The 71,632-nt window shown below is 37.0% G+C and overlaps 4 protein-coding genes, 1 long non-coding RNA gene, 2 other non-coding genes and 3 pseudogenes across 9 annotated transcripts in view; 5 read left to right on the forward strand and 5 right to left on the reverse strand.

The window, feature by feature from the left end:
* Positions 1 to 18,472: 18,472 nt before the first annotated feature.
* LOC136219358 (F-box/kelch-repeat protein At3g23880-like) lies at positions 18,473 to 20,533 on the forward strand. The gene has a single exon (XM_066006741.1). It carries the CDS (start codon positions 18,583 to 18,585, stop codon positions 19,729 to 19,731), a length of 1,149 nt encoding a protein of 382 aa, XP_065862813.1. The 5' UTR covers positions 18,473 to 18,582; the 3' UTR covers positions 19,732 to 20,533.
* Positions 20,534 to 23,491: 2,958 nt separating this feature from the next.
* On the reverse strand, positions 23,492 to 28,748 carry LOC136219359 (uncharacterized). Of its 3 annotated transcripts, XM_066006743.1 has the most exons (8): positions 28,262 to 28,747; positions 27,872 to 27,939; positions 27,672 to 27,722; positions 27,542 to 27,599; positions 25,916 to 26,013; positions 25,175 to 25,245; positions 24,011 to 24,152; positions 23,492 to 23,938 (listed from the first exon to the last, which is right to left on the reverse strand). In XM_066006743.1, exons 4-8 carry the CDS (start codon positions 27,545 to 27,547, stop codon positions 23,899 to 23,901), a joined length of 357 nt encoding a protein of 118 aa, XP_065862815.1. In that variant the 5' UTR covers positions 27,548 to 27,599; positions 27,672 to 27,722; positions 27,872 to 27,939; positions 28,262 to 28,747; the 3' UTR covers positions 23,492 to 23,898. The 3 variants fall into 3 exon arrangements, with proteins under 3 accessions (XP_065862815.1, XP_065862816.1, XP_065862814.1); XM_066006744.1 differs by lacking the exon at positions 27,672 to 27,722 and having other exon boundaries at positions 23,492 to 23,929; positions 28,262 to 28,748; XM_066006742.1 differs by lacking the exon at positions 27,672 to 27,722 and having other exon boundaries at positions 28,262 to 28,721.
* Positions 28,749 to 30,574: 1,826 nt separating this feature from the next.
* LOC136220923 (uncharacterized) lies at positions 30,575 to 33,352 on the forward strand. Its single transcript, XM_066008765.1, has 7 exons — positions 30,575 to 31,048; positions 31,128 to 31,277; positions 31,370 to 31,519; positions 31,620 to 31,700; positions 31,815 to 31,922; positions 32,005 to 32,235; positions 32,317 to 33,352. Exons 1-7 carry the CDS (start codon positions 30,604 to 30,606, stop codon positions 33,288 to 33,290), a joined length of 2,139 nt encoding a protein of 712 aa, XP_065864837.1. The 5' UTR covers positions 30,575 to 30,603; the 3' UTR covers positions 33,291 to 33,352.
* Positions 33,353 to 34,401: 1,049 nt separating this feature from the next.
* LOC136219360 (uncharacterized) lies at positions 34,402 to 37,426 on the forward strand (annotated as a pseudogene).
* Positions 37,427 to 37,431: 5 nt separating this feature from the next.
* On the reverse strand, positions 37,432 to 40,113 carry LOC136217354 (sucrose synthase 7-like; annotated as a pseudogene).
* Positions 40,114 to 41,537: 1,424 nt separating this feature from the next.
* On the reverse strand, positions 41,538 to 42,148 carry LOC136219361 (uncharacterized). Its single transcript, XR_010684134.1, has 2 exons — positions 41,897 to 42,148; positions 41,538 to 41,819 (listed from the first exon to the last, which is right to left on the reverse strand). It is a non-coding gene; the product is annotated as an uncharacterized lncRNA (long non-coding RNA).
* Positions 42,149 to 49,576: 7,428 nt separating this feature from the next.
* On the forward strand, positions 49,577 to 49,668 carry LOC136221360 (small nucleolar RNA Z103). The gene has a single exon (XR_010685128.1). It is a non-coding gene; the product is annotated as a small nucleolar RNA Z103 (small nucleolar RNA).
* An 82-nt stretch (positions 49,669 to 49,750) lies between these two features.
* On the forward strand, positions 49,751 to 49,848 carry LOC136221361 (small nucleolar RNA Z103; annotated as a pseudogene).
* Positions 49,849 to 52,772: 2,924 nt separating this feature from the next.
* LOC136221331 (small nucleolar RNA R71) lies at positions 52,773 to 52,879 on the reverse strand. The gene has a single exon (XR_010685103.1). It is a non-coding gene; the product is annotated as a small nucleolar RNA R71 (small nucleolar RNA).
* Positions 52,880 to 68,014: 15,135 nt separating this feature from the next.
* The window catches only part of LOC136220924 (protein SET DOMAIN GROUP 40-like), a 4,818-nt gene continuing 1,200 nt past the window's right edge, over positions 68,015 to 71,632 (reverse strand). The window contains exons 5-6 of the mRNA XM_066008766.1: positions 71,069 to 71,365; positions 68,015 to 68,793 (exon numbers count right to left, since the gene is read on the reverse strand). Coding sequence (XP_065864838.1) covers positions 68,164 to 68,793; positions 71,069 to 71,365 — 927 coding nt within the window. The 3' untranslated portion in view covers positions 68,015 to 68,163. The remainder of the gene's footprint in view (positions 68,794 to 71,068; positions 71,366 to 71,632) is intronic.

Here is a 71,632-nt window from a genome sequence, read left to right on the forward strand (position 1 = left end):
CCCTAAAAGATAGGGATAAAATGTCTCTATCAAGGTCATTTATGTGTTGTTTTGAAGGAGAGAGAAAGTTAATGTTTAGAGAGAGAAAAATCCAAAAAAAATAATGATTTTAAAAAATAAAAATTATGGTTAGTAAATATGATACTAAACAATTTTAATTCTTGAAAATTTTCATTTTGAAGTCGTTATCGGCCGATGCTAACCACATGGTTTGTTTTATAACAAAAAAACTCATAGGTACCGATTTGCAAAAATATAAAACCACGGGGTTATAATTGAAATTAACCTAAAATTGTATTACAAATGTGCAACATTAGGTAAGTTTCGGCACATTTAATTATGGAAGTAATGTTATTCGAGAATTAGTTTATTCTGGTGTGTAGAATGCACCGGTACTATCTTGACGAGGCGAGCGGAATCGCGGAGCTAGAAGGAGAATGAACATGACGATAATTGGAAAGAAAACGACTAGGACGATGTGTCTCTCATATCGGAGCCGGGAAACAAAAAATTGAAATTACATTATTGACCTTATACAATGTGACATCGTTTTGTTGAGAGTAGTCTATCGTTTGTTAGATGTGAGAGTATAAAACGGAATGATGAAAAAAGGTAAAAGAAAAACAGAAAACGTATTGGAGTGCTTTCTCATTTATATGTGGGTCAAAGTGGGTGCCGGTGTTCAATGGTCAGTTAGATCTAAAAACCGAACCGAGTCAAAATAACCGAATACCGAATAGCGCTTAAAATAAAAATAAAAATAGAATCTAATCGAATAATATTAACAAATCCAACCAAACCGAATATTTCAGTTCGATTCAGTTCCATTTTCGGTTTCATCGTTTATTAAATAAATTATTTATTATTTATTATATTATATTATATTATTATTGATTATAGTATGAGAACGTTCATATTAAAAAAATCATCAAATATTATTATTATTATTATTATTATTATTATTATTCTCCTTCTTTCTCTCTCGTACGCTGCGATTTGTGTATTTCCGGTGGGATGAAGGAACGGGATCGTGACAGATCTCGGCTTGGAGGTGAACCGACGCTGTCGTCGGTGGCGCGACTGGATCGGGCGTGCGGCGCTAGGGAGGCTGAGGACGAGACTAGAGTCGTTGATGGGAGGTTTGGGGAGATCGGGATCCGCCGATCTATTTCTCCACGGGCGGCTGGCGGTCCGTTTTGGCAGGGTTGTGAGGGGCGGGTGTTAGGGGTGGAGGCTAATGGAAGAGGGGAGAGTCTGGTAGATCCGGATCTGAGGGGCGCGGATGGCGATATGTTAAGGAATGGGGAGGCAGGCGGCAGGTCGGCGTTGCCCGCGGTTCTGGTTTTACTGGGAGCGGTGGGGGCTGTGACGCAAAAGGTGGAGCCTGCGGGTGATGCCCAGGCAGTGTCTGTGGGTGCTGCCCAGGCGGGGGGCGGGGTTCCTGCGGGCACTTGCCTGAACCTGGCGGGCAGTGGCCTACTTCTTGAGGGCGCGACTGCCTCCGTTTTCTCGACCGGTGCTAAGGTGTCTCCTAGGGCTTTAGGAGATATGTCAAATAAAAATAAATTGGACCTTGGAATGGGGAGAGTTTCGTGGAAGGACACAGTCATGGGTGTGGTCGAGGAACCTTGTGAAAATGAAGTAATTATGGAGGGAGACTCGGAAGAAGTTTTTTCTGATTCTGACGAAGAGGATGGGGATCAAGATGATCCTTTGTGTCCGGTGATCCGGCTCTCCTCTACCGATAAGCGTGCTCTTAGGGATAAGTGGAGGATCTCTTTAATAGTAACAGTTCTCGGGAAAAGAATTAGTTTTAACTATTTCGCCCAGAGGATCCAGGCTCAGTGGGCAAAAAAAGGGAAAGTCAGCATTACTGACTTAAAGAATGACTACTATGTTATTAAATTTACTCGGGTTGAGGATTATAATGCTGTGATTAATGGGGGGCCGTACATTATCTCTAATCATGTTCTGGCCTTAAGTCCATGGGTCCCCAACTTTAATCCTCATGATTGCTCGGTAAACAGAATCTTAACGTGAGGTAATAAACCTTTCTTTATAACCTTTGTTTATGCTGATCCTGTCCTGGCTAATCGTAAACGGCTTTGGGAGGTTCTTTATTCTATGAGTGTTAGTATGTCTGAGTCTTGGTTTGTGGCGGGAGACTTTAATGATATTTCCCTTATGAGTGATCAAAGAGGGGGTGCGAATCACTATGTTAATCGTTGCCTTAACCATAAGCAGAGTATGGATTTGTGTGGGCTTTTTGATCTGGGTGCTGCTGGTCATAAGTTTACTTGGAAGTGTAATAGTACTTTTGTTCGTCTGGACAAAGTTTATGCCAATATTCCTGCTCAAACTAGTTTTCCTGAAGTATCTGTGTTAAATCTTCCCTTCCGGCACTCTGATCACTGTCCTATCTTATTCAGGCTGGTGAGAGGCCTTCGGCCTAGAGGGGATAGACCGTTTAGGTATCAGGTGGCTTGGGAAGCTCATCTTGAGTTTAAAAACTTTGTTCATGAGAATTGGAAGCCTCATTCTAATGTCTTACTTGCTACTGAGGGTTTTAGGAAGAATGTTCTGGGTTGGAATAAAAACGTCTTTGGCCATATTATTAGGAGGAAAAACAAGCTTTTGAGGAGAATTGAGGGCATTCAGCGTATTTTGGAGGCTAGATTTGATCATAGTCTGGATGGGCTGCTTAGAACTCTTCAGAAGGAGTTGGAAGCTGTTCTTAGACAGGAAGAGTTACTTTGGTTTCAAAAATCTAGGAAAGCCTGGATTAAGGATGGAGATCGGAACGCTAGGTATTTTCATCTCTCTATGGTTATTAGAAGACAAAATAATAGGATTGATGTTATTAAAGACTCAAATGGGGGGTGGGTTTATGAGGATGAGGATATCCGTCATTTGGCCCTTAATTTCTATAAAGAGTTATTTAAAGAGGAACCTATTGATTTGGATAAAGCTCAGTCGGTTTCTACTTTTCCTATCTTGGGTGAGGATAAGTTTCTGGAAGCTTTCCAGCCTACTACCCAGAAAGAGATTGATCAAGCTATTTTTAGCATTAGGGCTACTAAAGCTCTTGGAGTTGATGGTCTACCAGCTAGTTTTTATCATAAGCACTGGGAGGTTGTTAAGGATGGCATTTATAGTTTTATTAAAGAAGTTTTTAATGGCTCCAAAGATATTAGTCTGGTAAACAGAACTCTTCTGGTGCTGATTCCTAAAGTTGAGAAGCCGTCTTCCTTCTTACAAATGAGGCCTATTAGTCTTTATAATGTTCTTTACAAAACGATTACTAAAATTGTGGCCAATAGACTCTGTTGTATTCTTCCTGATATCATCAGCCAAAATCAAGGTAGTTTTGTACCCGGTAGACAAATGATGGATAATGTGGTCATAGCCCAGGAGATGGTTCATTCTATGAAAATTAAGAAGGGTGAGAGGGGTATTGTGGCTCTGAAGTTAGATCTGGAAAAAGCTTATGATCGAATAAACTGGAGCTTCCTGCTTGATAGTCTGAAGAGAGTGGGGATTCCTGAAAACTGGAGGAGTCTAATTGAGGGCTGCATCTCTTCTCCTGTTTTTCAAGTTTTAATCAATGGGGATATGTCGGAGGATTTTTCTCCTTCCCGAGGTATCCGTCAAGGAGACCCGATGAGTCCTTTCCTTTTTGTTATTGCGATGGAAAGATTGACCCATCTTATCCAAGATGTTGTTGGTACTGGAAAGTTTCATCCTGTGGCCATCAATAAATTATGTCCCCAGGTTACTCATTTGTTCTTTGCAGATGATGTTTTGATCTTTGTGGAAGGAAATGAGGAGTAGATTAGTGTGATTATGGATATCCTTAATTGTTTATGTTCTGCCTCTGGTTAGAAGCTTAATATCCATAAGTCCAGAGTGTTGTGTTCTAAGAATATGAATCAGAGAGTCTGCAAAAGGTTGAGTGATCTATCTGGTATTCCTCTGACTGTTTCTCTGGGTAAGTACCTGGGCATTCCCCTCCATAGTGATAGAGTTTCTAAAGCTTCCTTTAAGGATACTTTGGATAAAACCAATAAGAAGTGTGCCATTTGGAAAGCTAAGACTCTCTCTCTTGCGGGCTGCCTTACTTTAATTCAGTCTGTCAATTGTGCGGTTCCTAATCATATAATGCAGGCTTGTCATCTGCCTGAGCCGATTCTCAAAGATCTGGATAAAATCAATCGCCGGTTCCTGTGGGGGGGAACTAAGGAGGGGAGAAAGATTCACCTTGTTCCTTGGGACGAGGTTTGTCAACCTAAAAACAAGGGAGGTCTGGGATTAGGAAAGCAAGAGATAATAACAAAGTTCTTTTAATGAAACTTCTTTGGAGAATGTGGCAACTTCCATCAGCTCTTTGGGTGCGGTTGGTATGTGGTAAATATAGGAAGGATAAGGTTTTTGGGGGTCCTAAGGAGAGAGTGGTTAATTGTTCCTTTCTTTGGAAAGGTCTTAATGCTGTTTTCTCAGAGTTTTGTACTGGGATTGGGTGGAATATGGGCAATGGTAATTCTGTTAGTTTCTGGAATGATACTTGGATTGGTAAAAAACCTTTATTAGAGGTTTGTGTATCTCCACTGCCTATAGAGATTCGGAACTGGAGGATTGCAGATGTGGTCGATTCTGAGGGTGATTGGATTTGGTCAAAGTTTGTTTCTTACCTCAGTCTCGATTCCCTCCTGAGAATTAGAGGAGTGAAGATTAGTAGCAAGGAGGAAGATAAGGATAGTTACTGTTGGTCTTTGACAAACAACGGGGCTTTTTCTTGCAAATCTGCTTTTGAGGCTTTCAATCAAAGTGTGGCTTGTTCTGATCCTGGGTTGTGGAAGACGATATGGGCCTTAGATGTGCCTTACCGTATTAGGAGTTTCCTGTGGCTAGGTGCTAAAAATAGATTTCTTACAAATTTTGATAGAAAAAGAAGACATTTGGTGGAGTCTGGAGCGTGCAGTAGATGCAGAGGGAATGAAGAGACCTTGTGCCATGCTCTCAGAGACTGTGAGAGGAGTAAAGAGGTGTGGAAAAAATTCCTCCCTATTAAGGTACTTTTTCTTTTCCCATTCTGACCTTGACTGGTTTGTGGATGGTGTTAGTGGGAAGCTATTGGCTGATCTAAAACATGGTGTTCTCTTATTTGTGGTTGTCTGTCATCAAATTTGGAAATGGAGAAATGAGGAGATTTTTGGAGGAGATACGGTCATTATTCCTAATGTTCTTGACTTCTTCTAAAAAAATTTGCTCTTTTGTGGAAAGCTTCAAAGAGGATTCCTTAGCGAGGCCTATTCAGAGGAAAGAGGTCCATCTTTTAGGCTAGTGTAGGCCTAGTGAAGGCGTGATTAAATTAAACATTGATGGCTCTTGCCTGAAGGACAGGAGAATTTCTGCTGGAGGGGTCCTAAGAGATAATGGGGGAGGTTGGGTTTCTGGTTTCTCTCAGAATTTGGGCATGGGCTCTGGCTACTCTGCAGAACTTTGGGGGATTTGGTCTGGCCTTAGGCTAGCTAAAAATATAGGGGTGAAGAATCTTCTTGTTGAGTCTGACAACCTTGAAGCTGTCAGAATGATCTCAGACAATAACGTTATCTGCTTAAATAGCCAAAATCTAATCAAAGGGATTAAAAGGTTATGTTCTTCATTTGATTCTTTTAGCTTCAGCCATATTTATAGGGAGCAAATTTGGGTGGCGGACCGCCTCGCAGGTGAAGGTCATGTCAGGATGTTGGGGCTCTCTACTTTTTCTTCTCCTCTGGAGTTCATTTCGTCTCTTATCTTGGATGACATGGTGAGAGTCAGCTTTGCCAGGCTGATCCCGGGTTAGGCGGTTTTTTTGTGTTTGTTTTTCTTTTTTCCCTTTCTTACCCCAAAAAAAATCATCAATTCATTATATAGGTCTTGTTTGGCAATTAGCGGTTAACCGATAGCTGATAGCTGATTACCTTTTTTGTTAGCTGATATAACTAGCGGATTGTGTGAACTTGTTTGGTAAAAGTTAGTTGATTGCTTTTTTTTTGAAGTAAAAGTTAGTTGATTGCTAATAGCTGTTTATCTAAAATGACAAATAAGAACATGGTACAACATTTATTTGGAATTAAAGAGTATTAATTAGGATAAAAATATCCATAAAAAAGAGATGGAGCAATAAGCTAATTGAAAAATCTCCTAAAATGAGTTTTTTCAAAATTAGCTTTTTGAACCTAATAAGTTCTTTCAAACCTCTCTTACCAAACACCACTATTAGAAGTTTGACTAGTCAAAACCTCTAAAGTGTTTTAAACCTCTAATTTTACTCCAAAAAACTCTTTAGCAAACAGACTATCAATATTTAATTTTTGTAATGTTGAATTTTCATTATGTTTTGTCTAATATTTAAACCTATAATCAAATATTCTTATAACTTTTTTATTAGAATATTTAATCAAATGGTTTTATATTTAATTACTAATTCAAAAATTCAATTTTTTTAAACCTAATCATTAGATAATTAATAGATAACTAATAAATAATAAATTTAATTAATTTATATTTCGATCGGCTAATTTGATTATTTTATCATAAAACCCAAATTATCAATATATTTCAAAATTTAAAACTGAAACCAAACTTAATAAATCAAAAAATCAAAATTTATCGATTTGATCGGTTGTTTCGATCCAATTTGATTTTTAAACACCTCTAAAAGTGGGCTACAGCGAGAATAAAATTAATAAATATTAATTAGCAGATGACAAAAAAAAATCTAGACTCAAGGTTAAAAACATTGAATGATGTTATTGTGAAAAAAACCTTAATTTAAGAAAAAAAACATTGCTCCACTTTGTGTCTGAATTTGACAGATTTACTGCAGAGCGTGATCGGCCGCCTCCCGAGCCGGATTATTTAATCGTGAGATGGGTGGCGCCCCCGAGCGGATGGATCAAAGTGAACACCGACGGGGCAGCGGACAGCTCTAGCAGCGCTGGGGCGGGAGGAGTCTTTCGGAATTACAGAGGCTTTACCGTGGGAAGTTTCACTTTTCCCATTCATGACTCACAGGCACATGTGGCTGAGATGAAGGCTATTATTCATGCAGTGCAGATGGCGTGGGAAAGAGACTGGAGAAGCCTTTGGATTGAGTCAGATTCTAGCTATGCTGTGCAACTCCTAAAAAATAGAGTGAAAGCGGTTCCTTGGAAAATAAAAAAAGAGTGGTTGGACTGCCTCGACAAGCTCAACGGTATGACCTAGACAGCCACTCATATTTTTCGTGAGGGTAATCAGGTAGCTGATCGGCTAGCTAGCTATGGGCAAGCAGCAACCGATATCTGTTGGTGGAACTCTGCCCCGCACTTCTGTCAGGCATTCTTGTTTGAAGATCTTTACAACGTTGCTCATGTTCGTTATTTGTAATTCTTTGTTTCTTTTCTTTTTTCCTTCTGTTTCCTCGTGTACTCTCTATTCTTTTTATTTTATTTAATAATATTTGAGTTGTCGGTTAAGCCGGGGGTGCCAACCTAGTTGGGATGCCCGGACCGCCTTCGCGTCCCAAAGTTCATTCAAAAAGAAAAAAAAAAATAGAACTAAACTTAAGTTGTATTTTAGGGGTTTTTTTATCTTCCTTTTCTACTTTATTTAAAGTTTTTTATTCTTTCTCGTATTTCTTTTTATATGGGTGATTGTGGACTGTCTTTTATTATAGGTAAATGTGGTTTGCCTTTGTACTATCGCATAGATCTGACTCATTAAAAGATCATGAAGTTATTTCTGAAGAAAAAAACATTCTGAAATTGATTCTGGGTGAAGTACGGTTTCGGTTGTTGTGTAAAAATAGTTTCAAGGACTGTTCAATATTATTCTATCAATATTTATAGTATTAAGGGTAAATAATTTATTGGTCCCCAACTTTTTACACAACACACTGTTTAGTCCCCCTATTTTAAAAACACATTATGAAGTCCCCAACCTTTCTCACCGTTAACGCTTTAGTCCCTTTGTCTATTATAAGATTTCTAACCGTTAAAAGCTTGGAAAATGATTAAAGTATCCCTAATTTATTAAGACAGACTAAACAAGTCCCAACCTTACATCTCCCACAAGTTTACCAGCCCTGAAAACCTAAAACCCCTCTTTCTCTCATGAAAGCCTAAGAACCCAAATCATGCGATGCTGAAATCGTTCAAGGAAGTCTCTCGTTCTGACCTTCTCATATTCAACTGTAAGATTCTTTCTTAATCTTTGGGTTATATCATCTCTCATTCTGTCACTGTTCTTGAAGCTATGAGTTGTTTCTCATCTCTCATTGTGACACTCTCTTCTGAAATATTTTTTTTAAATCGCAAAATGCTTTTGTTTGTGTATGATATACTTTTGCTTTGAAATATGAGAGTATTGTACATGAAGATGTGTAGCTTGATTTTTGATATGAGAGTACTGTACAGAGCAACCTATGTTTGATTGCAATTGAGAAAAAAAAACTTGATTTTCTGATAAAAATAACAGTAAAGTCTTACAATTTCATTGTTTTAATCTTGGTTAAGATAACTTCTAATTTTGTTGTTTCTTAATTCAATACAGATGGAAAGAGAAACTTATGAAGTTGTGATCCAACCTGTAAGCACACCACAAGTCAATCTGGTTGCAAATAGCAACAATGAAATCAGAGGTAGCGATATATATCCGTTAGATTTGTTTGAAAAAAATGTATATAATAGAAGGGGTAGACCTGCTACAAGTAGAGGAAAATGGGTTGGAAGAGGATTAGGATCCAATAAAAATGTTGATGTTGAAGAACATAAAACAGAACACATTGATGCCGATAATGATGCATTCTTAGATAGTGACGATGAGGATTATAATGTGGATTTAGAGAATGTTTCAGCAAATGATGATGATGAAGCATATGATTATCCCAACAATGATGAAATTAATGAAGACCATAATGATTATGTCGAAAGTGATGATTCAGACTTTTGTTTTAGAGAAATAAATGAAGAAGATGACATTTACTCTTCAAATGAAGATAATGAAGATCATGAAGCCCATAAAAGGAGGAGGAAGAGATTAGATCTGTTTAAGGGTATGTACGATAAGTTGTTTATCAATCCTGGAGATGGAAACATCAAATTTGAAGTTGGTCAAGTATTTGATGATGTTCAATCATTTAGGGAAGCATTACGTGACTATGTTGTCCATGGTGGGTATCTATTGACAAGGAAGAAAAATGATAAGAAAAGAGTGGTTGCTAAGTGTAGTGTAAAGGATTGCCAATGGAGAATTCATACTGCAAGATTACAAGATGGTATTGCATTTATGGTGAAGGTTTTATACGATGATCATAATTGTGTGCTACCGGCAGGTAATGAAAATCCCAATGCACAAAAAATGAAAGTTTTACTAGGGAATGATCCTAATTGCACATATGAGTCAATGGAAGGTACATTAAGAGAAGTTTGGGGTCTTAAACCTCCAAGGTGGAAGTTATATCATGCAAGAAATATGGCTAGAGAGGGTGATGATGGGATACATGCTGAATCCTACAAGCAACTGAACAAATGGGTGTAGGTACAAATATCGAATCCCGGTACATGTATTAAAATAGAGTATCAACGAAGGCACAACTGTTATCTTGCATTTTCATATAGTTTTTAATATATTTTAATTATAGTAATCATACATTTTAAGATAGTTTTTAATATTTTATAATTGTTTTATGTTTAGTTTTGTGTTTTAAGAAATAATGCTTGTTCCATATGTTTTTAGGTATTATTTGAGGCAAAAAGGTAATTATTGAATCATTATTGAAGTAAATAAAGTTTCCCGGTCATAATTTCTTCTAGTTGGTGAATTTGTAGCAGTTCAAGAATGAAGAAACCATGATTCTTTAAACAAGTCTTCATTGTCATAAATTCATCAATAACCATCCAAGGAATGTTATGACTATTTGAAGAGTCTTTTGAATGCTCAAGAAGGAGTTACACTACTTAATGCTCTCTTTAATTCTATTAAAGTTAAAAAGTTGCAAAGAAGAATTCAACTCTCCATTAATCTTCTTTTTAATTACATTAAAGTTAAGAAGTTGCAAAGAACAAAGAATTCAATCCTCCATTAATCTTCTCTTTAATGGCATTAAAGTTGGAAGTTTCAAGGAATGCATGAAGGCATGTGCAACTATAAATACCTACATTTGGAAGCATGAAAGCAGACCTGGAACAAACGTGGAGCAGGCCTCACCACACTCTTTTTATCTCTCTCTTTTAGACTTTTTGTAGTTTTCTTTTTGTTCATTTCCTTTCTATCTTTGTAACCGATTCTAGTTTTATTTCAAAGTTTATTCTCTGTTCATCTTTTCTTCTCTTTATTTTAATTATGTTTTCTAGTTTGTTTTCTATTAAATTTCTTATTTTCTTTCCATCTGCCCTGAACTAACTCCTCCATAGCTAGAGCTATGGCGAATCCTAATCGAAGTATATGATTTACTTGCAATCTAATTTCAAGTTCATAATTTATTAATTAGAGAATTAAACTATGGAGCTTAATTTCCTAGTTAAATATTTGGCCAATATTTAGCTAAATTACAATTAATGATTTTGGTTGACCGACACTAAAATAATTAATGGAACTACATAGTTTAGACCTGTGTCTATGCGGTGCGGTTTTCAGGGTTTAGTTTCACGACATAACTTTGAGGTTATTTCAAAGAACTTAATGCTTCCATTATACTTTTATTCTTGACTGAACCAAAGCTAGGGTAATTGTATGTGAAATATGATTAATCTTGACTGGACCAAAGCTAGGTTAATTATTTTAGGAAATAATCACCGTCTCTAGATTAAAACTTAAGAACTTGGATAGGATTGTTGTGTGGATTATATACATTAGGTTAGGTGAAGCCTTGCTCTAGCACATTTATCATAAGAGTTATAAATATTGTTTTTATTTTCTTTAATTTATTGAGTGCAGTTATTTTTGTTTTTAGTTTAGTAATCATCAAATCCAAAATTTATTGCTTAGATAATAGAAATTCATAAAAATCAATAGCTATAAACACAATCCTCGTGGGAACGATACTCTACTTACTATTTATTACTTGATAACGATAGGGTGCACTTGCCCTTAGTTTTGCACGATACACATTTCGTCCATCAACCTAGATGAACCACCTCAATCAAGCGTATATTTGTATGTTTCGAGGGAATGAAAATAGGATTTCCAGCATGTTGTAGGCCATTTATCGGATTGGATGGCTGCCACTTGAAAGGTCCATTTGGTGGTGTCTTATTGGCAGCTATTTCTATGGATAGGGATAAAGGGATTTTTCCCTTGGCAATTTCAATAGTTGAAGCTGAAAACAATGATAGCTGAGGGTTTTTTTATTGTAGAGCCTCAAGTCGTGCATAGATGGAGGGAGCGAAGATACACTGTATACCTTTATGTCCGATCGACAAAAGGTGGGTCACTATGCATCTGAATACTTTTATGTTGATTTTTCTAAGGCTATTTATGAATGAATTAGTATATGGATAAATTGCAAACTGCTATGAAAAATAAAATTAGTATACAGATTTTCTTATTTTGCTTGATCAACTTTGTTCAAGATTATGAACTAATAATTTTTGTTTGATAATAGGGAATCATTGAAGCTGTGAAATCAATATTCCCATTGACAACTCATAAATAATGTGCTTAACATTTATGGATGAATTTTAAAGCAAAGTTTCCAGGGTCTAGGTTAAGGAAAGCATTTTGGAAAGCTGTGAAGGCAACTAGTGGATTTGAGTTTTGGGTTGTAATGAGATCTATGAAAGACAAACTTGAAGAACATCCATACAATTGGTTAATGGTGTTGCCTCTGTCGCAGTGGGCTAGACATCAATATTGGCCAGAAGCAAAGTCAGAGCATTCGACTAATAATATGACAGAAACATTCAACTCTTGTATTCTAAAGATAAGAGGCTTTCCAATTGTCCCATTACTTGAAGCTTATCGGAAAATATGTATGGTAAGGTTACAGAAGAGACATGGTCTAGGACGTGCAATGAAGGGGAAATTAGTACCTAATGCAAAGGAAACAATTAATAAAGTGATACAAGCTCCAGTTCCTCTAATGTTCCTTTATTTCCACCATTTCTAATGTGCTTCTAGTTCCAGTTCCTTTGTGCCTTGACTCCAACATGATCTGACCTCCAGTTTCACTTGTGGCACTCAAACTTCGAGTAACACACAATCCCAAAAAACTCCCACACTTATTGTCCCTGCAACAATATTATAACCTATTTGGGTTCTTTGCACTCTCAAATATCTTAACTTCACAATGTTTCCCACATGAGCAATTCATATTATAACCATACTGACATTTTGATTTTCAATCTTCAAGCCTCAATCAAATCAATCTCACAGAAACCCTTATTTGACCAATTCCTAAATTTGAAGCTGAAGCAAGATGAATAGTTAAATAAAAATTTAGAGGAATAAGAAGAAGATTATAAATACAAAATAGACATTCAGAATTTACCTTTAATTTCAGAATAAGACGTCTAATGTAGAAGACGAGGGAGGAGAAGCCATTGATTTCAACTCTTCCACTTGAAGCACCACACAAGAAGAAGAAAACGAAGAAAAGTTGCAGCACAACACACAAGAGGAAAAATAAGAAGAGCAGACGCGAGGAAGAAGAAGAACATAAACGTGAAAATGAGGAGGAAGGCTAAAAACGTGAAGAGGGAAATGTTTTGTGAAAGAATTGTGTTTGAGTCTGATATATTAGAAGAGAGTGTAAATTTGGTATTACAATTGTTTTCAGTGTATTAACTAAAAATTTGTTTGACTAACAGATATCTAACGTGGGAGACTAAATCGTTAATGGTGAGAAAGGTTATGGACTTCATAATGTGTTTTTTAAAATAGAGGGATTAAATAGTGCGTTGTGTAAAAAGTTGGGGACCAATAAATTATTTACCCTAATATTAAAGAAGGCTTGATACATCATTTATCATGTGAACTTGTCCAAAAAGGTTGATTGGCTCCCTGAACTTTCAAAGTATCCTGATAGCCCCCTCAACTTGCATAAAAAGTTCAATTAGCCCCCTAAACTTACGTAAAATATAATCAATTGATCATTCGGTTGCAAAAAAAGTAAGTTAAACGTGGAAGATGTATTCCACGCATCTTAAAATGTTATTACATAATTCAAAAATAGATTAAAAAGGAAGTTATTACTTGCTCAACTATACAACTTGTTTTCTCTAATATTAGAATCGCATACACCGATCTTGGTCGTTTTACTTTTTTAAGATGCGTGCAATATATCTTCCGCATTTAACTTACTTTTTTTGCAACTGAGTGATCAATTGATTATATTTTCTGCAAGTTCATGGAGCTAATTAAATATTTTATACAAGTGGAGAAGGCTATCAAGACATTTTGAAAGTTTAGAGAACCAATCAAGTTTTTTGGACAAGTTCAGGATGCAAATGAAGTATTAGCCATTTTGGATTCTAATTTTTTAAACTATTTATATATTTTTTTTGGTAGGCAAAAGAAAGAAAAAAACAAAAAAAGAAAAAAAACTTTAACCCGGGATTAGCCTGGGAAAGCTAACCCCAACTTGATCAGCAGAAAGTAACAAATAGAGGAAGTCCGGAGGGGACGAGAAGCTAGAGACACCAAGCATCCTCTCCTGGCTCTCAGCCGCAAGGCGGTCAGCAACCATGTTTTGCTCTCTGAAGACATGCCCAAAACTGATGGAGTCGAAGGAGGAACATAACCTTTTGATCCCTTTTAGCAAATTTTGGTTACCTAAACAAATGGTCTTATTTTCAGAAATAGATCTAACTGCCTCAAGGTTGTCCGATTCCACAAGCAACTTTTTTAGACCCAGGTTCTTAGCGAGCCTAAGCCCAGAGAATATTCCCCAAAGCTCAGCAGCGAAGGAAGAGCCAACTCCTAGGTTCCGAGCGAAGCAAGACACCCAAGCACCTCCAACGTCTCTCAAGACTCCACCATCCGCGATCCTACCGTCCGCAAGACAGGAACCATCCGTATTTAAATTCATAGTCCCTTCCCCAGGTTTGCTCCAACCCAAAAGCTGAACCACCTTCCTCTGGCAAGAAAAAGGTAAACCCTCCTCTTTAAAGCTTTCAATAATGGAGTTAATTTTTTTAGAAAAATAGGCCCGTAAATTAGGAAAGGAAACTGCTCCCTCTCCAAAAATATCCGCATTCTTCCACTTCCACAGCTGGTGACAAACAACAGCGAAGAGAATAGCACCATGCTCAAGCTCATGTAATAACAAACCTTTAACACCATCAGTGAACCAATCCTGACCAGGATAGGCTAAGAATTTAGGCAGCAGAAAGCTCGGAAGAACTTCCCTCCATACCTTATTGATCTTCTTACAGTCTCTAAGAGTATGGCAGATAGTTTCAGCCTGACCTTTGCATCTACTACAAGTATCAGCCTCCACTAAATGTCGTCTTTTCCTTTCCACGTTTGAGAGCAACCTGTCTTTAGCCCAAAGCCACATGAAACTCCTAATGCGATAGGGAACCTTCAAGGCCCAAATGCTCTTCCAAGCAGCTGAATGAGGATAGTCAGAGTTAATATAGAAAGCCTCAAAAGCAGATTTACAAGAAAAGGCCCTGTTATTTGTAAGGGACCAACAATAACTATCCCTATCATCCTCCTCACTACTCACCTTAACTCCCCTGATCTTCAGGAGCGACTCCAGATTAAGGTAAGCCTCAAAATTTGACTAAATCCACTCTCCCTCTGAGTCCACCACATCAGCAATACTCTAGTGACGGATCTCCATCGGCGGAGGAGAAATACACTCCTCTAATAAAGACTTTCCCCCCAGCCAGGTGTTGTTCCAAAAGCTAATAGATCTGCCATTACCCACTGACCAACCAATCCCAGAGCAGAACTCAGAAAAAACTTCATTAACCCCTTTCCATAGGAAGGAACAATAAGGAACTCTATCTTTCGGCCCCCCAAAGACCTTATCTTTTCTGTACTTACCACATAACAATCGAACCCAAAGAGCCGATGGGGACTGCCACATTCTCCACAGAAGCTTCATCAACAGAACTTTGTTATTATGTCTGGCTTGTCTAATTCCTAAACCTCCCCTATCTTTAGGTTGGCAGACATCCTTCCAAGGAACCAGATGAATTTTATTTCCTTCTTCCGAGTTCCCCCATAGGAAACGGCGATTGATTTTATCAAGGCCATTAAGAGCAGGTTCTGGCAGCTTATAGGCTTGTATTAAATGATTTGGAGCTGCACAGTTCACTGATTGGATTAAAGAGAGCCGGCCTGCCAGAGAAAGGGAGTTAGCTTTCAAATTTGCACACTTCTTATTAGTTTTATCAAAGATCTCTTTAAAAGAAGCCTTTGAAACCCTATCACTATGGAGAGGAACTCCAAGGTAGTTACCAAAAGCCTTGGTAAGAGGGATTCCAGAAATCTCACTCAAATTCTTACAGACCCTTAGATCCATGTTTTTAGAGCACAACATCCTAGACTTCTGAATGTTAAGTTTTTTACCAGAAGTAGCACAAAAGTTAGTAAGGATATCCATTATCAAACCAATTTGCTCCTCACTTCCATCCACAAAGATCATCACATCATCAGCAAAGAACAAATGAGTGATCGAAGGGCAGAATTTATTAATAGAAACCGGGTGAAGCCTCCCAAAGCTGACATCATCTTGGATAAGATGAGTAAGTCTCTCCATGGCAATGACAAATAAGAACAGGCTCATAGGATCCCCTTGACGGATGCCCCTGGAAGGAGAAAACTCCTCAGACATATCCCCATTAATCAAAACTTGAAAGACAGGAGAAGAAATGTAAGCCTCAATTAACTTCCTCCACCTATCCGGAATCCCAGCTTTCTCCAAGCTATCCAGAAGAAAACCCCAGTTAATCCGATCATAAGCTTTTTCCAAATCCAACTTAAGAGCCACAATACCTCGCTTCCCCTTCTTGACCTTCATTGAATGAACCATCTCCTATGCGACAACAATATTGTCCATCATCTGTCTCCCTGGGACAAAGCTTCCTTGATTCTGACTGATAATCTCAGGGAGAATACACCGAAGTCTATTAGCCACGATTTTGGTGACCACTTTATAAATCACATTACAAAGACTAATAGGTCTCATCTGTAAGAAAGAGGATGGCTTCTCCACTTTGGGGATCAAGACCAGAAGAGTTTTATTCACCTGCCTAATATCCTCAGAGCCTTCAAAAACCCCTTTAATAAAATTGTAAACCCCCTCCTTAACAGTCTCCCAGTGCTTATGATAAAAGCCGGCCGGAAGCCCATCAACCCTAGGAGTTTTAGAGGCACCAATGCTAAACACTGCCTAGCCAATCTCTTTCAGATCAATAGGGTGAAAGGCTTCAATAACCTTATCCTCACCAAGCGTTGGAAACGAAGAAACAGTTAGAGCACAAGCTAAGTCCACCGGGTCGTCTTTGAATAACTCTTTATAGAAATTGAGGGCTAAAAGACGGATCTCCTCATCCTCATAAACCCAGTTACCATTCGGATCCTTAATAGCATCAATCTGATTCTTCTGCCTTCTTATAACCGTAGAAAGATGGAAGTACCTTGTATTACGATCTCCTTCCTTAATCCAGGTTTTCCTCGATTTCTGAAACCAAAGTAACTCCTCTTGCTTTAGGACCGCTTCCAACTCATTCTGGAGGGATCTCAGGAGACAACTTAGACTATGATCAAAGCTGATTTCCAAGCAACGTTGAATACCTTCCATCCTTCTCAGAATTTTCTGTTTCCTTCTTAAGATATGGCCAAAAACGTTCTTGTTCCAACTAACCACTTTACTTCTAAAACCTTCTGCAGCTTGTAAGACATTTGAATGAGGTTCCCAATTATCGTGCACAAAGTTTTTAAAATCCAGGTGAGATTCCCACGCCACCAGATATCTAAAGGGTCTCTCCCCTCTCGGACGAGGAGCTCTCACCAACCTGACCAGGATAGGGCAATGATCCGAATGACGGAAATGGAGATTTAACACGGCCGCATCCGGATAACTGCTCTGAGCCACAATGTTGGCATAGACTTTATCCAGACGAACAAAGGTACTATTACGCTTCCAAGTGAACTTATGGCCAGCAGCACCAAGGTCAGAGAGGCCACACAAATCCATATCCTTCTTATGATTAAGACACCCATTGATGTAGTGATTCCCTCCTCCTCTTTGATCACTCATAACTGCAACTAGTATTCAATTGGAAGACCCGGGAATCTTACTCAAGTCAGAATTCTATTCACCGAACAATCATGCGGATTAAAATTAGGGACCCAAGACCTTAAGGCAAGAACATGATTAGAGATAATATAAGGGCCCCCATTCACCACGTACGTCATTATAGTCTTCAGCCTGGGTAAAATTAATAACATAATAATCATTCTCTAAGTCAGTGATACTGACTTTCCCTTTTTTAGCCAACTGTGCCTGGATTCTTTGGGCAAAATAGTTAAAACTAATTCTTTTTTCAAGCACCGTCACTATTAGAGACAACTTCCATCTGGCCCGGAGGTTACGTTTATCAGCCAAAGAAAGCCTAATTACAGGACATAAGGGATCCTCCTGCTCCCAATCTTCTACATCTGAGTCAGAAAAGTCCTCCTCCAAATCACCATCCATCAGATTTTCATTTAAAACTGGCTCCTCCTCGACAACTCCCATCACCGTATCTCTCCACGAAATATTTCCCAAACGTTGATCCACATTTTTCTTAGTTATCCCATTTCCCTCAGACCTAGAAACCATATTTGAATCAATGGGGGCCTTGATAGCCACCTCAGCCACATCGGCATGAATTTTCCCATCTACAACAACCTCCGTAACCATCTCCGAAGAGCCCGTCCTTAGGCAGCCCAACCTCTGGCCAAAACACACACCCCCCTTCCTAACTTCTAAGTCCACCGTTGAATCTGCCCTAGTGCCCCATTCCCCAATGTTGCGCACAGCAATGGCACCGCCCACCCCCAAAACCCGACCATCCACCCCTCCATGGCCGCCCAAGTCACCAACCATCCTATCACCCTGCCTCGCCTCCCCCTCATCACCTGAAGCCGCTCCACCTATCTCGCCCAACCCAATCCCCGCCCCTCCCTTATCACCCACCTCTTTATCCCCTTCCGCCCCCAAACCAACGTTGCCTCCTACTCCCCTGGCCAGATCCGGTCTTCCCTTCCCAACCCGCCTCCGATCGCCGCCCCCTCCCTTTCCCTAGAACGCTCCCTCACCCAGCCGACTCTCTCGCCTCCTTCGCTTTCTCTTGCTCTCTCTCGCGTCATTCTCTTTCCTGCTATTTTTAAACAGCCTTTATCCCTTAATAATTTCATTTAAAATATTTATATTAAAGTTTGCTATTTTTTTCTATGTATAAAAAAGAAAATTAAATAGAAATACTGCCGCTGCCTTCCCCTCCCCCTGTTATATATACCTTTTCCTTTTTACAAACCCTATTATATAATATATAGCTTCTTCCTTCCATATCTCTCATTTATTCTGTACTGAAAAAGAATACAAAAGAAAACTTGAGAATGGCGGAATGTTTACCAGCAGAAGTAGTGGAATCGATATTGTGGAGGCTGCCTGTTGAGTCCATAATCAAATGCAGGTGCGTCTGTAAATCATGGTATTCTCTCATCTCAACTGCTAATTTCATTTCAAATCATCTTCGCAATAACAATAACACCCAAACTGTTCTGCATCAAAGGAAGATTTATGATAAAAGTGAAGGTTGCTTATTGTTTTTTGACAATCAAAATTACTTCCGCGCCATGTTACTCCATCTTCCTCACCCCGCTAGATTGATTAGAATCGTGGAATCTTGCAATGGTTTAATCTGCTTCTCTATTGGTCGAAATTATGTTAATGATAATGACATTGTTAAGTTCGTCGTCTGTAACCCTTCAATTGCACATTTTCTGACAATTTCTCTGCCCCAATACATGGTTTGTCCAGTAGCTTATAATTGGTGTATTTTTGGCTTCGGATTTGATGAAAGGAGCCGGGATTACAAAATCTTAGTTATTAGAACTCATGGTTTGGTTGGTAATGGTATTATTTACTCACTTAATTCGAATTCTTGGAGCGCTATCACTTCTCCTATCCCCACCAAATATAGGGCTACGCACGACAATTCAGTTTTTGTGAATGGGGGGTTTCATTGGTCTGCTGTCGAGCGTGATTATAACTTGATTATGGTGTTTGATGTGAATGGTGAGACTTTTGGCCAGATTTCATTGCCTGAATGTTTGGCAAATTCTGAACCGCATAATCTCACTGTTAAGGAATTTGGGGAATCATCAATTGCTGTTATTCAACAAACTTTTATGCATGATAATGATACTGATATATGGGTGATGAAAGAATATGGTTGTGTGGAATCATGGATGAAGTTAGCAAGTATAGGTAAAAGTTGGATAAGCGATGCAAGAGTGTTGGGGTTTAGAAATAAGAATGAAGTGCTTATTAGTTTATTAGTAAGTGGACACATTGCTTCACAAAATATTAACAGTAAAGTGGTTAAGAATATGATGGATGTGGATACGTGTCCATTTACATTGAGTTTGCATAAATATGTGCCTAGCCTTGTTCTACTGGATAAACAAAACTATGTTGATGTTCTTGTTGCTGCTGCTCCAACTCCAACTCGTAGAAAGCAGATTACTAAAATTATCATGTAGCAACCATATCAGTGAAGTTGTTCTCTTGTGCTCCTTCTAGTTAGGCTTGGTTTGTGGCATTAGTATGGTCATAGTCGTTGTTGCCTAAAGCAATGTTCACATACTCCTACTGATCTTTGTCCTGATCATATGTTTAGTTGTCTGTTTTTAACTTTGTTGGATCAGCTTTTAGTTTCTGGAGTTCACTATCTTGAAGCTCAAAATTTTAGACAAATTGAGGAGATTAATCGAAGAGCATAAGTAGAAACTGCCTCTTCCGATTCATGCTCTTGTTGGAACTGTATGCAGGAAGTCAGGTTGAGCAAATCAAAGCACATTGCTGCTTTCACCAACAATTCTCATCTGCAACTCCAGCAAATGTAAGTTGCAGAATATTGGAATGTGATTGCAATATGCCTTTGTTTCAGGCTTCTTGGCCACTGTGTCATTTTTTTCTTTACGTATCTTTGCTATTGTTAATTTGTACCTAGTTGGTGGGTTTGGTATATAGATTAGGGATTCATTTGTTGATTTGAGGACAATGAGGATTCAATTGATTTTGGATGTTTAAGGGGACAATGGGGGCTTTATGCTTTTAAATAGTCATGGTCATTTTTGGATTAATCGCATCCAAAAACTTGCATGTTATAATTATCAAGTCAATTTTAATTTGATGCAGAATGTATTTAATGAAATGCTAAACAGCAGTATTTGTGTAGTTATGTAAGTCGTCAATAACTAACGTTGTGACAAGGTTAGGCCCAAACATGTTAATTTGTGCATAAAGTTTGCTGTGAACTTCCATTTCATTTGATGCGAAAGCCCACTCAAAGTCGAAGCACTTCAAGCCCGGTGTGATGGGTAGAATTTTATAGGAAAGTTAGGGACTTCCAACCAATGTTATAAAATTCAGATTGGACAAATTGGTTTGATCGGTCGAATCGGGAATTGGTTAGGAGTCCGGTTTGAGGCGGTCTGTAAACAAATTGGACTGGTTTGGGGTTGAATCGAGAACTAGAGATTGAACCGGGAACAAATGCTACTCCAAGTTTTTGGTTATTTGTATATTTTTATTATTATTAAATTAGAAACCAAAAATAAATAACAAAATAATGCTAATAATTTGCATTTTAAAATAATTTTGGCCGGTCTAAGGGATTTCATTTTGATGAGGCATTCGTGTCGCCCACGTTGTGGGTGTACGCCCATAACTCGGTGGTGTTTCGATTGCATCCCACTTGCACGTGAGAAAGCTTTTTCCTTGGTAATTGGTTAAAATTTTGTAAGAGTCCTTTACTTATAAACTAGTAAAAACTCTCATTTCTTTCCTACATGGGATGTGCAAGCTTAATTTCCTTTTATCGTCTTCCAAACCATTTCAAGTGGTTCACATTGAGCATCAATTTTTCATTCATTACTTGTCCATTTTGAGTTTATAATACACCGTTAAAAAGATCTAATAGCATAGAATATGTTGACATATTTCAAATTATTCTAAACTTTATTTATTTGTTATATATTTAAGGGCTAATTACAAATCTAGCCCAACTAAGAGGGATCGTTTACATATCTAACACATTTTGCTCCCATCTTACCAAATTAGACACTTTCAACCACTTTGGATAAAATTACTCTTAGTTCTATTCAATCATCGATCTACTTCTGATTCTTCTTCCACTTCTTCTTCTTCTTCTTCGTTTCAACTTTTCTTCGGTTCATCTTCTTCAATTTCTGATACCAATCATTAGCGATTTTGAGATTATTGACGTATTATGTGCAATTTCCCGTAGAATTTGTATGTTTTTAGCTTATACGCTTGCTTTTCTCGTTGGTCTTGCCTCTTTCTTCACCTGTAATGGTATCGTTTCAATTTCCTCCATTTTCCACAATTTTTCTCAATTTTCCTCCATTGTTGTCGCATTTGTGATGAAATTTATCGCATTTCGTCACAAATGCGACAACAGTTGCCGCATTTCGTCGCAGATGCGACAACTCTTGTCACATTTGTGACGAAATGCGACAACTCTTATCGCATTTGTCGCATTTCGTCACAAACGCGACAGCAATGGAGGAAAATTAAGAAAAATTGTGGAAAATAGAGGAAATTGAAACGATCACATTACAGATGAAGAAAGAGGTAAGACCAACGAGAAAAGCAAGCGTATAAGCTAAAAACATACCATTTCTACGGGAAATTGAACATAATACGTCAATAATCTCAAAATTCGATAATGATTGGTATCAGAAATTGAAGAAGATGAACCGAAAAAGAAGAAGAACCAGAACGAGAAGAAGAAGAAGAAGAAGAAGAAGAAGAAAAAAGAAAAAGCGGAAGGAGAAGAAGAAGTAGATCGATGATTGAATATAACTAAGGGTAATTTTGTCCAAAATGGTTGAAAGTGTCTAATTTGGTAAGGTGGAAGCAAAGTGAGTTAGATATGTAAAAAGCCCCTCTTAATTGGGCTAGATTTGTAATTAGCCCTATATTTAAACCTCAAGTTAACCAAAAGAAAACCGAAACCGAAATCTGTTTATGATTTATTCTAGATATATATAATTTAAATTAATTTTATATATTTCATATATAAATATTTATTTGTTACGTCATTCGGTCCGGCCAATCCGAATCATCTGATTCGACTAAGTGATTTATAACCTCTCTATAAATCTGATATAATGTCGGAACGTGATAACATTGCTTCCAACACCACAAAATACCTTCCATACAAAATTTGACAATTTTATATGCCACTTATTCCACCTCATCAATTTAATAAATCTTTATTTAATTATAAATAAATATTTTATACGCAAATCATTCTTCATTCTTTCTTTCAAGCCAACCTTTTCCACCGACCCTCTCTTAGTGTTGGTCACTTGTTTTGGGACTTTTAACATATTAAGATATTTATCAAACAATTACAGCATTTAACCTTTCGATCATTTATAATATTCAACACTTAAAATATAATACTTATTTGTTAAATATATAATTTCAGTTTTATCACATATTCTTATATGTGGAAATTAACAACAATATATTGACATGTAATATGTTATTGTTCTTTTCTTTCTGTCTGTTTTTCTTTTCCTTAACATTTTTTCCTCTTTATGGTTAATTACGAAGAATAATATTAGATATGTCGTTGGAGAGAGGCGGCAAATATCAACACCAGAGGTCGAACGGAGACGCGCAACAGGAGATGACTGGTGGAAAGGTCTGTTTCGAAATAAAGAAGGGTAAGTTACATACGTGGTGTACAACCTTTATCTGTTTTCACACTTGTACAATATTTAATTTTGCACACTAAAGTGTACAAACTTCAGATAACCTCTTACTAAAGTGTACAACCGGTAATTATGACCGGTCAACCCAAAGTCAACGTGCCACATCATCATTTTCATCCTACCCATTATAAAAAGTGGGCCCCCTCCCTATGAAATTATAAAAATACCCTTTACCCTTAATTACTAAAATGTCATTCTCTTCTTTCTTCCTCTAATTTTTTTTCCATCTCTCTCTTTCCCCCTCTCTCTCTCTCTAAATCTTCTCTCTCTAAGTCTTTATCTCTCCTCTCTCTGTCTTCGATCAAAACAATAAGAGTTAAGAGAGGCTGTGGACAGGGGAGAAAAACGATTACCTTTCAACAAATCAACGGTAAAACGAAAACGAAGACCAATCTAACTTGTTTGGATGCTTTTCAAGGCATATTATTTTTCTAGAAAATCATTTGGCACATTCACCAATTTTGTTCTTAAATTATCTGATTAAAAAAAAGAGGAATTCAGAAATCACTTTTATTACATCAGAAAGAGCAATTACAGTGAACCCAATTACAGAGAAGAACCGCAAAAAGGACAGAATCTAAACTGAGACTCCACAACCTGATCACAGAAACGACACCGCAAAAAGATTGACGAAACATGAATTTACAATTGTTACAGTACATAGCAGGATCTTTACCAGGCCATTTCCAGACGGGAACAAAGAAGATCTTCAGAACCTTATCGTATTCAACTAGATCAGCCATGGAGCCGCAGTTTATGCATCTTCCGGCGCCTGATTTTAGGACCTTACTGGCTTGCTACTCTAATCCACCGGCGAAGAAGAAGAACATCTTATCTTTTACGACTTATATGAATTTTCTGTTTTTGAGTTGCGCTCTCTAGCTACCGCGATTTTGTTGCTTAGTTGGTTTTATTGAAGAGTAGCGGAAGGCTGATTTTTCTGGACGGAGATTGTCAGTAGCAAACAAAAGATGAGTCAATGAATCAATAAATAAGCAAAAAAGAAGATTACCGGATCGCTGCAACAAGACGAGCCATACGATCTGAGACTTCTAAGGCATGGCGGGAACCAGCCCATACGATCTTCATCTCCTCAACGTCAAACTGAGCCTTGTTCCTCTCAAGAGCCAAGTAATAGACAGTCCCCATTTTTTCTGAGCGAAACCAGAAAAACAGCAAATTGAAAATTAAAGACTACTGGTAATGTCCGTACAAGATTGAAGAATGTAAGAATTTTAGGGTGTTTGTATATGAATTAGCCGATAAGATCGGTTGCATTAGATTATTGATAATTTGATTCTATGATGTGAATTTGCCTTTGTGATTTTAACTCTTACTAGATGGATACCCTCGCTTCGCTTCGGGACAAAAATTAGACTAAAAATTGAGCCTAACATTATAAAGTTTATGAAGGATTACATAACCAAAAGTCTAACAGTAAAGAAAGAATTAAAAAAAGAAAACAACATGTTTAAGACATAACATTATTTGAGGTGTCTACAATGAGAAGATGGAGACTTAACCTACAAAGAGAAAGAAAAAAAAATGTTAATATAGATTTATTATTGTAAGAAAGGAAGAAAATAAAAAGATATTAAGAAGCAAATATATAAAATATACATTTTCACATAAACACTTGTCAAGAAGTAAATATATAATAGATGCATAAAACATATTCTTACCTATTATATGCCAATAGGAATGCTAACATAGCCTGTTAATAACATCATCACAACCCATGTGTCTTGCTAAACATTTATTACTAAGCATAACTAAAATCTCTTTAGTCATTGAAAGGGTTATTAATTGGATTGTAAACAATTACCATTACTTTTTTTATTATTAATTGGGTTGTAAACAATTACCATTACCGAATACCTAACAAATAAAGAACTTTGTATCACACCAAGTAGAGCACAAAAATAAACTTTATTTTTTCATCCGAATTTCCTTACAAATTAGTTGAAGAAATAAAAGAAAGACAGTTCGTATTTTGACTTCCTTTAGAGGAACGGAAAAAGAACGTAAAATGTAATGAACAGGCTATCTCTAACCGAGAATAATGCAAAATGCTGAATAAAAAATTATAGCAAATTGATAAAAAGGAAAAAAATTCATGGATATATATATATATGAACCTGTTAAGAAAGAACCCAAACTTTCCCCTCAGTATTACCTGATAACAAAATTATCCTCCTCCATAGCACATGTCCATTCTCTAAAATAACTGCAAACTTGTCCGTAATTCTACAAAAAAAAAAAAAAAAAAAAAGAAACATTATATAACACTATGAAATTCAAACTATAATTCTCAGAAAATATAATTTTCCTTTGCACATCCATTATTAACTATAGTTTCCCAAATAAAAAATTATCAAAGAGATAAGCACAGCAACATCGCCTCATCGTGTTAGTCAGGTTGTCTCTGTAAATCGTGTTTTTATGTCAGAAATTGACACCCCTAATTAAATGTATAGCAGATGCTGAAATGGGACTTATGATCACTTTTTTTGGGAGTTAAGAAGCTGTCTTTGCAAATGTAGACCACTAATATTAGACGGGTCTTGGACCACACTGCATATTTTCAATAGGAAGAAGAAAGGAAAACACTTTCTACACTACAAAAGTCGAAGGTTCATGGGCCTTAAAGGGTGTACAATACATACCAATATCACTTTGTGTTGAAATTTCATCACTAAATGATATTGTCAAGAGTCGAACCTCAATTTTAGTCTTAGAGAGTTATGATATCGTAGAAAAATATTTGAACAAAAAATTGAAGCTAGTTCAAGTAGAATACTAATAATAGCTTTTATTATAATCTTTGAAAGATTTGTGAATGATATTTTTTCTAAGAAGTGCAAACTAACTTGAAAAGTATAATATGTAATAAAAAGAACGCTGAAATGGAAGTTACACTTGTTCAAGCAGAAGAAATATGATGGGAAAATAGTCTTGAGAGTATATCTTGATCATTTTCATGAACTTCCCTTGCTTTCTTATGCCCAGCTGAAGCTGAAGGAGCAAGTAAAGAGTCAGAATCAGGAGAAGAATAAGAAGGAAATTGTCCATAACAACATGGATCAAAGCAGAAACGATAGCAGATATCTCTTTTTTCCTATTCAACCAAGAAAGAGCAGTTAACAATGCCTTCTCATAAAGGCATTCATCAACATCATAATTCCCTTTCTCTTCCAAATTCGCCACTTTTAGATTAAAGGATATGCAGCCCTAGCTTGGTAGAACAAATATGAAATGTGTTTATGTAACCCTTAAAAGAATGAATATATTAACATTCACCACATACGCACATTGCAACAGGGCTACAAAGCTGCAAAATTGAAAGAACACTCAGAAAGTTCATGAAGGTTCCTCCTTCAGAATAACAAAAACAAAAGCTACAACAATAGAAAAACAACTGAATAGTTCTCATAACGGCTTTGCTAATGTTAGAGACATAAGAATAATCCTCGTGTAAATTTTTTAACACATATGTAATATTTTCTAAACTTTAGAGGAGCAATATCAGCATGTCAAACAAAGAATAGGATAATGCTTCTCTAGAAGAAGTACAATCAACATTCCCAAAAAGCATTTAACACATCCAATATATCTTAACTAAGTTTGTGAAATGGCAAAGTTTTCCTTTTTAAAATTGCAAGTTATTGTATAAATTAAAAAGAAATTTAAGGATATTCTAATAGACAATAAAACACTATATAGCATTATCAAAATTTATCAAGCGACCTTCACAATATATTATTTAATTTTATGTAATGAAATGTGTTACTGTAAAATTACTATTTTTCAAGATTTAATTTTTGGATATATTTTATTTTACAATAATCTAAGACATATTGCTAGATTTTTTAATGAAAAACAGAGAACATAATTTAGATCAGATTGGATAATTTTTTAATGATCAAAACTTGGAATGTAGAGTTTATGGAAGCTAAGTTAGAAAAGTTATATAATAACTTGTATTCTGTGTAGTTAATGCAGTAAAAATCCAATTTGAATCAATTCAGTTTGTCTAAAATCTTGTAATAGATAAGCTAATAGTTTATGAGATATTAGTAGTTTCATTAGTTATTAGATCCAATAACAGTTTAAAGGCATTCAAATTAAAAGAATGTCAAACCAACATACGAAAATCATATTTTTCCTAGTATGAATGGCTAGAAGGTTCTAAAACTGATGTTCTATAAAAACACAGGGGCTTCCAAAAAGGGTGAGGAACACAAAAAAAATAATGTTTAAAATAGAGTCAACATATATATTCACACATAATTACAAAGTCTAATATAAGCATAACAAACAATTGAATGAAACTTTAGTTATATTTTGAGAACCTGGATTTAAATCTCCAAGGAATAACAGATTGTTGTGGATGATTTATTTCAAATTAAAAAAATTAAGCTCTTAACAAATTATGGAAGAAATTATAAACCACATAGGAAATTGCAAACTATAATAGATTGCAATTTGTTTGGTTTCCTTGAATTACATATCAATTGTAAAGCTTAAAGAATAAAACTAATACCTGCATAAACCTCGCCAATTGAAGAACCCAAAGTCTCAAAGCGGACTGAAGGAAGAACCTGAGAGAAAAACAATCTTCAATTAAATGTGGCTCTTACTATTATAGTAGATAAAGATAATATTACTATTACCATGTTAATGTTGGGATTACTAATCCTAATCACAGGTGAACCTGTAAAGAACTGAAATTGAAAAACCAAAGAACAATGATAAAGAGAGAAAATAGAAAGAATTACAGCTAAAGCCCAGAAAATTCACGACCTTTTAACAATTTGAAATAGATCTATATAAATAAGGGGCAAAAAGAGTTAAGACACGATTGATGTCTAACCTTTGAAATGAAATTTGCACTCTGTGGATCTACAGAAAGGAAGGTTGGCACCCTCCACCCAGGTTTCTCTGTCGATAGTTTATTTCAAGGACAAAAGAAAAAAAAACAAAATTACAGATCAAACTATACCAAAAACTATGAAGCAAAAGGCGAGAAGGGATTATGAATGCCATGAACAGGGATTATGAATGCCATGAACAGAAACAGATCAGTAAGAACCACAAAAGCTGGAGATAAAATCGTATGGGAAAAAATAAGAACAGAGGAAGAAGCAATGGCCACATGAAGAAGCATCAACGAATGGCATTTTTCTCCAGCCTTAAATCCATGAACAAAAACAGATCCGTAAGACCCGAAAAGCAAGAGAAGAAACTGGATCGGGAAAATTACCAATAGACTGACATGATATTATGCATCAACGGTGAATTACTCGAGGCCTTCACTGTATTAAACGTGTAGCAGCTGGGAAGTGAGAAAGAGAACTCGGAATCGCCAATGATAGGCAGGCGGCAAGCTGGTAACAGGAAATGGATGATGAAAAAAATGGGAAAACAAATGAAAAAAAAGGTAGAGAATAAGGAAAGGATGAGGGAGAGCATCAATAAAAGAGAATGGAAGAGAGAAGGGTGGAGAAATCCCTAGAAGTTGGCGCTGAAACAACACCGAGGAAGAGAGAAAGGGAGACCGATCGAAGAGAGAGAGAGACAGGGAAGAAGAGAGAAAGCACATGGCTCAGAAATCGAAGCTTGTTATTAAGAACGGCGCCGTTTTAGTATACCAGGGTTGGAAATTGTTGGTGAATGCCAACGGTAACACAGTCAAGCCGAAATTTAAGGGTAACATTGGAAAAAATTAGAAAAAATTTCTAATTTTACTGTTCCCAACTCTTCACTTTTATATATGTATATATAATTGTTTTGATAGGAGAGAGAGGGGAGAGAGACTTAGAGAGAGAGAGGAGAGAGAGAAGATTTAGAGAGAGAAAGGGAAAGAGAGATGGAGAAAAATCGGAGGAAGGAAGAAGATAATGGCATTTTAGTAATTGTATAAGGGTAAATGGTATTTTTATAATTTCATAAGGAGTGGGCCCCACTTTTATAATGGATAGGATGAAATGATGATGTGGCACGTTGACTTTTGGTTGACCAGTCACAATTACTGGCTGTACACTTTAGTGGGAGGTCATCTGAAGTTTGTACACTTTAATGTGCAAAATTAAAAGTTGTACACCAAAGTATGAAAACAGGTAAAGATTGTACACCACGTATGTAATTTACCTAAATAAAAAATGAAGAAGGTGGACCTATACCATATAATTTGGTGTGCCTTAGCCAATATAAATAAGACGAATTGTTAAATAAGGCTTAAGAATTAAATAGAAAATAAATTTAAACTTTTTTTGATGTCTCTCCACCTTCATTCCAAAGATAAATCTGGCATTTTCGTTCTTCTCTTCCATCCACCACATCACCTTTGATCGTTATAATATACTAATAATAATATTTCTTTAATATCAAATCATGATACTTTGAATTAATAAATTTAATATAAGAAATTAAAATTTATTAAAATTCAATAAATATAAAAATTGAAAAAGAGATATACTTTTAAAACTAAATAATTATTATTTTTATTAATATTACTAACACATAAATATAATAAAATATGTATTTTTTTTATATGTATTTTATAATTCAACTTAAGTTATATAATTTATTAGATATTTAAATTTTATTAGTACATATTTAACGTTTAAATATTAATTAAAATTTATTGATATTAAAATAAAATTATTGTTTTTATTATATTTACCTAAATATAAAATAAAAATAGAAAAATTTATATTAAATACTCAATACATTTCATATTACATGTCTTTCTAGAGATTTTGCTTGTTTCATAATACATGTCATTTTGATATCATAAATAAACCTTAAGTCACTTTCTTTCTGCTATAAAACGTGGGTTTATGAAGAATAATTAGAATAATAGATTTATTATACAATAAATAAATAAATAGTGGAATCAATAAATAAAGGGTAACAAAGTCTTTTTTCTAATATTGTTAATTTCTATGCAACATGTAATTTGAAACGGAGTGGTAATATTTTAATTTATTACATAACTATAGTGGTAAGCATTAGTATTTCCACTAAAAAGTCCAACGTTCAAATCTAAAACTAAAACGGAACCATTTTGATTTGTGGAGAAAAAAAAAGGGTTGCCCAACTTTTATGGGCTGGTTGAAATTTGCACTCGGACGGAACATTCTTATATCATGGTTCAAGGCTTGTTGGTTTCGAACTAAAGTAGAATTTTCTAGACCTTGCAATTATCATGTTTCGTGTCAAAATCGTGTTATCTCATATTTATGTTCCATATGGTTTTATATGTTATAAATGCTAGAAAAATGATTTTCATGTCAATCGTGTCATGTCAGTCGGGTTGGCTCTGTAATCGTGTTTTCGTGTTAGAAATTGCCACCTCTAGAATTTTCCATACAATTAGCGGGATTAAGAGAAAAGAATGAATTACAAGAACAATAGATTGCTTCTTTGACAATCAAAGAGACTTTCTTTATGAAAAGATATACTAGAAAAGTAATTATATTTTATTATTCATTGCTGATGGAGAACCCAATTTAGCCACTTCATATAACATAATCTTTCACTAAACTGAAGCTAATTAGTTAGGAAATGGAAGAAGAAGAAGGAGAGTTATTTGAAAGTGCAATGAAAGGAAATTGGGATAAAGTAGCACAAATTTATGAGAAGAACTCAAATCTTCAACAAGCTAAACTTACACAAACACAAGATACTGCACTTCATCTTGCTGTTTCTGATGCCCAAACTCAGGTTGTCTTAAAACTTGTCAAAATAATCGGACCAAACGCATCCAAAATCCTAAATATCAAGAATGAGAAAGGGAACACACCACTCCATCTAGCAGCAGCAATTGGGGATGTTCAAATGTGTCATTGCCTTGCAAAACAGGATCCTGATCTCATTAAAGCTCGAAATTCGGAGAACGAAACTCCTCTTTTCATGGCTGCTCTTCATGGTAAGAAACAGGCTTTCCTCCGCCTCCATTTTCTTCACAGAGAAGTAGACTATGTCTTGTGCAGAAAAAGAAATGGTGATACCATACTTCACTGTGCGATCCAGGCTGAACACTTCGGTAAGTATTAGTCATTCCTTTCTCTCTGCAACATAAGATACAGTAGAGTCTTATCATTTCATTGTCTGTTATATGACAGATTTGGCATGCCACATTATACATTATTATCCGAATTTGGTGAGTTATGTGAATGAAACTGGTCAGTCAGCTCTCCATGTTCTAGCAAGCAAATCAAATGCATTCAAAAGTGGCAGTCGCCTTCGACCATTCGATCGTTTAATCTACCGCTGTGAGGATTTTTCTGTTTTATTCACTGTCTTTCTTTGAGGTTGTATCTTCTTGTCAGTCAGCATATATTACTGTTGCTGTTCTGCTTTACAGACATGATAGTTGACAAGCTTCAGGAAGAAATATTCAACCCTGAGGAATACTCAGATGATTCGGTAAACGAAACAAGGCCTAATTATCCGGAAAATTATACGACTTGCTTCAACTTTTTCCATGTCATTTGGAGTTTCTTTCGAGTAATAAGTGGGTTAATCTGACACATTACATGTATTCTTTCTTTTTAACATTCATAGATACAACTGTTATTGAGATAAGTTACCAATTTCTTTCTGCGTTCTGCCAGCTTCACGGATAAAGAATAAAAGTATCACTGAGGCCGTAAATGATGAAGAAAATACACAGCAAGAGAGTAGCATGTCTATTGGTAGGCTGTGATCTTTCAGTTATATTCTGCTAAGAAATAGAACTCTTCTAAGATGCTAGATTGTTAAGTTAAGAGTCATTTTCAGTTCTCAAATGTTCTCTGGTCGTTTCGCAGGTACAAACCGACCAAAGAAAGAAAAGCCTTTCTTTCCTCCAACTTCTGCAACATTTCTTCAGTTCCTGAGGTTTATGATTGATGCAATGTTGATTATTCTTGGATTTGGTATGTGTACAGCCTTTTCTTCTAACATGTCAAATGAGAGGAAATTCGGATATAACTTTGCCTCTTGGTTGCACCTTTATAGGCATCTCGAAGATAAAGAAAATCAGAGAAAAGAAAGAGCGACACATGTGGGCTGATCAACTATTGAATCAACTCGTTGGAAGAGCCTCGTGGCGCAGATACAAAAATAGCGGTCAGGATCCTAGAGTTGCAGAAACATCATATATTCCTGTATCTCATACTATGAACACAAATGTTGAGATTGAAAACGGACACAAAGATCAAAAGGCGACAAGTGATCAACATGGTCAAGGTAGGCCAAGAAGGTTTTTCTGAATAGGTGAACAAGTTTTTGGATATGCAGTGATGTTCCTTTTCTATTTTACATGTCCAGTCCAAAATGGAAAGAACATAGCTCAAAGGTTTAAAAGAAGGGAGAGACCTTTCCTGATAGCAGCAAAGAAGGGAGTAACTGAAATTGTTGAAAAGATCATGGACACGTTTCCTGTGGCGGTGCAGGACCTTGATGCTGATAATAAGAATGTTGTTCTCCTAGCCGTAGAGCACAGACAAACACATATCTATCAACTGTTACTGAAGAAAACAATACTTAAACAAAGTGTTTTTCGTCAAGTAGACAAAGATGGAAACAGTGCGTGGCATCTTGCTGCAAAATTCGGAGAGCATAAACCTTGGCTAATACCAGGAGCTGCTCTGCAGCTGCAATGGGAAATCAAGTGGTACCAGTTTGTTAAGAGTACTATGCCACCGAATTTCTTTGTTAAACACAATAACAATGGAAAGACACCGAAAGATATATTCACCGAATCGCATAAAGATCTTGTAAAGGAAGGCAGTGCTTGGCTAACAAAAACATCTGAATCATGTTCTCTTGTTGCCACGCTTATTGCCACAGTTGCTTTTACTACTTCAGCAACTGTTCCGGGAGGTCTTAATCAAGAGACTGGACAGCCAATTCTCGGAAATGAAACTCCATTCAAAGTATCTTCCATTGCATCTCTTGTAGCACTTTGTTCTTCTGTTACTGCACTGATCAGTTTCCTTACGATTATCACCTCTCGCTTCCAAGAAAGGGATTTCGCAATGAATCTACCTAGGAAGCTTTTTCTTGGTTTGATATTACTCTTCACATCCATAGCTTCTATGCTTGTCTCATTCTGTGCAGGCCACGTTTTCGTTCTTAAAGTGAGATCTGTAACATATCCATTATATGCTGCAACATTCCTGCCGGTCACAATTTTCGTGCTCGCCCAGTTGTCCCTATACTTCGATCTTGCTCAAGCTATCTTCAAAAATGAACCTCAGCGTAGGTATAAACACAAAGTATCACGTAGTCGCCATATCTAATAGTCAATGTTCATTTTGTGTTCACTATCAGTTTCTATTTTGTATTCTAGAGCAAAGAAGTTGCAAAGAATAATGATGTTTGTAATGTTCTTGTTGACTGTTGAGGAATGGTTTTATATAATATAGAAAATATTTCTACCAGTACGATTTCGAACAAGTGCAAATCTCATAGCTCACTGTGCTATCATATATTTCCTTGCCATTGAATTACTAATCTCTTGCAAATGTAAAAGAAAAATTATAGATAAATTAACTAAAAGGGAAGGAGTAAAATTAAAAAAGGAAACAAATTAAAGAAGATAATAAAAAAGCATACACAAAAAGAAAAAGCTTAATACATCAGGCAGGCGACTTCTATACTTGGCCAAGTAATTCAACCGGGCTTCTGAACTTTGGAGATGTTTTATTAGCACCTAAATGCTTAAAGCGGCCTATTGATCCTTGAACTTGCTTAAAGTGACTTATTGCGTCCTAAACTTACTTAAAGTGACCTACTGCCCCTAAACTTGCTTAAAGTTTTGCGCACCTTAACTTGCCAAATCATCCGCTTACTCTGCCATTGTAGGACATAGAGGGTTAATCATGTTACATTAAGCAAGTTCAGTGAGCTAATGAGACATCTCAAAAATTCAGGGGACCAATTGGATTGTTTGGCTAAGAACAGGGTGACCATAATCGAAGTTTTGCATAAGTGGATATTCCTTGATTGAACTGAAAGCTAACATATGCGCTAACAGCTGAATTCAACCTTTCTATAATAGGAGCATGAAGAAGTTGCAAGTATCATTCAAAAGGCAAAAATCTAAGAAAAGAAACATTAAACTATGGTAGATTTATACCTTACCTATGTTGAATAACAAAGGGCGGTAAGAAAAGAAAGAATTCAAGATGGTTACTTGAAGCACATTTAATATCTTTGTTAAAATAGTTTATGATAATATATAAAAATGCCTGCAATCTAAGATGTTGTTTTTGAATGAGAAAGGCTTTTCTGTTAATAAGAATCTGACAAACCAAACCTTTGCTTGATTAAACAAATAAGCATCTACATACTTGTGTTAATGTGTGTAAATCTGCGCTTTCCATTGACAAGGAGACAAAATCTTTTGAAATGGAAGCCAATGGATTATTTGAAAGTGCAACGAAAGGCAAGTGGGATGAAGTTGTCAAAGCCTACGAGAAGAATCCTAGTATCCGAGATATCAGGATAACAAGATCAGAAGACACTGTTCTGCACATAGCAGTATTGAATGGCCGAACAGAGGTTGTGTTGCAGCTAGTTGAAATACTTGGCGAAAATGCATCGAGTATTCTACACATAAAGAATGAAAGAGGCAACACACCACTCCATCTAGCAGCAGCACTAGGTAATGTGAAAATGTGTCATTGCCTGGCTACTAAAGATGGAAGCCTAATTCGAGCTCGAAATTCCGAGAATGAAACCCCTCTTTTCCTGTCAGCTCTTCATGGCAAGAAAAAGGCTTTTCTTTGCCTGCATTTCCTTTACAAACAAGCATATACAGAAGTTGATTATTCATTGTGCAGAAAAAGTAATGGGGATACCATTCTTCACTCTGCAATATCCGGAGAATATTTTAGTAAGTTCTATCTACATTCTGTTCTTTGCTGTTATATATTATATGATCAATAAACCATTCAATTTCTATTGATAGGTTTGGCATTTCAGATAATACATGATTATCCAAGTCTTATAAATTCTGTTAATGAAGTTGGTCAGTCTCCTCTACATATCTTAGCTAGTAAGCCTAATGCATTCAAAAGCGGTGCTTATTTTCCACCAGTCGATCGTCTCATCTACAGCTGTAAGAAGTTCTGCTTCAGCCATCATTTCTCAAACTTAGTACATTATTTTTTATTATTATTACTGTTCTATTTCATTTTCAGGTATAATTGTTCGTGAGCTTCAGGAGGAAACAATCGATATTGGATCATGTCTAAATGATTCAGAAGTCAATACAGGTCCCAAGTATCCGCGAAGTTATAAAACTTGCATGAACTTCATCTACGCATTCAAGAATTGTTTTCGAGTAATAAGTGAGTTAATCTGACACATTATACCTCTACATACAGAGATAAACAGTACAATATCAAGTAGTAAATGAGAGATTTCAACTGGGTTATCTTTTCCAGCTAGAACAGACGAAAACAGTATAGGTCATCAAGTAAGACATTTCCTTCTTCAGAGAAAGAAGAAAAATGAAAATGGCAAGCTGAAGGATGAAGAGAAAGCACAAGAAAACATCAATTGTAAGCAATAATAGCTAGGATCAATTGCCATGATAATTTTCTGTTTTATACAAGAGATATATGAGATGCAAATTGACTACAAAAATTTATCTTCTCTGATACTACTACATCTTGTAGGTAGGAATTTCACAAAGAACAGGAAGAAAGAAAATCTTTATCCTCCGAACTACACAACATTTGCTCACTTTTTCAAATTTCTGGCAGATTTTATACTAATCGTTCTCGGATTTGGTAAGTCTTTCGTTCTCCTCCCTAAGTAACAATGGAGAAAATTCTAACAACTAAAAGATCATCTTGAATCTTTAGGCATTTCAAATCTTAAGTACATCCGACAGAAGAAAGAGAGACATTAATGGGCTACTCAAATAATGAATGAATTGGTCAGAAGAGCTTCTTTGTACAAGTATGACGATCATGGTCGGAATCCTCTACATTCTAGGCCTGAAGGGGAAAGTAATCCATCTGAAATTTTTGCAGCCTCACCAGAGGTAGATAAAATATCTCAGAACAAAGATACAAACAACGGGTTAAATTCTGTGACTGAAAACTTTAAAAAGCATAAACTTTGGAAGAACAAGCATGACAAACCAACTCTAGTTGCAGCCAAGCTTGGAGTGACCGAAATGGTGGATAAGTTCGTCGATTCATACCCAGCTGCAATCCAAGAATTAAACACTACAGGAAAAAATCTTGTGCTGCTGACATTTGAGAAGAAAGAAAGTCACAAATTTAGTAAAAAGGAGACACCAATACTGGTAGCAGCAAAGATGGGAGTAACTGAAATTGTGGATAAAATCTTGGACCTTTTTCCTATGGCTATCCAAGACCTCGACTCTGAGAAGAAAAATGCCGTGCTTCTAGCAGTTGAACACAGACAAACTGATGTTTACATTCTATTGCTGAAGAAGGAAATACTTAAGGAAAATGTGTTTCGCCAACTGGACAAACATGGAAATAGTGCACTGCACCTTGCAGCGAAACTTGGTGATTATAAGCCTAGGCTAATCCCAGGAGCAGCCTTGCAGATGCAATGGGAAATCAAGTGGTACAAGGTATATATACTCTGAGTTTTACCCTCCATTTAATAACTTGGCTAGCTGAAGGGAGAATAACAGAGTTATTTTTGTGATGCAGTTTGTTAAGAATTCCATGCCGCGACATTTCTTTGTTAAGCACAACAAAGAAGGCCAGAGACCAAAAGAAATATTCACTGCAACACACAAAGAATTGGTAATGCAAGGCAGTGAATGGCTAACGAAAACCTCAGAGTCATGTTCAGTTGTTGCTGCACTCATCGCGACAGTTGCATTTGCAACTTCAGCGACAGTGCCAGGTGGTGTTGATCAAACCACTGGTTCACCAATACTTGAAAATGAGCCAGGATTCAATGTCTTTGCCATTGCATCTCTGGTGTCTCTCTGCTTTTCAGTGACTGCACTTATCTTTTTTCTTACAATTCTTACCTCTCGTTACCAAGAACATGATTTTGCAATAGACTTGCCTAGAAAGCTTTTTCTTGGTTTAACGTCACTCTTCACGTCTATAGCTTCTGTGTTACTCTCATTCTGTGCAGGGCATTTCTTTGTCCTGAAGAAGAGCCTGAGATATGCAGCTTATCCAATGTATGCTGCAACATGCTTGCCATTGACCTTTTTTGCTCTTGCACAACTCCCTCTCTACTATGATCTTGTCAAAGCTATCCTAAAGAAGGAACCTCAGCGAAGCTACAAGCATAAAGTTTCTTTGGGCCACTCAGTGCATAGTTAAGGTTTCTTTGGTCTTTAGTCTAAACAATAAGCAAATTGTTGTCATTGCCAAGTGCAATTGAGATATATATTTTGTACCCAAAATCAGGGGAAAAAAAGAACAAAAAGAAACACAACTGCTTAAACTATTAAAACTTAGAACAGAAAGAAAACTATCATGTCAGATTCAACTGTTCAAAGTTAAGCAATTCATCATTATTACAGCTGCAATCGAACTGATTGGACATAAGATAATGGACAAAAGATCCCTACCAAAATAAATAAATAAATAACCCTACCAAAAAAAAGGATAATGGACAAAAGACAGTTTTTGTTGCAGAAATTTATTTACTATGTGCTACTTACTTGAACTATTATAAGTGAGACTTCTCAAGTGGTGTCTACAGGGGTGAAAAAGAAATACCAAACCACTTCTATAAGAGCACGCGCTTCCTCCACTCTAATACCATCCTCCTGTGCATATCAGCTTCTTACAAGATCTGCCATCTCTCAAGGAAATGGGTCTACTTCTGTCTTGTCTTGTTATAGCAACTATAAGAGATGTCTTCAATACCAAAACAAACTCCATAAGGCATTCAGTCTTAAAGATGGCATGGTTCAACTTAAGTTCTTCCACGCACTTCTAAAGAGAAACTCCTCCAGCGCCTTTTATCGGACAATACCTGAAAATATTTTACAAAACTATTAAACATAAGTTGCACCACAAGCACCATCAATAGCCACAAGTTAATGTAAATGGAAAATGAATCAAATATACTGTTATCACTTAAGTAATAGTGTGCACAATTATAGGACCACCAGAAGATCAATTTGAATAATGAGAAAAAGGTACCAAGTTAACGTTAAAGTAGACAAAACATAAACAGTAATTGAATGCGTGGAATGTGCGTCTTATCATATAAATTATTGGTTGATCCTAGTTCTTAATTTTTTGCAAAGATGTAACAACTATAATGAAGAAGAGAATAGTTATAATAGCATGAACTCTGAATAATCTGTCCCCTCTAAGTAATCCAGTTATGAATACAAGTCTTCATATAATAAATTAAAATTGTAATGAAATTAAGATAAACCTACAAGCAATTGACTTGGAAGACTGAAGTGAGTCAGATTTTCAATATGTTTTAATGTAGTTTAGCATGCACCAGATTACCACATGGATAAATCAGAGGCATACATCACTTGCAAACTCTGTTCTAGAAAATCAGATTTTCAATATGTTTTAATGTAGTTTAGTATGCACCAGATTACCACATGGATAAATCAGAGGCATACATCTCCGACAGTAAATGGAACTCGGAGGATGTTGGAGTGCTTTGTGCCATTAATTGGTTCCAGTTCCTGGTTGCACTTAGTTCCACGAGCATCAGGAATTAGTCTTGTGACCTGTTCAAACAAGAAAATCATCTACTTGTTAGTCTTGTTCAACTTGAATAGCCTAATCAGAAAGTTCATTTCTACTAAAATTGTTTACTTACAACTAGAATCTGAGGTTTCACATTAAGACCTTGTTGCTTAATCCTGAGAAGCAACTCATCTTCCAATGCTTTCACTTGGTCCAGAATGTACACTACCTGTTTACAGCATAACCTTATACTCTTTGCCTTGGAAACAGTAGAATGTTTTTTTTTTTCTTTTGGAAGGAAGTTGACGTAATACCTGACCACCAGTATCAGGCAAGCCAAGAACATTTGCTTGTCCAAAATAACCATGAGGAGAGAATATTACAATATTAAATATTGTTGGCAATTTGCTGAACAATTTTTCCATGTTCACCGGATCCGGTGCTTGCAGTACTTCTGAAAGTGATCTCATTGTCTCCTTCACTCTCTCTGCTGTATCACCCCAACCCTTCTCAAAGCCCCATTCTTTGAAGCTGCAAAATTAGCAAAAAAATTTAAAACAAAATAGGCACAGTAGGCAACTTCCATTGGAGAGTCAAAGAGAATTGAATTGACCTAAGCTCAAAATTTTGAAAAGGGGTGTCTTTTGCAAGTCCTGACAGGTATACTTCAGCAACAATCAGTGCCATCTGAAGCTTTGTAACGGTATTGAGGCTCTCGTTGATCATAAGTTTCTACACCAAAAAGAAATTAGATTGATGTTATTTTTTTCTTAGAGAAGGTATCCATTTGTGAAAATATATAAATTGGATTAGTTAGTTACTTGGCCTTGATGGTTGAGTGAGAGCAAGTAATCCAGTAAAGGCTGAGCATTCTGGGGCTTTCCACTTAACTTTGAAGTTGTGAACTTGGAAACAAAGTTAACTCCTTTGCCGATTGAAGAAGACAATGTCAAGCGAGGCATAGAGAAATCAAATGCTCCAAAATCCACTTCTAATGCATTTACATCTTCGGCCCTGAAAATTGGATTATTTAATAAATAAATCATATAAGAATTAAGTTGAGTGAAATAGAGAGAAAAGGGTATGTACCAGTTGTGGTAAAAAATGATTTCTTTGAATTTCAAATACTCAGCTGCAGTGATTCCAACAACTGTGAGATCAGCAGAGTTAACCTTGACAAATTCCCAGAAACAACTGCTTCCTGAGTAGAATACCAAATGTCTCCAAGTAAACCTTGCAAGACTTTGGTTCTCTCAATGGTTGAGTCATCAATGACATTGTCCATTTCATCAAGTAGATTTTGAAGTTTCATAATCCTTCTACCTTTCTCAACATATTTAGCAAAGCATTTCTTCATATGATATCTGCTTTGCTTCAACGCCTCTGGCATGTTATCTGTTATGGAGTTTGACCTCTTTAAGCTTGGACCTGAATTCGAACCCATTTCTTAATCTTATGTTCATCTTCCAACATTTTCTTCATTTTATACACTCATAACAAAAATTAAGGAGGCGAGAGTTAAGGGAGGTAATGGAAAGGGAAGGGAAGTGATGGAAAGGGAAGTTAAAAATTAACCTTGGAGTTTATAGGATGTAAATGAGGTTAAATGTTTAACTTTGTTTGGGAGTTTAAATTTGGAGGGGAAGGAAGGTTAAATCTGCAGAGACAAGAAATTTTAAAAAAGTTTACGTTACTCCCATTAACCCCCAATTTGGTTAGAGTTTGGAGGTTAGAGGAAGTAAAGATTTAACCCCATTAACCTCCATTTACGGTTAACTTAATACTTAACCTTCCATTACTTCCATTTACTTCCATTAACCTCCTCCCAAACAAGGGCTAAGAGAATATAAAGATTCTTGTTTTGCAACAAAAGACATAAAAAAAAAACCTAATTAACCTACTTTTTATGCTCACACGCCAACTCTTTCTTTGTCTTTAATGATAACAGAACAGGTATCTTTTTTCTATTAGCTATCAAGATTTCAAAAAATCTAAGTTAACCTTTTCTTTTAAGGTTTGTTCAAGTAATACTATTTTTCCTAAAGACTACAGTGTCCAGGATTCAAGATTTCTATCGCTAGTGTCCATTTAGTTTTATTGGTTGGCTTACTCCTACCTTTTTCCTGGAGTAGTTTCTTTCTTTGGATATTATATGTATGCATATAACTAAAAGAGGATTAGTCTGAGTAAGTGATATATCTGCTTAAACTTGATCCTTGATTCTAAATTGGATATATATACAGATGGAGTTTGATCTCTGTCCGGGCAGATACATCCGAATGATTGGCGAATGATGGTAGGGTTCTGCTCGCTGTGTCGGCCAGTTGGATTCCAAGCAACGGGGCTAGTCTTTCGGAAAATTTTCAAGCGATCGAAGGGGGCTAAGTCGCAGCATGTGAGCTTTTCACATTCCAAATTTAACGTAATTGGCGGACTGTCGGATAAGTTGTCGGAGTGAAGGCGGGGCGCAATGTGGTTGGTACGGGGAGTGTTGAGGTTGAGCTCTGCCTCTGCGAAGCCCCTTGAGTCTTGAGGAACTCCCATATTTGGGTAAATTTCATCAATGGTGTACAACGTTTGCCCTATTTCACACTTTGGTGTACAACCTTCAATTTGTCTCACTAATATGTACGAACTTATAGGTCAACGCGAAGTCAACGCGTCACGTCAGCAATTTGACCGGTCAAAAAGTCAAAATTTGACCACCTAATATGAAATTACCTTTATATCCTCCTCTTCCTCCCTCCCTTTCACTCTCTACCTTATTTCTCTCTCTTGATTCTCCATTAATACAGTTAATACACTTCAATGGCAGAATTTCGAACACAAACAAAGCAACAAAAGATTTGGATTAAACAAGCATTTAACTGGATCTGATACATCTTGCAGACTTCAAATTCATTCTATACAGTTTTATCGGGCATGTCTTCTCAACAGAAATATGGAAAAGCAACAAATAGACATCATAATTCATACAAACTGTGATTACAGACAAATATTAGATATTTTGAAAAAATAGTAAAAAGTAAAATTTACTTGAAAGCATTACATCAGTGTACTTAGATCTGGGACTAGATAGTCATCCATTGAAAATGACACTACTTCTTGGAGTTCGCCGGTCGAAAAATAGTAGATCTACGAAGATCTAAACTGAAAATATATATATAAAAAAGAGTTAGCGGAAGAAAGGAAGAGAGAAATTGAGGAGAAAACAAGGAGAGCCTTACCGGTCAATATCATTGTTTAAGGTTCGAAGCCAGGAGATATATTGCTGGTGGTTTGGTCTTTCTAGCAAGAAGAAGTTGTCGTCATTTAGAATGAGACGGTAGAAGAGGCCACCGCTGTTGAAGATGAACCATCAGAGAAGAAGATGACCTAAGAGATCTGCCATAGAGATAGAAGGGTGCGCCGAAAATAAAGAGAGCACAGTGTAAAATGATTAATTAGCAATACATTATTATAGCAGAACAACGACTAAGAATTACCTCATCAAAATGCTTAGCAGAGACAGTTGGAAAAACCGACTCCACGAGGCGATGGATTTCGATTCTATTACCTTATTAATTTAATTTCAATTCAATTGTATTCAACCACACCAAACCCATCTTTATAATTGATGATATTTTTGTTAACTATCCAGATTTCTAAGATGGAAAAGAGTGCAGAAAAGCATAGTGGCTTATTGAGAAAGTTCAAAATATTTAGCCACAGCTAAATTCAAAATCGTATATAAGGTCTCTTGAACTTGAGTTATTTGTGTACAATCATTGTTAATGGAGAATTAGGGGAGAGAAATAAGGTAGAAAGAGGAGTTAGAGAGAAATAAAGTAGAGAGATGAGTTAGAGGGAGAAGGGAAAAGGGGAAGGAGGAAGGAGGAAGAAGAGGGTATAAAGGTAATTTTATATTAGGGGTCAAATTTTGACTTTTTGACCGGTCAAATTGCTGACGTGGCGTGTTGACTTCGCGTTGACCGGTCATTTTTACCTGCTATACACTAAAGTGGGAGGTCACCTATAAGTTCGTACATATTAATGAGACAAATTGAAGGTTATACACCAAAGTGTGAAATAGGGCAAACGTTGTACACCATTGATGAAATTTACCCCCATATTTTAGCGTTCTCCTCATGTAGAGCATGTTGCTGCTCGATGATCTTTATTTGTGCACAGTGTGTACCATTTGAGTCGTTTGGAAGCTTCTAATGATGCTCACTAGCTGCGTGGAGGTGCCCGCTGCTTCCTCGTCAAGCTCGACCTCTGTAAGTAGGGGGGCAAGTTTAGTGGCATCCCGATGGGACTCAAAGAGGGCTCTTCACGCCTGGAGCCAGATGCCCCGGTGGCTGCGGCAAGCATCTCCTTGACAGGAGTAGGGGTAGGGTAGCCTGATGGTTAGTCATACTTGATCGAGAGGAAAAGAAAGTCGCTTCCTCTCCACATTCACCGCACCAAATAATGGAGGTGTTGGACTTTCAATGTTGCATCTTGTGCTGGGATCGGTCCGTGAGAACACTTTAATGCCCAAATTATGGAGGCGTTGGACTTTCAATGTTGCCTGATGGTTATGTATCAAATATTTCAAGGTGTGTTAATCTAAAAGAGCGGAAAATAAGTGGATTAAAAAGTCATGATTGTCATGTTCTTTTGCAAGATCTCCTTCCAGTAGCTTTGTGTGCATCTAGTCCATCTAAACAAGTGACGACTATTGTAATAGATATTGCAACATTTTTCAAAGCGATTTGCTCGAAGGTGATTGATGTCAAAGAGCTTGATAAAATTCAAGAGGGTATTGTGGTAACATTATGCAATATGGAAAAAATATTTCTGCCATCATTTTTCACTATAATGCCTCATTTGATGGTTCACTTAATTGAAGAGGTGAAATTAGGTGGCCCAGTCCAATACAGATGGATGTTTCCATTAGAGAGGTATGCATTTTCTTTTTTATTTAGGCAAAAAGCATTATTAGGCCCCTGATCTTTCACTTTTTGGTTCACTAAGCCCTTGATCTTTTATTTAAATACATTAAGCCTCTGATCATTTATTTTTGGTCTCATTAAGCCCTTGATGACCAAATTAAGTCATTTTGAACATAAAATTCGGTTAACAGATTGTCATTCATTGCCCTGCATTCGAAATTTATCTTTTTTCACTGTTTGAAAGCAGTTTTGGATGTGTAATTTGGCTATAGAAAAACTGTAAAAACCTTAATTCGAACTGTAAAAAATATATTTTTTTAATAATTTCAAATACAGATGAAGTTAATAACGTCTTTTTAACATAATTAGATGTTCACAACTTACTAATTTGGTCATCAATGGCTTAATGAGACAAAAAAGGAATGATCGGGGGCTTAATGTATCCAAATAAAAGATCAAGGGCTTAATGAATCAAAAAGTGAAAGACCAGGGGCCTAATTATGCTTTTTCCCTTTTATTTATATACTTCAGTCTTGGTGTTCCTTTTTTACATACATCATTATTCTTTTTGGTGAAGGGGTTTTGTTGATATGAAATCTGCTGTTCGAAATAAGGCACATCCAGAAGGATCGATCGCTGAATGGTATATAGCGAAAGAGTGTTTGACATTTTGTTCAAGATACCTAGAGGGAGTGGGGACTAGATTTAATCGCCCCTTACGGAATCCTGATCCACCGTTGAGTGAAAAAGTTAGGTATCTATTTTCAAGCGAGGGTCAGACCATTGGAAAAGAAGAAGATGTCATTTTAGATGATTTGTCTTTAATTCAAGCACATTGTTATGTGCTACGTCATTGTGATGAGATTACACCATTTCGCAAGTAAGGCAATCACTTTTTATGTCTTTTTAAAATATAAATAATATGATTAGAAATAAGCATAATATGGTTGTTTATTATATAGTGAATTCATTGATTTGGAAAAAAGAAATAGAAATAAGCATAATATGGAGATAGAAATGGGTCATTCTCCGGATAGACTTTCATTTTATGATGCCACACACAAGAGAAAAGATGAAACTTATGTAGATGAAGCCGCTGAAAATTTTATGGTAATTTCAATTATTTTAGTTTGCTTAAAGTAATACATGAACCACTATAAATATATTAAAAAAATTCATCTTTTCAATGTGTAGGAAAAAGCATTTGCTCTCCAAAATGAAAGAAGTGAGGCTTCTGATGCTAATATGAAAGATATCAATGAAGAAATATTTAAAGAAGAGGTTTAGGATTGGGACCAACTCCAAATAACTATTTTGGAGTCACATCTTATAATATTGGTAAGAGATGGAAATGTTCTACTTCAAGACAAGAAAATCGCGAGGTTCAATCACTTAAAGAGCAGGTTCAAATGATGGAAAATAAATATAAAGATTTATCTCAAAACGTGATTGCCACGGCTAGATTCATAGCTCAGAAATTTCCGGGACAACCACAAGGGTATAATTTATCTCAAACCTTTGTATCCTTTTGCTATTATAAATGTAGAATTTATTCTGTTTGAGTATGATTTATTTCTTTGTATCAAAGTTTGAATGCGGAAATTGGAATTCCTAGAGGTAAATCTAAAAAGACATACTCTGACTCTGTTGCTAAAACTAAGGTATAAGCGTTTAACAAATCTTGAGTTTATGGCTTTGTATATATGAAGTTTTTGTTCCAAAGGAGTGAAAATGGGAAATTGGGATTGTAATGCAGGTTTCAGTAGAGAAAGATGGATCAACAACTAAAAGGAGAAACATAAAAGAATCAAATGAAAATTCAAAGGCATCAAAAGAGCCTCAAAAGGAGTATATTCATGTGAGAGCTAGAAGAGTTGAAGCTACTGATATACATGGTCAGATTAATGCCAAAAGGATTAATGCTCAGGTATTATTCTCTAAGAAACTAAATAGTGGGTTCTTGGAACAAATTCGATGACAATGGTTCTTTTTGTGATTAGTTAGATGCAACTACTCATTCTTCAAACCTCTAAAAATCTAAACGCAACAACCTCAAGGTATTCTTTAAACCATGCAATTCGTTCTCTATTACATTTGAAAAAGCCTAATTGGTTATGCGATTATCCTATTATTAGCAGTAGAGATTCTTTAATCGATATTTTGACTTGTTTTACAAAGAATTGAAATGTTTATTATTTGTTTAATACATAACTATACCCTTAAATTTGTTACTTTTTGTTGTTTGACACCTAGATCTTATATGATTTAATTGAACTTGTTAATTGGGGACCTCATATATTTTTATTTGTTGATTTAGGGGGTAGATTGCAAATGATGTTGTAGGTTTATAATAGATCCAATATAGGTTGAGGTTACAACAAAGCAAACTGTTATAGTTGTTTGGTGTTGTGTAACAGCTGTTATAATTGGGGACCTCATGGTTCTGATATGATTTCATAAAGATAACACTCAAGACACTCTTTAACAATGCAAACATTATAGCTAATTGATGCTTGATTCTCACTTGTGTTAAGCAAGCAGAGAGGCAAAATAAAATAAGCAAGCAGGATGTTTCCCCCATTTCTCTCATGTTTCCCTTCCATTGTATTTCTTTCCCAAGTCATGTTCTTGTTTATTATGTGTTTGTCTGTGCTGCCCAACTTTTATGCATTTCTCTTACAAAGGTTAGTATCAAATTTATTCGATTGAACTTTGGACATTATGAGAAACACTCAAGAAATTTCAGATTTCAACTTGTGGGTTATACAAATTTGGGTATCTTGTTTCAGTAACAAAAATTACATTGATTATATAAATGAAAATGAAAATGAAAGTTACATTGATTGTACAAAGGATAGTTCTTAGGTTCTTAGTCCCTGTTTATAATGGTTTTCACTCTTGTTTAATTTTTAACTCCTCAGGCTATTATAAGTCTTTTCCTCCTAGATGATACAAATAAAAGTTTGGATGAGAGCCCTGTGAATGAACATCTTGGTATGCATTAAGTAATGAACTTAGTTTCTTTGAAATCGTTTACATTCATGCAATGTTATTTATACACTTCATGTGTTTGTAGGAGATGATCAAAATGATCACATGCTCGAGTTTGGGAGAAATGATTTCAAGAACTATGATTATCTCAAAGAGATTGATCCTATTACATCCAACAAAGTTCATCCACATGACAATGGAAAAGTAGGATTTCTACTTATCATCATTCTACTTCATTTGCATTTTTGTTTTGATTATTATTCTACTTAACAACATGAGTTTAGCTAAAGTTATTATGAGCAATAGTTAAAGTTCACCATGTTTAGCTTATGTTTGTATGAAGGCAGACTCATATATATATTTTGAGCCTTTATTTTCTCTCTTGACACATGCATTTAGGAGTTCATCTCCCAGAATGCAGATACTAAGAAAAGAAGTTGAATCCATGGAAGCACTTCTCATGTAAGACTTTACTAAACATATTCAAGTTTTTGATAAGTCTTCCATTTTCAATTTCAATTTTAGATGCATATTTGTTCTTAGCCTTTGATAATAGTGGTGTAGTTTTCTTTTGAGTGTGTTGAGCTTGATAGACTAATTAGGGTGAAAGTTTTTGTAATTCGTTAACAATGTTGTTGGTTGATTTGTTGTTCGGTAATCTATTATATGAACTTTCTTAAATTGAAACATTTCATGTTTTGCAGGCCACTCCAACAACAGAGGGAGTAAATTTTCAAGAGTTAAACGATTCATCTCCACCAATTTGTCTTCATGTTTTGCAAGACTTTTTTTTAACTAATTTGTCTCATTTTATTTGTATGAACTTAGTATAGTGGCATCAAGACATTTTGTGAATTTTAGATCTGTAATAAATAAATTTTGACTTCATTTGGTCATATATCAAAGCATATTCTTAAGCTTTGCATTACAAATTTAATTGATTTGATTAGATTATTAAAGAAGTCTTTGGAATTATTTATTTTTAAAATGTATTCAAATATTATATAACTGCACTTCTGTTTAAAAACTGGCACAAAAATGTTAAAATCCGTCAGAAAAATGGCACAAAACTGCCTTAATTTCGTCGCAAATCTATCCGTCGCAAAACTGTCCCAAATCTGTTCCAGAACTGTCTCAAATCCGTCAAAGCTGTCCCAAATCCGTCGCAAGTTAGCCGTCGCAACATAACCTTACCCCAACGCCTTACAAAAACCGTCGGTAGGGTAGCAACGCCTGTTGTACTGACGGTTCTGGGGCGGTTTATAAACCGTCGGTAAAAGTTCTAGTGATAGAAAAAACCGTCGCTACAGCATCTAAATTGCGTCAGTAAAAGCTCTATTTTTTGTAGTGATAATACCATTTGGCTCTTAAACTAAGGCTTCAAAGTTAATTAAAATCTTAAATTATCAAAATTATCAATCAGATCCCTCAACTAAGAAAAAGTCATCAATTGAGTTCCCATACTAAACAAAAATCATCAATTGAGTACTCATCGAAAACAATTCGGTTGAATAGTTTCAGACTCTATTCCCCAAACTTATTTTCCATCAACACAGAGGTTATTACAGTCTATATCAAATAGTTATAGTTTCTGATTTTAGGATAAGATGAAAACTCAATTGATGATTTTTGTTTAGTTTAGAGACCTGATTGATGATTTTTATGGTTTAAGATTCTAATTGACTTTAAAACTTTAGTTTGGAGAGTCAAATGGATATAATGCGTTTATTTTATTAGTGTGTCACGTCAGATTATAAGTTTCAATCTTTTGAAAAGTATCTTTAGATTCCATCTTTTATATATATAATAATAGATATATTTCTTTAAGAGAAAAGTAATTTATTTTATTTTTCTATGAATTTAATTAAATGTTTGAGCTGAATGAGATATTCTATTAGGTGATTTATTTTTTACTTAAATTTTTCGGGTGTTACTACTTACCACCCCCAAATTACCTTTTACCGCTTCCATTTGGACAATTTTGCCCTTTTGAAGAAAAAAACGCCAATTTTGGTCTAGGTGGGTGCCGGATCCGCCCAGCCAATGGGCTGGGCGGATCCAACACCCGCCCAACCACTAGGCTGAGCGGATCCAGAATTCGCCCCCCAAGCCGGTGGCTGGGCGGGTGCTGGATACGCCCAGCCCATTGGCTGGGCGGATCCCGCACCCACCTAGACCAAAATTGGGCCTAAGCACAATCGTAGACTTTTTAGCGGCTGAAAATAAAAAATTCTTCAATTTTTTGTGACAAAAAATGCTAATCGTCACAAAAAATATGCATTATGTTCATGATTTTTTTGAGAAAAAAAAAATGTAAATTTTATTGTTTCCGACTCATAATCATCCATTTTCGGGACTCGGATTGTCGCACATCAATTATTTTCATAATTTCAATTATTATTGTTCGAGTTTGTGATTTTAGAGAAAGAATTTTTAGTTTTTTATCAAAATTTTGAGAAGGGCAAAAAAGTCCAAATGGAGGCGGTAATAGTTATTTGGGGGCGTTATTGAGGAATTCACAATTTTAATTGGGTAAATTATAATTTGATTCGAATCTCTAACGTGAACAATTTACTATTCAAGCCCATTTTAATGAGTAGGTAAATGAATTTTATAAATATTTTTTTTCTCTGTGAATTAGTAACAGTTTTGAACTAAAAAAAAACGTACAGGGCACGTGAGGAAGAAATTTTAGGGTTAAAGAGTGGGAGCATGGTACCCTATAAATAGCCTGAATTCGTATTATTTCACTTAGAGGCCGCTGTTGCTTCTAGGATCTTTAGGTATTTGGTTTCTTTGTTAGTGTTTTAATGGCGTCATATACTGATTACCTGCGTTGAACTAGTACCAATGAACGCTGAGTATGAGGTGACGCTATATCTTTTTCCTTTTCAGCTAATATTCTGTTTTAGGAGTAGATTTCGCTTTCCCTACTCCGTTCTATGCAGATCTGCATACATATTTTCCACTTTGTTTGTGATATTTTGAACGAAAGAGAAGATGGAGGTGATGATTTTTTCCCCAAATGATCGAAGCTGAATATACTGAGCGATTTTTCTCTATAGAGATATCAAGCCAATGTTCTGATTCATCTTCTCTTCTCTCTATTATTTAATATTATCTTGTTTTGTGAAAATTGATTTTACAAATATTTGTTTGTCAAGTAATTGCGTGGTGGAGGTGATGAATTTTTCCCCAAATGAACGAAGCTGAATAAACTGAGCGATTTTTTTCTCAAATTCAGATAGATCTAAGCCAGATTTCTGATCCATCTTTGCGCAATTTATTTAGGAGTTGATGGACTATCTGAATAGAGAATTTTAAGCCAGAAATCTGATCCATCGTTACTCCTAATTATATCTAATTGGAGTCGAGATTTTGGACTGAAGAGTCCTTATCGATTGTGGGTCCAAATATCAAATTCCAGTCTCTAACAAGTGACAATTACCCGATTCTAATCTTCAACAATCAATAATTAATCCTGAATTATTCAATACTAATGTTCAATAGAGTGAAATACTTTTCTTCTAACAATCAAGACTTAATCTGGAGTTAATTCAGTGAGTGTTCTGAGAGAAATTTGGCTTGAAAAAAGAATTAATCTGGAATTTTGAAGAAAGAATTAATTACGGGATTATGCAATATCATTGATCCAAAGAATAAGAAAAATTACGGGATTACGGGATTATGCAATAAAGAATTAAGAGACCGCTTAAAGATTCTCATAGGTATAAATAATCCTAATGTAATTGAGACTTTTTTTTTTATAAGAAGGTAGAACTTGTATTAAATAGATGAAGAATTACACTTGATACAAGCTGAAATGCATAAGGGAAAAGATTCCATTAAAACTACATGAGAGCTAAAATTGGCCAAAAGATGTGCTGCTTTATTTTGCTCCCTAAACTCATGCATGAATTGGACAGAGACTCCTTGAATAGCTTGGGCTATAGTATCAATGTATGTAACATCTCTTCGTTGCAAAATAGCCTCAACAGCAACCTTACTGTCTGCTGCAACTATCAGTGACTTGAAGCCACATTCCTTATGATAGCTCCCATTCATATAGGGTTTTTAGGATTGTTTTAGTTCATTTTTGCTTTATTTCCATTTAATTTCAGTATCATTTTGCTATCTTTCAGTTAAAATCAGTAATTTCCATTATTTATGGCATTTTCTGTATTTTCAGGTGTTTTGTGACTGTTTGAGCATTTTCGAACCAGACCCGTGCCTTGTGGAGCACCTCCGGACAATTCAGGGACCGTCGGAGCAACTTTCGGAAGTCCAGGGCCCAAAACAAAGAAAAATCGGATTCAGCCCCAATTTAGTGCATGTCTCGCCGAGACAGTGCCTGTCTCGTCGAGACACTGCCCGTCTCGACGAGATGAGGCGGGCCGATGGTTCCCAAAGGGAACCATCGCGTGGTGTCTCGACGAGACGCCTAGTGTCTCGTCGAGACACCCTCTTGTCTCGTCGAGACACCTCTTGTCTCGACGAGACGAAACGCTGGGAAGCAATTTCCCAGCGTTTCCTCACTCCCTAGGCGCGAATTTCAACCTGCAAAATGCCCAAACTACCCCTAACTAAGCCTGCACTATAAATAGAACATGATGTCATCTTTGTGGGTGGACTCCTTTTTCCTTTTTGTTCTTCTCTCTCTCTTTCCTTGTATTAGTTTTGATTATTTTGATTTACTTCGATTGAAACGGTTCTTAGCTTCTTGAAGATTGATATAGGAGAGAGTCTTCTCCCGATTTGTGATCAGAATCAGACGAAATCGGGTTTTATATTCCTAATTCCTTATTCTGTGTCTTACTTTTTGCTTATTTGAATTAATGATGATTCAGGCTTATAATAATTGCTTGTTTAGTTTAACTATGAACTAATCCCTATCCAATCTGGGATGGGGATGATTTGATTGCATAACCATGTATGATTAGGGATTTAGTTTACTGGATTGTTTCCAATTGATTAGATTATGCGAGCTTAATGTCTTAGATTTGTCAGGGATAGGATGATTGCTAGAATGAGATTCGATGATGATCAACTAGCCTGACATAGCAGAACCTAATGCCTTGAGTCTGACAAATTTAGGATTGCAGATAGGTAGTTACCTGACCAAGGAACTACCTAATCCGAATTAGCATAATCTGACCTCGCTAAAGACCACTAGGAGGGGCTAGCGGCTGGGCTACGGCTTTAGCCTTAATCACCACAGACCCTAATGCTTTGCATGCCCTAGGTTATATGCCGAATCAAGCCGTTAACCAAATGCATGTGAATAGACTACAGGAGATTGACAATTTCCACGTGGTTAATTAGGTGGTTACCGTCAATTATCATTATGATATGAAACTAAATCCCAGTAAATCATACATGGGATCCAATTAAGGGAATCCCCATCTTAGATTGTTTTATCAATTAATTCGAATTCTTCCCTGTCAAACGCTGTTATCTTTTATTTTAGAAAATTTGCCTCTTTAATCACTCCACCACATATTCAACCTTCCGAACAATTGTGTGCCTACCTTGGGCCGACTAGTTGTGATAAATAGTCCTTGTGGTTCGATCCTGTGCTTAGCACTGTATTACTTGCTGCGATAGGATACACTTGTCCTATTAACCGCTTTATAATTTACGAGCATCAAGTTTTTGGCGCCGTTGTCGGGGACTATTTTTGTTTATAACTAGTTTACTTTTGGTGATAGGTTTATATAATTGTTTGGAATTCCAAGAACCGAGGTTCTGGGAATTACTCATCATTGCATCTTGATTCTTAAGCTGATATTGTTCTTGCAGGACGTAAAAGGGGGACACAATGGCCGAAGATCCGTCGGTCATGGAGTTGTTGAGGGCAAAGCGGCCTATAAGCACCTCTGGCATCCTCGATCCGACAATAACGGCAATGTCATTTGAAATCAGACCAACAATGATTCAGATGATCCAGAACTCGGGAAAGTTCGGTGGGGATTACTACGAAGATCCTAACTCACATCTTGACAAATTCATGGAATACTGCAGCACTTTCAAGTGCGAAGACGTCACATTTGAACAGATCTTCCAGAAGCTGTTTAAATTTTCTCTGAAAGAAGAAGCTGCAGAATGGCTACAATCCATTGAGCCAGGGTCTCTCACTGACTGGGACACTACAGTATCAGCGTTTCTAGCAAAGTACTTCCCTCCGTCAAAGACTGCACAATTCAGAAGCGACATCACCTCGTTTAGGCAGTCCGACAGTGAGAACTTGCATCTAGCCTGGGAGAGGTTCCAGAAGTTGTTAAGACGGTGCCCCCACCATGGTTACCAGTGGTACCAGCTTGTTGACATGTTCTACTCAGGAATATCTTCTGTCAGTCGTGCCTTTCTGGATGGAGCAGCGGGAGGAAATTTATTCAACAAGACTGCAGTTCAAGCGTACAATCTGATGAAAGAATTAGCTGAACGAAGTGCATGTTGGCAAGTTGAGAAGCCGGCTCCAAGAAGAGGCACAACAGCCAAAGAGTTCCCTGGAATATTTTCAGAATCAAATCATCAGATAGCAGCGCTTACAGAAAAAGTAGATCTGCTGGGGACTCACCTGAAATCACCAGAACCAGTAGCAAGCTGTGAGGTTTGCAGCGGAGGGCACAAGAACGTGGAGTGCCCGATGGTACTTGAACAGATCCATTATCTAAAACAGTATGGGTCAAATAGCACACTTTGGCAGCAGGACAGACACCGAGGATCAGGTTCTGAGACTGAATGGGAGAGAAGTATAGATGTCCTGAGAGAGAGCCTGAGTGCCATAGAAGGAAGGATGGCACACAATGAAGCTTTCTGCCAAAGGCTTCAAACACAGGTCAGTAAATTGGTAGAAGAGGAAGCACGAGCAATCACACTTAGGAGCGGAACACAGGTAAGCGCACCAGACTTTGTGCCTCAGCAAGACAAGGTTTCAGACCCCATTCCTGGTAATATCTCTACCTCGTCTGCTCCATAGGTAAGTGTTTCTGATCCAACTCCGATTACTGAAACTGATGTACCACCAACACAGGTTACCTTGCCTTATCCTACTTCTGGGAGAGCTAAGTTAGACAAGGATTATTCTAAAATGTTAAATGTGTTTAAGAAAATCGAGATTAACCTCCCGTTTTTTGAACTTCTTGAGAATATGCCTGTGTACGGAAAATTTTTAAAAGAGCTGATCTCTAAAACGAGAAAATTAGGAGATCATGAGACTGTAATGCTAAGCCAGGAATGTTCTACCATGCTAACAAATCCGTTACCTAAAAAATCTAAAGATCCTGGTAGTTTTAGCATTCCCTGTACAATAGGCAAGTTTCATTTTAAACGTGCTTTATGTGATCTTGGTGCAAGCATAAATCTTATGTCGTTGTCTGTTTATAGGAAATTAGGAATGGGAGACCCAAAGCCTACGTCAGTCACAATTCAGTTGGCTGACAGGTCTATAAGGCGTCCGGTTGGAGTGGTGGAAGACCTTTTGGTCAAGGTAGATCAGTTCATCTTCCCAGCTGACTTCGTGATCATGGACATTGAAGAAGATGATCAAGTCCTGATCTTGTTAGGGAGGCCTTTTCTCGCCACTGGACGAACACTGATTGATGTTGAGGGAGGCAAATTGATTCTCAGGCTTCAAAACGAGGAAGTTGAATTCAACATTCTAAAATCTATGAAATTTCCTGTTGATGATGAATGTTGTAATTTTCTGAGCGTAACTGACTCTTTGGTTGAGAATGTTTTCCAGGAAACTGAAGAACGGAACCTGAGTATTGAACTAGATGAGGAGCCATTGGATTTGGAGACCGAGGTAGAAGGTAAAGAGGGTTGTCATTGGGCCCAGCACGATGAACTCCTGGACAGAGAAACCAAGACAAGGCCTAAAACCTCGATTGAAGAACCACCAACCCTCGATCTCAAACCGTTACCTGCCCATTTAAAATATGTGTTCTTGGCACCTCCTTTACACTTACCTGTGATTATTTCGGCTGAACTTACAGGTCCTGAGGAAGATCGCTTGGTGGAGGTGCTGAGGAAGCACAAGGGAGCGTTTGGATGGAAAATGTCTGACATTAAGGGAATCAGCCCGTCTCTCTATGAACACCGGCTCTATATGGAGGATAAGGTGAAGCCGACTGCTCAACCACAGAGACGACTCAACCCAAAAATGAAGGAAGTAGTGAAGGCTGAGGTAATTAAGTTGCTTGATGCAGGGATGATCTATCCAATCTCTGACAGCCAGTGGGTGAGTCTCGTGCATATGGTGCCGAAGAAGGGGGGCACAACAGTGACATTGAATGAGAAGAATGAACTAATCCCGGTGCGGAAAACTACCGGGTGGCGAATATGCGTGGACTACAGGAAATTGAACGACGCCACCAGGAAGGATCATTTCCCTCTTTCGTTCATTGATCAAATGCTTGAACGCATGGCAGGTAAGTTTTTCTTCTGTTGTGTGGATGGGTATTCGGGCTACATGCAAATATCAGTGGATCCTGACGATCAGGAAAAGACCACTTTCACTTGCCCTTTTGGGACATTTGCATATAGACGGATGCCCTTCGGGTTGTGCAATGCACCTGCTACGTTTCAGAGGTGTATGACAGCTATATTTTCTGATATGATAGAAAAATTCATGGAGGTCTTTATGGATGATTTTTCTGTTTTTGGTACTACTTTTGATAGCTGTTTGCATAACTTGGGATTAATGCTGCAAAGATGTGAGGAAACTGACCTAGTCCTAAACTGGGAAAAGTGTCAGTTTATGGTCACTGAGTGTATAGTTTTAGGGCATAAGGTATCACGAAAAGGGATTGAGGTAGACCCTGCTAAAGTTGAGGTCATTGAAAAACTACCTCCCCCTTCCAGTGTCAAAGCAGTTAGGAGTTTTTTAGGCCACGCTGGTTTTTATAGGCGCTTTATTAAGGATTTTTCTAAAATTGCCAGGCCTATGACCCAATTGTTGCTGAAGGATGCCAATTTTGTTTTCACACCAGAATGTCTTGAATCTTTTAACACTTTAAAAGACAAATTGATTAAAGCTCCCATAATGGTTAGTCCCAACTGGGATTTACCATTTGAGCTAATGTGTGATGCCAGTGACACAGCTGTAGGTGCATGCTTAGGTCAAAAAGTGGATAAAATTTGCCGACCAAATTCATATGCTAGTAGAACTCTGAATGACGCTCAATTAAATTATACCACCACAGAAAAAGAGTTATTAGCTGTGATTTTTGCACTTGACAAGTTTCGTTCATATTTGGTGCTTTCAAAAGTTATTGTTTACACTGACCATGCTGCATTGAGGTATTTGTTTTCAAAACAGGATGCCAAACCTAGACTCCTTAGGTGGATTCTATTACTGCAGGAGTTTGATCTGGAGATACAAGATAAGAAGGGAGTTGAAAATGTGGTTGCTGATCATCTTTACAGATTGGAACAAGAGGAGGTGGATGCAGACACCGATGCAGACATCCAGGAGACATTTCCCGACGAGCACTTACTGTCAATTAGACATGTCCCTTGGTTTGTCGATTTTGCTAATTTCCTTGTAGGAAAGCTGATCCCTCCATACCTCTCTTACCAGCAGAGGAGGAAGTTCCTGCATGACGCAAAGCAGTACCTCTGGGATGATCCCTACCTATTCAAGGTTTGTGGCGACAACATCATCCGTCGGTGCATTCCTGAGGAGGAGGTAGCTTCCGTCCTTGCATTCTGTCATTCTAAAGAGGTAGGTGGCCACCATGGCGCGGAGAGAACTGCAGCTAAGGTACTCCAGAGTGGGTTCTATTGGCCCACAATCTTCCATGACGCTTTTAATTTTGTTAAAAACTGTGATAAGTGTCAACGAACTGGTAACATTTCATAGAGACATGCCATGCCTATGAAACCAATTTTAGTCTGTGAAATCTTTGATGTTTGGCGGATAGACTTTATGGGAACTTTCCCGAAGTCGTTCAAAAACGAGTACATCCTTGTAGCCGTGGACTACGTTTCTAAATGGGTGGAGGCTGTAGCCCTGCCTAGTAATGATGCGCAGGCTGTCATCCGATTCTTGCAAAAGAATATCTTCACACGGTTTGGCACCCCCCGCACCATTATTAGCGATGGCGGGTCTCATTTTTGTAATCAAGCTTTTAAACAGGTCCTGCATAAATATGGGGTCACTCATAAAGTGGCTACCCCGTATCATCCCCAGACCAGTGGTCAAGTTGAAGTGTCAAATAGAGAGATCAAAACCATTCTTGAAAAAACAGTAAATTCCTCTAGGCATAATTGGTCACTCAAATTAGATGATGCCTTGTGGGCATATAGGACAGCGTTCAAAACACCAATTGGCATGTCCCCATTCAGGCTAGTTTATTGTAAGGCATGTCATCTCCCTGTAGAACTCGAACATAAAGCTTACTGGGCTACCCGTTTTCTAAACTTTGATACACGAGTTGCAGGTGAGAAACGATTATTGCAGCTTGATGCCCTGGAAGAGTTCAGGCTCAGTGCCTATGAGAATTCACGGATCTACAAGGAGAGGACGAAAAGATGGCATGACAAGAGAATAATCAAACGCCACTTTGAGGTAGGGGATAAGGTTTTACTGTACAACTCCAGGCAGCGATTATTCCCTGGTAAGCTGAAGTCGAGGTGGTATGGACCGTTTGAGGTCACCCAGTTATTCTCCTCCGGAGCAGTCGAGATCACAGACGGCCACAATGCCCCTTTCAAGGTCAACGGGCAGCGTCTGAAAATTTATGAAGATAACTTGGGCGTAGTGGAAACACTGCGTTACATAGAGGCCCCTGAGAGAGTTTTTCCTATCCTATCTCTTTTCTTTCACTTACTGTTCAATTTCATATATATGCATCTTTTGGAATTAAATGCATGATTTAGTGTGGGGGAGGAGGCAATAGGATAGGACATTTTGTACATATACCAATTGCATGTTTTATGCCACTATTTGTGTTTTGTGGCATGTTTAGCTTTTGCTTTCAATATTTTGCTTTCAGTAGTTAGAAATAAAAAGAATCTTAGGCAGTTGATTTTTGATGCATCTAGCAATCCTGACATTACAGTTGAAATTGTGCTTTGAAAGTCTGAAAGCTCAGTTGAAATCGATGCATGCAAAAACTTGTGAACAACATTTGAGTCTCCAAAGAGTGTTATTTAACTAAGATTGACATAGAACGTTTCGTTAGGTGAGGCTAGGATTGTTGCAAATAACCCCTAAATTGTGAGCTAGAGCTTAAAGGCCAATATTTTAGACTCATTTTTAGGAACAATCGATCTCTTAGGTGTGGGATTACAGTTATTGTCATTATGCTCATAGGAATTGCATCCAATACTGGTTGAATATTGTGTTATAATTGAACTTGAAATGATTAGGCAATCTAGGTTTAGCCCTTTGTGAACTTAGCCTATTCTTTGATTAGCCAAAATCCCTTACCAATTCCACTAGATAAGCCCCTTTGAGCCTTATTTACCCATTTTCTTTGATAAACCTTGTTACAAGCCCTTAGCCTTCCTAAATACCCTTTCTCACCCAAGTTAATTGACTCAATTTCGGTTAGAAAATCCTTAGGCACACATCCTTCAAATTTCCATTAGCTACCATTGAAAGGTTGTAATTCTAAATAGAAGAAGTAACCAATTCAAATTGACCCTTTGTCCCCTCTATCTCAAAAGAAAAGAAAAGAAATATATATGGTTCAAAATTGAACCGAATAAATTATAGAGGAAATGATAAAAGGCATTCTTTAATTACTTCCCAAATTGAAATAAATCAACCTTGAGCTTCTATCTCGCATATAGCGGGAAAAGTGCCAATTTTTGCAAAAAAATATTCCAGCTAGTTGAGTCATTAACTTTTTGCCTAAATTCCCTTTTTCCTACCCCCAAACCTTAGCCTATGTTACAACCCTTTGAAGACCTATAATCTTGTTTGATTGTGATGCGTAATTTCGAATGGATGGATGATGCAATTCCAACGTGACCATTTTGTGCAATAGACTGTAGAGCGTTTGCCAAATTCATATTTCACCCAAACACTTAAGTGCAAGAGCGACCACCTGTGAGCTAGCAATCGTAGTCCTCGCCTTTTCGTTTTCGCAAAGTGTTGGTTGATAAAACTAATTAATCAGTTTTGGAGATTTATCTGAGGTTCACTTTGTTTTTAATTGTGACGTGAGTAGTCTGAGACCGTATAGATGATAAAAATGCAGTGGATCTTTGTCTGTGTACGGGAGCTATTTGTTGAGTTTTAGTTGCCTTTGATTCTTTCTTGCTTGCGGACAAGCAAGATTCAAGTGTGGGGGGGGGGGGGGGGGGCGGGGTTGATAGCTCCCATTCATATAGGGTTTTTAGGATTGTTTTAGTTCTTTTTTGCTTTATTTCCATTTAATTTCAGTATCATTTTGCTATCTTTCAGTTAAAATCAGTAATTTCCATTATTTATGGCATTTTCTATATTTTCAGGTGTTTTGGGACTGTTTGAGCATTTTCGAACCAGACCCGTGCCTTGTGGAGCACCTCCGGACAATTCAGGGACCGTCGGAGCAACTTTCGGAAGTCCAGGGCCCAAAACAAAGAAAAATCGGATTCAGCCCCAATTTAGTGCATGTCTCGCCGAGACAGTGCCTGTCTCGTCGAGACAGGCCCTCGTCTCGTCGAGACACTGCCCGTCTCGACGAGACGAGGCGGGCCGATGGTTCCCAAAGGGAACCATCGCGTGGTGTCTCGACGAGACGCCTAGTGTCTCGTCGAGACACCCTCTTGTCTCGTCGAGACACCTCTTGTCTCGACGAGACGAAACGCTGGGAAGAAATTTCCCAGCGTTTCCTCACTCCCTAGGCTCGAATTTCAACCTGCAAAATGCCCAAACTACCCCTAACTAAGCATGCACTATAAATAGAACATGATGTCATCTTTGTGGGTGGACTCCTTTTTCCTTTTTGTTCTTCTCTCTCTCTTTCCTTGTATTAGTTTTGATTATTTTGATTTACTTCGATTGAAACGGTTCTTAGCTTCTTGAAGATTGATATAGGAGAGAGTCTTCTCCCGATTTGTAATCAGAATCAGACGAAATCGGGTTTTATATTCCTAATTCCTTATTCTGTGTCTTACTTTTTGCTTATTTGAATTAATGATGATTCAGGCTTATAATAATTGCTTGTTTAGTTTAACTATGAACTAATCCCTATCCAATCTGGGATGGGGATGATTTGATTGCATAACCATGTATGATTAGGGATTTAGTTTACTGGATTGTTTCCAATTGATTAGATTATGCGAGCTTAATGTCTTAGATTTGTCAGGGATATGATGATTGCTAGAATGAGATTTGATGATGATCAACTAGCCTGACATAGCAGAACCTAATGCCTTGAGTCTGACAAATTTAGGATTGCAGATAGGTAGTTACCTGACCAAGGAACTACCTAATCCAAATTAGCATAATCTGACCTCGCTAGAGACCACTAGGAGTGCGGGCTAGCGGCTGGGCTACGGCTTTAGCCTTAATCACCACAGACCCTAATGCTTTGCATGCCCTAGGTTATATGCTGAATCAAGCCGTCAACCAAATGCATGTGAATAGACTACAGGAGATTGACAATCTCCACGTGGTTAATTAGGTGGTTACCGTCAATTATCATTATGATATGAAACTAAATCCCAGTAAATCATACATGGGATCCAATTAAGGGAATCCCCATCTTAGATTGTTTCATCAATTAATTCGAATTATTCCATGTCAAACGCTTGTATCTTTTATTTTAGAAAAATTGCCTCTTTAATCACTCCACCACATATTCAACCTTCCGAACAATTGTGTGCCTACCTTGGGCCGACTAGTTGTGATAAATAGTCCTTGTGGTTCGATCCTGTGCTTAGCACTGTATTACTTGCTGCGATAGGATACACTTGTCCTATTGACCGCTATATAATTTACGAGCATCACCTTAGCACAAGATAATCCATTTAAAATGGCAAGGATTTCCGCATGAACTGTGGACCAGCAGTGCCCCAAGGGAGACGTACCACACATTGCAATAGCTCCGGTTTCCATCCGTACGATGAATCCCGCTGAACTAGATTGAGTTTGGGGATTGAAGGATGCATCACAATGAAGTTTTAGAAAGCCTGGAGGGGGAGAAAGCCATTGGTCAGTCCTTGTGATTGTTGTGGATATGGAGCTCTGAATGGGTTTACACCATTCCTGCGCCCATGTAATACCGAGAAGAAAAGCTTCATTTGAGAGGGGGGAGCTGCCATTTCGCACTTTGTTAAAATCAAACCAGGTCATCTAGAGAAAGGAGCAGAAACTGCAGAATTCATAAGCTGGAAGATGGAGATGAGCCTGTCGAAACCATTCACTGCAGGCTGCCAATAAGTTTGTAAGCCTTAAGAGAGAGTCCTAGGAGCTTCCAACGAGGTTTTGTCCGCGGACACGCTTTGAAGAGATGGAGCAGAGATGCATCCGTTGATCCACAGAAAATGCAGCACCCAGACTCAACTATATGTCTCCGCGCTAAGTTGTCCATGGAGGGTAAGGAGTTGTGGCAAGCTCCCCAAAGGAAATGATTGATTTTTGGAGCCAGTTTGCACTTCCATAGAGATGACCAGAAATCATCAGGACCCCGGGACGAGCCCGGGATATCTGCCAATACCCCGTTACTTGATTGGGCAGTTTTATACCCAATTTTGACTGTATATTCTCCAGTTTTTGATTCTGACCAGAAAAGGCTATCAGTGTGATGAGAGCTTCGTAATGGGATTTTTTTTGAATCCAGGCTGCCTCCTCGTGGTTGAAGCAGTGGTGAAGTAACTCGATGTTCCAAGATGGGGGATTCCAATTTATTAGTGAGGAGACAAATTCTGTAGCGGCTTGGTTTACCATATGGAAAGGGCGATGTCCAGGGAGGCCGGGAACCCATCGAGATGAGAGGATTTTAACTTCATCCCCGGTGCCAATTCGCCACACACCCTCTTTGAGTAAAATGTGTCGGACCGAAAGCAAGCAGCGCCACACATAGCTATCATTACTGGTCCCCGTAGCTTTAAATATCGAAATTCCTCTCAAGTATTTATGGGAGAAGATTTTGGAACAGAGAGAGCTTGGTCTGCTGAAAATTCTACAGACTTGTTTTGCTAAGAGAGCTTGATTGAAGGAAAACATGTGTCTAAACCCGAGTCCGCCCTCTTTTTTAGGAGCGCATAATTTACCCCATCGCATTTAGTGAATCCGTTTTTTTCCTTTTTCCGAACCCCACCAAAAATCCGCCATTAGAGATTGGAGTTCATCACAAAACGTTTTGGGAAGTAGAAAACAACTCATTAGGTATTGCGGAATAGCTTGGGCTACCGCCTTAATCATGACTTCCTTCCCGGCTCGTGACAAACATTTTTCACTCCATCCGCCTACTTTCTTTAGTAAGCGCTCCTTTAGAAAGGTGAAGACTATCTTTTTTGATCTCCCAATCATGGTAGGCATCCCGAGATACTTGGGGAAGGCCTGAGTTTCTTTGACCCCCAACATATTGCAAATACTGTTCTTTGTACTCTCTTTCACCCTGGAGCTGAAGCTCACTTCAGATTTTTCATAATTGATGCATTGGCCGGAGGCACGTTCGTATGTGTGGAGTATGTGCTTTATCGCCTCACATTCTGGTCCGTTAGCTTTGAAGAACACCATTGAATCATCTGCAAAAAGTAAATGTGAAACCATAAGAGCTGTAGAACTAACCATCAAAATAGGAAAACGTATTACAAAACATTAGCAATATTCCTTGTCAATCAGTCTCGGTTCACGATGAAATGAAGTAAAAAACAGTAGTATAGTGGAAGTATTAAATTGTTGTATATGAATTTGGGAACAAGTTCTAAGTATTACAATTCTGTAATACAAGTGAGATTTTTCTTGATAAGCCAACCAATCAAAATATAAAACATTTAATCTCTATTTACAAACATACAAGCTATAATGGATACCTACAATTAAAACAATCCAAGGGTGGAGGTTCAATTTTGATTCTAAGTTAGAATCATATGTCACATGCATGCATCCAAATTTTACATGTTTTAGTAACTTGTGGACACTCCTTTTGCCAATCCGTGGAGTGAAACAACTATTAACACTTCCAACATTAGTTTAGTTCTTATTATTTAGAGGTTTCTTGTTGCAATTCTAAAGGTTAAAGCCGGTGTGCTGTTTGTCATGGGACCAGGTTTGAGTCGGGTCAAAATCTTGTGAGCGCCAAGACTTTCCTAAGTCCAATTCCTATCAAAGGAATATATCCTCTTTAAACGCCCCGTCAATGCATCTATCAGCATTCCGTCCTGGTAGGACTCCCTGTAATTAAATCCCGCCTTAAAAGGGACACATATTATGGGCTAACTCCGGATCCCATAATGATGTGATATTGATTATGAAAGAGAAATAATAATCAAATCAACAAGTTTTCTAGATGAATTAACACAATCAAATAACAAACATAAATTGGTAATAACAAACCAATCCCAAAGAATTAAAACAATGAAAAGAGATCTAACTTTACAAATTTGAATAATTAAAGTGGAACCCGAGTGTTTGGCGATTCACAAGTACCTTACCAAAATAATTGTTCACGATCAAGATAATATTGCAAAAATGATGACCTGATCTTTCAAACTTACAATAAAGAATTCAATCCTGGATTGAAAATAATTCCCAAAGGAAAAGAAGAACTTTTGTTCATAAAAATATTGATGTTCAATTGATGAAAAATAATGAAGAATACAAGCCTTTATATAGGCTACAAAAGAAACCTAAACTAAAAAGGAAGTTGAATTCTAGTACACCAAGCTAAAAGAAATCCTAATTAGACAAGAAAAATCATGAAATTCGTTTTTGTCTTTTAGATCCAAATTTCAGCCCACTAATTAACATTATTTGGGCCTTTTAATTAGCTAGAAATAAGCCCAATCAAACCTATAAGGCTATAAAATTAATTTTAATGAGTCTCAATGGGTTTTGCACATATCAAACACATTCAAGTCCAAAACTTCTCTTAAAACATGATCAACCTTTTTACATATCACTATTATGGGATTGGGTTTGAATACACCACAAAAATACACAATCTCTAATGACTTCGCTAGAATCCACTCCTTGCTTAAAGAAGCTCAAGACGAGTCTATTAAGCATTTGTTGGTCTTTCTTTGCACGATTCTTCGTCATAGATCAAATTGACAGCTCCAATGGATCCCCCCATGCTTCTATTGGGCTCCTTAACTCCAAGCTCCTTTGTTCCATGCTCTTGTGATTTTGATATCATATCATTCCCCCTCTTTTGAAAAAGATTTGTACTCAAATCTTCATCTCATACATCAAACAAAGATAAAGTTCATAGAGTTCCACCATAGAGTTCATATAGTTCCACCATATGGAGACATTCGCTAGTAGACTAGGGTGGATCGCTTAAGCTAGTGCCGACTACTGACCCAAGGGGTGGCGGAGATCCAACGCATAGGTAGTCCATATCCTTTATAGTGTTGCTTATACTAACTTGGTCTCTACCATCAGCGTACATTGATATGTCCCATTTTCCACTTTATGTCGAAGCCTTCTCGTAACTTTGACAATGTTTAGGGTTGAGTTTGCCTATGGTCAAACTCCCTCCTTACACTATCCACACGCGGGCTCGTCCGTGTAGGCCACCGGACTGTCTTGGACTTAGAGCACGTTTTTAGCCAATTATTCACACACGTAAAACGTCTTGCATTTCTAGAGGTCAATCCAGTATGCTATCCATACGTGGGCCTGTCGATGTGCTGTCAGACTGTCTCGGGATGGAAGCTTGTTCTTTAGCCAATTATTCACACACATAAGCATTTCCTCGCACAACTCAAGTTCAATAAGGTCAAATTAACCTAACGAGTCAACCCTCAAAATTTAGTGGCAATTGGACTCCTTTAGATATCGTTTTGGATTAGTGGCTAATGAAACATTTGAATCTCTACTCTTGTTAGCCTTTGAGTTTGTATAAGACATAATATAGGAGAAACATTCTATTTGTCCAAAGGTTACAAGCATGTTGCCCTATCGCTCCCCACTGCTCGTTGCCTCTACCTCAATTTCGATTGTCCCTCCTTATGACTTTCGTGTAACTTAGTCTCGAGACACAGTGAACTGATCGATTTTTCTTTGGATCGTTTCTCCAAGCCCGTTGGGCATTTGAATTGACATGTGTTACAGATGGAATTAGACTGCTCGAAAATCTCACCCACTCCAATAGGCAACACCCTCGTTACCACTGGTGGTTTAGCCATTGCTTACCTTCCATCTTTGGCCAGTCACTCGGTGAATTTACCTGATTTATGCCTTTGTGGCACAATGTTGGAATTCCCTTCGGTAGGCAATTGTCCACTCTCAAGGCCCAATTGGCAAGCTTTTCTCCGCTTTTCTATTCTCTTCTTGGCCTGTGGAACATGCACCATTTTCTCATTGGTGCTTGCTATTGAAGGATCATTCAGTTGGGTGATGGATCAACAGAACTGCTATTTCCTTCGGCCACACTCTTGCCATTATTGCATTCCATCCTTCCCTTGGGTGGTTGTCCTGTCGGTATTTTTGGTGGATCAACTCTTTATAACCCCAATAGTAGCTGCATTGCCTCGAGATTCTTAGCTTTTGGCATGTCCTCTCAATGTAATGGCACCATGCTCACATTCCCCATGTATGCACACAAAATTCATTAATGGAATAGGCATTAACTAGACATGGTAAAAAATTCCATGCCAAAAACCATAAGGTTATCATCCATGGTCATAATGGAAAATTCAAGTAGTCTGTCCACGTGCCAAGCTTGATGGGAACATTCTCTATCACGCCATGTGTTGGCCTAGGCTCTTTGTAGCTCTCAATGCCCATACTAAAAGGGATTGACGTGCATGCATCCCCATTTACAATGGATCTCATGCAAAGAGCTAAGTTCTTCTTGGATCCACCAAGTTCAGTTTTAACTGTGACTATTTCTGCAAGAACTCTCTCTAGTTCCTGCCTAAGAGCAGAGATCTCCTACCCAAAGGTGTCTTCCAAAGTCTCATCTCGATAGCTTGATGGGAACATTCTCTATCACGCCATGTGTTGGCCTAGGCTCTTTGTAGCTCTCAATGCCCATACTAAAAGGGATTGACGTGCATGCATCCCCATTTACAATGGATCCCATGCAAAGAGCTAAGTTCTCCTTGGATCCACCAAGTTCAGTTTTAACTGTGACTATTTCTGCAAGAACTCTCTCTAGTTCCTGCCTAAGAGCAGAGATCTCCTACCCAAAGGTGGCTTCAAAAGTCTCATCTCGATCTTATGCTACAAGATAAATCATATGGTGAATGTGAGAGAATAATTATGGTCTTCCTTTCCATGGAGCTCTAGAGCTGTGAGCATGGTGAATGTGTGATAAAATGATAGTGTTGGTGGCTAAGCTTAGGATTTTTTTTTTTGGAAGAGAAGGAAAGTTGAGATGAAGGAATGAATCGATTGTGTGTTGGCGTCTAGCATTAGTTTATTACGTTACTTACATAAAAGGAAAATATGGTAGTGGTTATGAAATGAACCAAAATAAAAAGAAAATATGTTAGTGGGTAGGAGGGAGTGGAGGGAGAGAATTTATGTCGCTGACACGACTTGATTTCACGGTTTTATATGATGGTTCATGTTAGCCGATCTCGAATCATTTCGGGACTAAGGCTTTGTCGTTGTTGTTGTTGTGATTTTTTATGAGAATAAGTATATAAATATATAATAACAGTAATAAATATATACCAGGTCGGGCCAGCCCACAACAATTATACAAATCCCAAACTCAACCCAGAAATATGCGGGCTTATACGAGCTTGGACCAGGCTAGGCTTAACACCATTTTAATATGTCCAAGCCCGATCCATTTAATGCGGTTCGTATAGGTATCTGAGCCCGTAGACATGCTAATATGGACTGAAACAAGCTCCACAATGTTGATTTGTAAAACTAGCATCATCATTAAAGAGATATGGTTTTTCACAATCATATTTTGACTATTCTCTTTTCTCTTTTCACTTTGACAAAAGCAAAAATACAACTTAATATGTGGTGTATGTGGATGATCTCATCATTGCAGGAAACGACAAAGTGAGATTACCTATTTTTAAAGCTTATTTAAGGAGATGCTTTAAAACGAAAGATTTGGGGGGTATTGAAGTATTTTTTTGGGGTTAGAGGTAGCCCAAAATGCATAAGAAATTTTTATATGTCAGTGAAAATATGTTTTAGATATTTTATTTGAAACGAGGTGGTTAGGAGATAAACTTGCAGCTTTTTCGATAGAGCAAATTCATAACCTAGCATCAGGTGGAAAGATATTGAGAGATTTGGAAAAATATAGAACGTGTGGACATTTGATATATTTGTCTATCACTCGTCCAGATCTCGCATATTCTGTTCATATTTTGTCTCAATTTATGAAAAGACCAAGAGAGAAACATTGAGAAGCACCTCTAGCGTGGAGCGTTATTTGAATCCAGGCCAAGGCATTTTGTTACGTTATGACAATGATGTGCAGCTGGAAGGATGATGTGATTCAAATTGAGCCAGTTGTCCTATTACTAGGCGACCTTTAAGTCGTTGGTTTGTGCTTCTCGGTTATTCTCATGTGTCCTGAAAAACAAAGAACAACCAGCAGTGTCCATATGGATCTTAATATCGAAATGAATTTGGTTATTCACCGTTAGATCTAGACTATAGTTTTTCATTCTTCTGCTGAATCAGTGTATCGTTCAATGATAGCTATTACTTGTGAATTAAAATGGTTAAAATAACTACTTGATGAAAGTGTGCAACATAAGAAGGGGATGCAATTATATTGTGATAGTTTATCTGCTTTATATAATGCTCAGAAATTGATATTCCAAACGAAAACGAAACACTTTGAAACATATGGTCATTTTATGAGAGATACGATTATTGATGGTCTTATTTACCTTCCTTATATACCTACACACATGAAACTAGCATATATTTTTATAAAAGCTCTCAAAAACATTTTGAATTCCTTCATCAAGTTGGACATTCGAGATCTTCATGCTCCGACTTGAGGGTATTCTATGTAAATTAGGAAGATTAATTACCTGACTTATTATTTAGAAAGTTGAAGTAATTTAAGAATCTAATTGCTTTAACTTGTTATTTAGAAAATTGAAGTAATTTAAGAATCTCATTGCTTTAACTTATTATTTAGAAAATTGAAGTAATTTAAGAATCTCATTGCTTTAACTTATTATTTAAGAAGTTAAAAGTAATTTAAAATTCTTTTTTTTTCTTCCTTGGGCTTGCACACCAATCTTTAAAGGGTTGTATATTCCTATGTAAATATTTGTTCACAAAGAGAATAAATGAGATTTAATTCTCAGACAAATTTATCAATATACATTAAATTAGTGAAAGAAAATATTTCCTTAATATTTTTCAAAATACAATATGTTACTGCAAACTAACCGCTGGTGAGAAAACAGAAAAAGAGAAAATTAAATAAATAGAAGTGGTTTAGGGAAAGAGAGAAGTAAAAATGAATAAAACAAAAGCATTACGCATTTTGAGTTGAGAGAGAAATAATGATTTGAGCACAATATGAAATGCAATCAATCAGAATCGTTTTATACCTTAACCTCCATTCAACTGCTAATTTCCACCGTTCAATTGACCTCTTTGTCTTACTGCAAACATTTTCAACTTTCTGCACATTATTGGCTTCTAAAAAAGCACTAACCTCGCCTTCAAATTCACATTCACATTGTATCATCTTCTTCACTTCCCTACACTTGTTCAAGTTTTGGAGTTTCGAGATACTAGATAAGACTAAATTATCTTCTTCAACTGTCGTTGCTAAACTTTTCAAAATTGATTGACAACTTTTAGATATCCATTTTAAGACCATTATCTCATTTTCTACAGAAAGTTGAGAACCAGAATAAGCAAGGTGTCCTATTGATCTCCGCTGGTTTGGAGGGGTTGCCCATAAGCGCAAAGCCGATAGTAAGGCAAAAGATGGCTTCCCATCTTCATGGATGTACAACGAATCCACTGCCCATGAATTACATATATACATGCTGGCTTCCAAGGGAATAAATACCTTGTCATTCGAATTTTCGTCTAAGCAAAACCCATAGAATTCGAGAAGCTCCAAATTTGTGTATGTTCCGTAGCTTAAGAGAACCTGCAAACCAAGTTTCATTTTAAGCTATGATAGTCTCGTTCAACGTGATACAGCAGAACAGCAAAGGCAGCAATTTCTTCTTGTATCCTACATTACAACAAAAAACAACTTTTCGAGGACTGCAAGTCAACAATTCAGCTAATGAGTTGGTATTTTGCAGCAATTTCATACAAGCCTCCAAAAGCTTGGTGAAACTAAAGTTCTATGCATATTGAATTGAACAGTGGGAGTAATCCTAATAGTTTGTCTGAAAGAAGCAAATGAGTAGGTATTTTGCTGAGAGATAATACAAGCATGAAAACGTTCTCTCCAAAGCCTTGAAATTTTAATTGCACAAAGTTTAAGGTGAGAATCTTCACTTACTGCTATGTAAAATCTACAGAGTTACGACTCATTAACATCTTGCATTGAAAGCTTAGATATCAGATAACAATGTAAAACTAGTTAAGAACGTATAGAACATCAATGAGATAAATTTGGGTGCTTTACAAACGACCCATGCAATAAAAATTTGAGTTCACCCTAAGGTTTGACAATTATTACTAGAAAGAGATTAAATTTATAAAAACCAAATTACAGAATCCTTAATTTTTGATCCCATATACTTTTTAGTGTTTTTATTAAAATAAGCTTTACTTTTATGTTTAGGATTCCATAATTTGAATTTTAGGCATTATAAATGAACTCAGGCAATTGCCTATCCAGCTATTTCCTTGTGTTTGAGAGTTCAAGTTTTCTTAAGAAAAACTACTGGAAATTTAAAGAAGTAATGCTAGAAAGAGAATTTCTGGTATTTCATAACGATTTTCAAAGTACAAGAATTCACAAGTAGTAACCCAAAAACGAAATTCACACAAGAACAAGAATAAATTTGAAGCCAGTAATTAGAGAAAGCATTTCATGTTGCCAACTATCAATTCTACCTTCAATCGTTCAAATGGAAATGGTATGTATTCAATCATAAGAAATATCAAAAACTTCCATGCAACGCATAGAACTCCTGTAGTAAGCCACATAATAAAAACTTCTAATGTTATCAAAAAGTTTTGAATGAATTCTGTACAACAAAACTTTAACTTGCATTAATGTTCTTTGCAAATAGGGATAAGGTTCAAATTTTGAACTATCGTTTTTGGAGAAGTGCAGATTTATCTCTAACATACGAAATTGTGTAAATTTACCCTACCTAACAAAAAAATTTGAAAAGACTGATTTGACAGTTATTCGACTACAGCACCGGATCTTCCAAACAAGTTTGTCGAGAAAACCAAAGTAGTTTCATGCATTTTGGCATGTTTATAACCGTTTTAAAAACATAATAAACATTTTAGCCAGTTTTTTGTGATTAACTCGTATTTGGAGACTTAAATACTAGCATTTTGGTAGGTTGTTTGTAACTGTGTTAGTAACAAATAAATATTTTAGACATAATTGATGTTTGAAAGGTTTGATGTAACAATTAAATAACCAGTCAAATGACAGTGAACCAGTCCGTTTAAATTTTCTGCTAGAGGTAAAATTGATATTGTTTAGGGGTAAAATTGCATCATTTCGTGTGTTCGGGGTTTGGACCTTATCCCTTGCAAATAAAATAGTAGCAACAAAGAGAAGGGAAGAGGATGAAAAGAAAAATAAAATGTAAAACTACTTCAAAACACAACCCCCCACCACCCACACACAGAAAGACCAAGGAACACATACGGACAAGTGCAACACAAACTACTTGTAGAGTGTGCAAGAATCAAAAGTAAGGCAAATATTTCATAGATGGGAAAAACTAGAACAATTAAACAAATTAATGGTAATTAGCAACCCATTTTCACGCAATGTCATAAGAACATTCAATTGAGGTAGTTCACGATGTCCCATGTAAACATTAGAATAAAGCCTTATCACACAACCCGTGTTATCACTCAATGACATAGATTTTCAAAAGAAGTTCATGATGTCTCATGTAAAAATTAGAATCACAATCATATCCCTGAAGGTCTTACTGCATATGCTTCTTAAAATCAAGATGCAGGTTTTTTCCACCTTTCTACCTCTCGTAAAGGGTGGCTGAGTGAGGATTAGGTTGTGGAGAAGGAATAAAATGGATAACAAAATGCATTTTCCTAACAATCTAACAAATAAAACTATATTGCAATGACTAGTCTAAGGTTCATTCTACACTATAGTTTATCCTACAACAAAAACTATCTAAAATTAATAAAAAAAAAGTGCAAGTTACCAATAACACATGCATTTGAACTTACTGAAAAGAAGTTTGTAGTACCTGTTCCCCCTTTTTATAATTTTTCCGAGCATAGAAGCAATATGCAGCATTGTCTTCATCAAATCCACCATCTGTTAACCTCTGCATATGTGCATCATATCCCTCCACAAATACATTACTTCTAGAAATCCCACTTGACAAAGGGCCATCATCTTGCAAGAAAGAACCATTCATCCAACTCTCAGCAGTTTCATAGCTACTTGGTTCCTCTTCAGGAACAGCGTAATTGAACAAGTCCCCAACAGGACACAGGCACCCAGCCTCATCCCAGGGTACATGCAATGTTCGTGAGGAAATCTATAAAAAGAATTAAATTATTAAAGTTTTAAATTGCAGCTTGTAAAGAAGGATGTAGAGTTCAACACCTACTAGAGAGAAATAAGACAAACAGAATCCCTATAATATTTCTGTAGAACATTAAAGACTGACTATTGCAACATGAAACACAAGGTAATCAGTGATCACCAATAAAACAAGACAGGAACTCAACAAACACAGAGTAAAACTTGTTTTAGAAATTTCAACTACCTGCAATGCTGATCCATGTCATTTTTTAGGAAGTAT

Source organism: Euphorbia lathyris, chromosome 2 (genome assembly GCF_963576675.1).
Source record: "Euphorbia lathyris chromosome 2, ddEupLath1.1, whole genome shotgun sequence".
NCBI classification, from domain to species: domain Eukaryota; kingdom Viridiplantae; phylum Streptophyta; class Magnoliopsida; order Malpighiales; family Euphorbiaceae; genus Euphorbia; species Euphorbia lathyris.

Coding starts and splice junctions, on each gene's coding strand:
- LOC136219358 (XM_066006741.1), top strand. CDS start 18,583: ATGGCGGAATGTTTACCAGCAGAAGTAGTGGAATCGATATTGTGGAGG.
- LOC136219359 (XM_066006743.1), bottom strand. Junction 24,153..25,174: donor GAGGATAATTTTGTTATCAG/GTAATACTGAGG, acceptor GGTTTCGCTCAG/AAAAAATGGGGACTGTCTAT. Junction 23,939..24,010: donor CGTCTTGTTGCAGCGATCCG/GTAATCTTCTTT, acceptor ATCTCCGTCCAG/AAAAATCAGCCTTCCGCTAC.
- LOC136220923 (XM_066008765.1), top strand. CDS start 30,604: ATGAAAGGAAATTGGGATAAAGTAGCACAAATTTATGAGAAGAACTCA. Junction 31,049..31,127: donor GATCCAGGCTGAACACTTCG/GTAAGTATTAGT, acceptor GTTATATGACAG/ATTTGGCATGCCACATTATA. Junction 31,923..32,004: donor GTTGATTATTCTTGGATTTG/GTATGTGTACAG, acceptor GCACCTTTATAG/GCATCTCGAAGATAAAGAAA.